General features: G+C 46.2%; 4 protein-coding genes across 11 annotated transcripts in view; 3 read left to right on the top strand and 1 right to left on the bottom strand.

Annotated features, from left to right (window-relative positions):
- The window catches only part of LOC135370487 (uncharacterized), an 8,163-nt gene extending 6,727 nt beyond the window's left edge, over positions 1-1,436 (top strand). The window contains exon 3 of the mRNA XM_064604241.1: positions 1-1,436. This exon is cut by the window's left edge and continues 3,786 nt beyond it. Coding sequence (XP_064460311.1) covers positions 1-1,436 — 1,436 coding nt within the window.
- A 14,226-nt stretch (positions 1,437-15,662) lies between these two features.
- LOC135370309 (zinc finger protein 883-like) lies at positions 15,663-33,689 on the bottom strand. 2 transcript variants are annotated; one of them, XM_064604031.1, is made up of 3 exons: positions 33,465-33,689; positions 31,888-32,031; positions 15,663-18,080 (listed from the first exon to the last, which is right to left on the bottom strand). In XM_064604031.1, exons 1-3 carry the CDS (start codon positions 33,589-33,591, stop codon positions 16,378-16,380), a joined length of 1,974 nt encoding a protein of 657 aa, XP_064460101.1. In that variant the 5' UTR covers positions 33,592-33,689; the 3' UTR covers positions 15,663-16,377. The 2 variants fall into 2 exon arrangements, with proteins under 2 accessions (XP_064460101.1, XP_064460100.1); XM_064604030.1 differs by lacking the exon at positions 15,663-18,080 and adding an exon at positions 21,135-23,809.
- Positions 33,690-35,645: 1,956 nt separating this feature from the next.
- LOC135370379 (zinc finger protein 883-like) lies at positions 35,646-69,283 on the top strand. Of its 7 annotated transcripts, none has more exons than XR_010415319.1 (7): positions 35,646-35,838; positions 37,469-37,607; positions 37,724-37,956; positions 40,329-40,481; positions 62,633-64,198; positions 66,111-66,226; positions 67,472-67,528. XR_010415319.1 is itself a non-coding variant. In XM_064604113.1 (7 exons), the coding sequence occupies exons 3-7, from the start codon at positions 37,746-37,748 to the stop codon at positions 67,591-67,593; spliced, it is 1,932 nt and encodes a 643-aa protein (XP_064460183.1). In that variant the 5' UTR covers positions 35,646-35,838; positions 37,469-37,607; positions 37,724-37,745; the 3' UTR covers positions 67,594-69,283. The 7 variants fall into 7 exon arrangements, 6 of the variants coding, with proteins under 6 accessions (XP_064460183.1, XP_064460184.1, XP_064460185.1 ...); XM_064604113.1 differs by lacking the exon at positions 66,111-66,226 and having other exon boundaries at positions 62,633-63,442; positions 63,563-64,198; positions 67,472-69,283; XM_064604114.1 differs by lacking the exon at positions 66,111-66,226 and having other exon boundaries at positions 62,633-63,862; positions 63,983-64,198; positions 67,472-69,283.
- On the top strand, positions 67,934-68,296 carry LOC135370485 (zinc finger protein 233-like). Its single transcript, XM_064604236.1, has one exon. The coding sequence runs from the start codon at positions 67,934-67,936 to the stop codon at positions 68,294-68,296; it is 363 nt and encodes a 120-aa protein (XP_064460306.1).
- Positions 69,284-71,859: the final 2,576 nt, after the last annotated feature.

The following is a 71,859-nucleotide window of genomic DNA, read 5'->3' as shown; positions in this document are numbered from 1 at the left end:
ACCTTGATAGTTTTACAGACAGCAGCAATAGAACTGTCCTTTTTTACGCAAAGTCCGAGACTGTTTGTAAAATGCTCCTTCCTTACTGCGATACGGGAATTCTTGATAAGGATGGAAACACAATGTTGCACATTAGTGCGAATGAAGGAAATCTGGAGACAACACAGTTTTACGTCGCACATTTATCCGTTAACAATAGAAATGGACACTTTCAAACTCCTTTGCACTTGAGTGAAGATGCAGAGATTGTGAAGCTACTTCTTCCTCTTTATTCCTCAGTGAATGTTCTCGATTATCATGAAGAAACTCCGATAGATATATGTGCAAAGAGAGATGATTTGGAGGCCATGAAGTTGTTACTCCTTCGCACTCGGACATATGACATACATCACATCAGACTGAACACAACACTTCATGTGGCTTCTCACTCTGATTCCCTAAAAGCTGTGACGTTTCTTCTACCTCACACAAATGCGCACATGCTTAACAACAAAGGAGAAAGGTGCTTAGACGTTGCTCGGACAAGTTGGAAATATGAGTCGAGTTCGGATCTCAACGTTGTGAGGTGTCTCATCCCGCACTCGCTCGTGAACTCACCTGAAACGCTCGGCTCGTCACCGTTGTATGTCTGGGCGAAACGTGGTGGAACGAAAGTGATGCAAACTCTATGGCCTTATTGGCGACACAGTGACCCTAGGCATGCACAGAGGATCAGCAGAAGCTATGTGTATGTGTGGATGAACAGGGATTTCCAAGAAGAAATTTCGTGTCTGAAACTTCTCTTCCTCCATTTAGATGTCATCGCTGGTGATCCTTATAGCCGTAAACTCCTACATGATGTGGCCAAGAATAAGCTACGTGAGATACAAGAAGAAAATTATATTAATTACATGAAGCTGTTACAGCCGCATTTAAATCTCCATATCCAGCATTATGTACAACGTGGAGTAAAAAATGATGATCCCAACATTGACGATGTCGACACGGAAATGGTCGACGACGATGGCAATACAAAGTTGCTGATAGAAGCACGGAAAGGTAATGTGGAAGCTGTTAAGATTCACCTCTCCCCTTCATCCGTGTGCTTTACAGATGAAGAAGAGAACACTGCATTGCACTTGAGCGCGGTGAATGGACACACAAATGTGGTGAAGCTTCTCATTCCTTTTTATACATCAGTGGACGTGATCAATGTGGATCGAATGACGCCCATGCATCTGTGCACCTCAAATGAATACCTGGACGTTGTAACGTTATTATTACTCCGCTCTAGTATGAGTTCCCGTGACAATGTTGGAATGACACCTCTTCACTGGGCCTGTGAAAGTGATGCCGTTGATATCGTGAACTTCCTTCTTCCCCACTCCATCCCTAATATGTACAACAAAGTGGGTAACACGTGCTGCGCGCCCTTTCCGCTGAAAGAAGGAAAATGAATGTTCTCAGATGGCACATCCCACACTGTCTTATAAACTGTCCTAATTGGATAGGCCAATCACCAACACGAACGTGTGCAGAAGGTTATATGAGAGAAGGGTTGGTGACATTATTGCCATATTCTTGTGATTATGACGCAACGAGTTTATTGACTATTCTCCCGCTGTCATTTCGTAAGGACGATACGAGTATGGAAGCTATGCCTTGTCTGAAACTGATGGTACTCCACTCAGATGTCAAGGCAGTAGATAAGTGTTTCTGTGCAACACTCAGACGCATTCGAAAGTATTATGTAGAGAGTGATTCATTCCGGCATCCAACAGAGACTGAGATATCACTACTCCTGAAATATGTTCCTCTCTTGCTTCCTCATACAAATGTTTCTGCTAAGGACGATGAATGCAACGAACTATTACAAGGAGCCCTCCAAAGTAGCCAAGATCCCAAATTGGTTAGCTTCTGTCAGAAATGCACTCGCATGAGTGACTTTCATTCATGATGCTGACGATTGTTGGCAACGGTTGTGGTTAAGCACCAAGTGCCACTGAGCTGTCAATGGACACGAGCTCTGAAGATGATATAGCAGTTTTAATAGAGGTATCAACAGCAGTATACTGAGTCCTTGCCTTCATCCGAGAAAGCACAAATATTCATCCAGTGTCAAAATGAAAGAAAAAAGATCACTTTTCTGATTTTTTGTGATTGTGATTATGACTTACGCATTTTGTTTCTTATTCCTTATGTTACAAAGTACTATTCCGTAGTAGGTTCATAAGGTGATTTGAAAATGTGTAAAAAATGTGTCTATTCCTAATGTGCTAGTAATATGGTTAGCAACGATATGCCACAGTATTAGAATACGGCTGCGTGCGATTATGTTTGGTGTCAAATGTATATACCCAAATGTCAAATGTAAATGAACAAAAGTGTTTTTCGCACATTGGAGAAGGTTTAATTCAAATTATTTTGGAACTCTCGCTCACTTCGCTGCAGAGTTGAATAAAGTAAATATTGTCGAGCGAAACACATGTGTGATACAGTCGTACTTTTATTACGACCTAATAAATGTAAGGGTTCCAAATTGCTTTTCCAGTTATCGTTACAGATTACGGAACATATTACTTTGAAGTAATCAAGGTTCGTGTAAAGGAACCTCGACTGACTCAAATATGCCTGTTACAAATTAGATTTGTGTACGTGTGATTAAATGATTATATGCAGTTGTCCTTGGAAGTAATGTGTCCACTTAGATGTCATCAAGAGATGCAGATGAGGAGAAAATTCAGTGAACCGGTAAGCAAAGATGAAGGGAAGTGTCCCAGGATGAGAGCCGCCCATATATTTCGAACAGAGACTGCTATTCCTCTTCATCATGAGCGAGAATCAGAATTAGCGGCTCGCACACAGCGCAGGACATGTCCTAGGGCCTCATAGCAGCCACAAGGACACGTGTTTCGAGGGGACGCAAGTTATAGTTATGGCCAGCTTGTGAAAGCTTGGGATGCGTGCTTTAGTTGTTATTACAGTTACTTTTGCGGATTCTAACTACCCGAGCAGCACACAATATTGGTCCAATATTGGCACTGTCTCGGTTCTAGTGAGCCTAATGAGGGCCAATCAAGCCAATGAAGAGCAATAAGTTGTGTTATCTTGGCTTATCCTACTCTCACCACTGTGCTACCCATGGCTGTGTTTCAGTACCTACCCAGGTAAATATAAGAGAAAAGACAAAAGAGAAAAAAAGAATGTATTGTACTGTGATGCCTTCCCGTTGTCGTGCTGCCATTCAAACCAATTAAAACTAGACCAGAGTGGCAGTTACTATAGCTACAGGGCATTCGTATTCTTCATTGGCTCACCACGGGCTTGCAACATTGGACCAATATTGGCAGTTTTGATTGGCGTATTATCAGACCTTTGTTGCACGGCCTATATACTGGACCAACGTAACTTATATTGGCTGCCAATTTTGGACCGATGTGGGACCATTGATGGCGTGCTGTTTTTAGAGTTATGTTTAGAGTTGCCAAATTAAATTTTCGCAGCCATCTTGTGCTCCCACCACATCACTTTCATAGCTGCTTTCATACCGTGCATTCGTGCTGCCCAAACTCGAATACGCATCGGCCATATGGGATCCCCATCAAGAGTACTTAATTCAAGCATTAGAGTCAGTTCAAAATGTGCTTCATTACATCCAACTATTCCAGAGATGCGATTGTTTCACGTATAAAGAAAAACCTCGACGTTGATCTTCAAGTCAAGATGGTTGATAGCCAGGCGGTGTCTCTTCCATAAAATGTATTACAACACAAACGCTGGCGAGCGTCTCCTAGTCCCTGCTAACTAAATTTCTAAAAGCGATAAAACTCCAGTGCGGGGGACACAGACAGACAAAACAGACGACGCAAGTTCTATCGCTTTTTAACTACATTTCATCTCGTCTGAACGACATCCATGTGATTAAGCTTCCCCATTGTAATATCACTTCCTTTCTGAAATAATTCTTTCCTAACGATATTAGTGATTGGAATTTTCAGCCTGAACATGTTGCTTCTACACTCGACACTAGGTTACCACTGTAACACACTCTGTTCTACTATAGTAATGTATATATTATATAGAGCATCCTTTCGTTGTTTTATAGTTTGTAAATATTTCACCCACTTGCCCTTGGGTCATGTTGCCTTGTGATACAATACAAACTTCACATATGACTTTTAGAGTGGTCCCAGTTTTACCCACAATGCCTTGGCCAAGCCCACTCCGACTTCGAAGTGGACACCATTTGGAAAAAAAAAAAAACGGTTCTATTTCGAAGCGTTTTGCCGGCCAAGTAGGGTTGCCACCAGGCCGGTATTATACCGGCACGGCCGGTTATTTGCTCGCTCTGCCGGTTGCCGGTAGGAAGATGATACCGGCAGCCTTTTGCCGGTATTTGTGGCTCAACACGTTTCATAGGGGCTTTTACAGGGTTTTCCTTTCAACATTCCACTACAGCTTGAATAAATCTGGAGCACAGACCCAACTCCGTAGTCAACAATCGTTTTCTTAGTCATTCATCATCATTATCATTGTTGTCTTGAGCGGGTACGCTGGTTCCTTCTTCCTCTCTCTCTGTATATAACGACGGTGGCTCGTTTCCATGGTTACGACCGCTGAAAGCACGTTCGTGATTGGCTGCCGCCGTTGAAAACACGGTCCTGATTGGCTGACTCTTGGTTGTTACGTCACATGGGCCGCCACTTGAAGCCACAGGAATGGCTGGATGCTCCTATTGGTTCGTGAGTGTGACGTCACTTTGCATCACTCCCGCAGTTGGACCACGACCTACAAGATTATAACGACCCTGTCGTAGGCATCCCTTCCTAGAGCAGCATTTTTGGAAGGTTGAGGTGGCGCTATTCATCGTCCCAGTTATTGCTTCTTCAATACCCCTGCTTTTGTATTTACGTTCTTTTGATTTTTATCTGGGTTTGCATCCTTTCCATCAACCTGTTACCCTCTCATGCCAGAACTCCCCCTTCAACTGTATATATGTGCCTGTACCATGTTTACATTTTTGTAACCTGAAGAAGTGCAGTCTCGTGCACGAAAGTCTTGTTTACCATGTGTAAATAAATAAGTTGCTCCTACCGTTTAATATCACTCTTTGATTCCTTCTACAATACTTTATACTTCAGCTTACCTTAGTATTTCTGTACAAGCGGTGAATATTCCAGAGATGTTTCATGCTGAGGTTCATCATTCTACACGTTTTCGTGGGACCTATTTCTGTCGTCTGCTACGGGAGTCATACATACGCTACTGCGGGTTCAGAATTCAAATTTCCATCGTCCAATCGTGATGCGGATGGCTGGATGGATAACGGCCTTCCCTTTGCATCGGGCGGTAGCATAGCCCGTTAATATAAAAATAAAGTTACAAATTGGTTGAGTCATAAAGTATTTGGTATTTCTTGTATTTAGTATTTAATAAAATCATATTAGTTATTTCTCTTTCTATGCCACCAGTGATTCAATCGAGATTTGGTCGCCGCGTCTTGGTCCACCCCTCCCCCGTTATTTTCAAAACCGAAGGTCTCACGTCTCCTAGAGTCACTGTACCCGGGGGAAGAGTATCGCAATCGCTTTCCCCGTGCCGCCGCCTTACTCATTCGCCGAGGCGCGTCACGTGGTGCGTTTTCCTCCTCTTTGCTTCCAACCTCCCGCCGGGTCTACGGGGAACGCAATAGCTGGAACGCAGTGCGCGTACGTTCGTATGCCACTCTTGGTTTTCTGTACGTGAAATGGATCTCAGAGAGCTGAGGAACTACGAACAACCATGTCTGGATGTTGTGCTGAAACGGGACAGAGTCAGGCAAAGCATTTTTCTGCATTCCGACGGGCAAAATCGACGAGACGCGTAGATTGGCACAGAACCTGCCCGAAGAACTTCACGCCTACGAATAACACACGCTTGAGCGAATAAATTTCGTGGCGTGTTTATTTTTCATTCCAGAACCTTTGCACACAGTATTGAATAACAGTTCAACTGTGCGAAAAACAGCCGGGCGTATCAAAGTAGTGCTTGTTGGATCTTCCCATTGCGTTCCCTGTCCTGCGGTGCTAACAAAACTCCACTATCAGGACCACTTCACACGTCGCGACGACTTCGAGGACAAGGAGATTCGAAAGAAGTTGAAGTGGACGGCAGTCCCAAGCAGTTTTGCATACCGGACACCTACGAGGCTGAGGAAGGCTCCTATCCCCCGTTCTTCGCACGCAGAGTTCTCCGAGGAGTCACCAAAAGACTTGCACACTGAAGTTGATGACACCTAGTGTAAGATCAAGGGCAGTGGAGGATGGTAATGGGTCGAAATATATGTAGATGTGCACTATGAAAATTATTGAAAGTTATGAAAACTATTCCTAAATATTGAAAGTTATGAAAACTATTCCTAAATATTGAAAGTTATGAAAACTATTCCTAAATATTGAAAGTTATGAAAACTATTCCTAAATATTGAAAGTTATGAAAACTATTCATAAATATTGAAAGTTATGAAAACTATTCATAAATATTGAGCTGTAATTGTGAGTGAATCAACTTTGCAGAGGAAAACAACATCGTCACAAATTTCTGTGATCAGAGCATCGAGGAATATGCGCAGGAAAAACCTGCAGACAAGTCATGTGATGGTCCCCTCGACGAGGTCTCAGTCTTAAAAGAAACGAGCAAAGGCTGAGACGGAATGTAGTGACTTGAAGCTCACGGTCTACTCCTCATGGAAGATCAACTGCTTGCGTTGGAGCGGGGGATTGGAAGAACAATCCACAGCACTTTACATGCGCGTGAAAAGACGTTGGCATTCACATAGCCATTGAACGTGTGAAATAGAAATTTAATTGCGAAGAGATGAGAATAAAACTGGTGGAGGTTATTTATGTCAACCTGAAGCTGCCCACACGAGCGCTATAGTTTTATGTCCACAAAACAAGTGAACTAAAAGAAAAAAGAAACTGATCTATAGAGCGCAAGTGAGACTCGACGATGCCTTTTAGAGGCGAACACGCGCCAACATAATTCGTCTGTTAGCTACAGAATACAACAAACTATACTGTAGTGACGCTTGTGCCCTGTTTCATTAAGTATTAGCCGAGTCCCACCACAGGAAGTCACAAACTTTTTGGTGCACAGCCGCGAAATCAACGCGATGTAACACTGACTACAGCTATCCTAACACGCGATCCGCGGCGGCTTGGAAGCAATATTGCTGCCGGAGCAGACGACGCGGAGCGGTTGCGGTACTCTTCCGGTACTCTTCACTGTACTTGCGGTACAGTGACGTCTCCCACAGCTCAACGCCCTCTTTTGGTGACGGGTTGAGTCCCCTACATCTCAAGATGACATGTTCCGCTGTTTCATCCTCCCCCTCTGTGCACCAGCTACATCTTGTGTAGATATCCCGTTGGAATTTCGCCGTAATGAGTTTTGGTCCGTAACAGACCCGTTCTTGCCTCAAACAATAAAGTGCTATCGCGTACGAATTATTACAAACAGTTCCTCGATCTCGGTATTTCCTTCACTGTACATCTGTAGTGCTGGTTTCCCCTTCATACGTTCCTCCATTTTCTTGTCTCAGCTTCCATGACCCTGGTTCTCGTACTCTTCTTTTCCTCCTCTTTGGTGCGTGTAAGATATCTGGCTGTAAGCATTCTCATTCTCCTCCCCCACCGAGTGTCAATATTTTGAAGGTATATGTAAGACAGTGTCTTCCTTGTTTTCCCACAAGAAAAGCAAAGCAAATCCAAACCCCAGCGAAAGTGACTATAGGAAGCAGCGCACGGGAAACCACAGCCAAGTTCTTTTTTTCTTCTTTAATTTTATTTTCTTCTTTTCGTTTCTTTTTCGCCTGTGGCACCTCAAGGTGTCTGCCCTGTGTCGAAAGAGATTAGGCGAACCTGAACCGGGCTTCTCATAGGGGTTGCTGATTATGAGTACGTCGTGGGTTGGATTTAGACCGTCGCTCGAGAAACCTGAGAATGTGCCCGTTCGCAATGCAGTGTTCATGACACTGTGTTTGGAGGCGGCTGTTGACGGCTATTCATATATTCTATTTGCAGTGAAATGAATACAAATGAACATTCATTACGCTATTGCAAACTTATGCTATGCTGTAAATGGGGATTGACACACTTTTGTGTTCTGTTCACTTGGTCCTACATCATTTTCTTCAGTCTCCCGGATTTCTGTCACCGTATTATTTGTACGTGCCCTCGTGTGCCTTCAGGCTATAGCAGTTTTCCCAAGGTCCGGACAGCGCAAACGAATGTCCATCGAGGCAGACGGTAGTGACCCGTGCCATAGCCTTCTATATATGGAAGTATATTGGAGGCTATATGCCCGTGCGCTTTACGAAATGCCGCGCAAATTCAAACACAATTTGCTGTCCACGTTTCTCGTAAAAGTGACATAAATAATAAGAACCTTTATTCACAACTCTCGTGGATGGGAGTTGGGACAAAAAAGAAAAAAAACCTAAAGGACTTCACAAGGGCCCCAACCCCCGGCAGCATTATAAATACACCAATAATAAACACATTTACAAACCTATGTACAAATCATAGGGTACAACTAAAAAAGAACAGACCGAAAGGCACAAAAAAAGACATTCCGCAATTATACGAGCAATATACCCTACCCTACCAATACCCCCATTTACCATGATACCAATATACCCTAGTCTAGTGTCCAAACCAGTTCATTATTAATCAAGATAGATAGTAATCAAACAATTCCGCTTTCGGTAATAAACATAGCGCGTAGATGCTATTGAACAGCTTGACTGCATTATATTGTAATGTTTGGTGGCCTTATGATGTTCTAAGTTGTGGTACCACGTAACATGACGTGACGGTGACGATAATTGTTTTTTTTAAATTCCGTGTTAGCGCCGCGAAGCAACTGTGGCTATGAGTGGCGTACAGACGTGGACAGAGGACAGCAGGAAGGAGTGGGGGATAGGGGGTTAGTATGCGTCCTGGGCCGACTTCAGGAGGAACTGTGCCGACATTCGTCTGGAACGTCTTCGGAAAACCCAGGGAAAACCTCAGACAGCACAGCCGGTGACAGGATTCGAACCCGTGTCACCTCCCAGTCTCAGCGTGGAAAGCGATCACTCTAACCACTATGCCACGGGAGCTGGTGACGATAATTGTACGTGTGGCTTTTAGAATGTAGATCGATCATAGTTAGAAAATATGTGAGGTTGTTTTTTACGGCTCTCGTATAACATAGCGAGAGTCTGCAGTTGTACAAGTTGTGGATTTTAATTATTTTGTGCTTTTCAAATAGGCCCCTAGTTGAGTATAACGTATATTTTCAAAAGCGCGCAGGAATTTCTTCTGAAGCGTTAAAAGATTCGATAGAGATATAATTGTTACATATCTTATGAGAATGTATGGCACCCCCACTGCGTAGTATATCACATTCCTGAAAGAGCACATTTATAGATTTATAGCAATAATATGTGCATGTTTGAGAACATCCTGTGAATATCCAAATATCCCGAAGTTGCGTCTCTGGGACGTTCGCGGAATGTGGAAAAAGTGGGACAAACCATAGTCGCCAGGACATACATGCGACGTCTACGGGCTCTCTGCAATGATCCATGGGATAGATATCCAAACATCCAATTTGGGATATCAGGCGGACATCTCCTGGATGTCTATGGTTTACCGGGGTCTTCCACTACCAATTGCCTGGGTTCGCACACCATGACCACCACTGAAGTTCTACCTTATTCAGGCGAATGGCATCTCTCATTCGAATGGTATCTGCGACTGCTCTCTCTCTTTCTCTGTTATCCAGTTGGAGAGGAACCGCAGCTACCGATGTGAAAGATGTTTGGTAGGCCAAGGTTCCCAATAACGTTACGATCAGCACGGGAGCTCGCGGCGATCCTTGGTCAGGTTGCGCATTAACTGTGCGTTATGGAATAACGCACAGCTTCAGGGGACCTGAGATGGTGTTCGATTACATAGACCCGAGACCTCCCAAACCTTGGAGCGGCCTGTCCATCTGAATATCTTGTACTACTGTACTCTCGTACAAACCCGACCGGGCCTGGAGCGTCAGAAGAACTTTTGCTCCCCACTCCAGGTTCGCCTTGACCTCCGATGTGAGCGTAACCATGCCCTCGTAAGAACCCTGATTCAAAGCTTGGTTTACGATAGGCTTTAGAGACATTGGGTGACTATGTGAAAGAGCTTTGATAGCGCGCAAGCAGCAAAAACGGTTTTCACCCTTCCCTTTCCAGTGATCCAGATGCTGAACTGACTGTACCCCACTGACGTACCCAGTCGGCAACAAAGGTATCATGCAGCATCGAGCTAGAGTCACTATGAATAGGGGTACAAAGTATCGCATTCCTTTTCCTCGCCGGAGCCGTCGTTCGGTGTCCGCGATTGGGCCGATCGTGTCACGTGGTTTCTCCTTCCAAGAACGCGCCATTCATGTTGGGTCACCACCACGCAAAACCGATTTCTTGGGTTGCGAGTTGGATCGACTGCGCATTCTTCTTCACCTGAGAAGGGGGAGATTAGCGTCTCATTGCTAGGCGACGCAGCCGCGCCTGATACAAAATGGCGGACTCGCTGGTGGGCGTGGCTGAGTGTCGCTACTCTGCTCCCTGTTTAGTGACTCTACATCGAGCTGCTGCAGCGTGCCGCGTAGTACAGTGGCTAGAAGGAGAAGTGTGCCGGGCGCCATATACACGCCATGCGATAGGGAAGCGCAAACCGCAATGACAAATTCTGGCGTCGCAGAGGGCGCTGCAACCACTAGGCGAGTCGGGTCGCGGGAAGCAGACGCTTACTTGTCAACTCAACGTGTGACGTTTCGAGCATTTGGTTGTTCAATTTGTGTCTCTTTGGGCGCTTTTGTGTGTCAGTTAGCGAAGTCTGGGTATCCAGTCTTCACGACATGGTCCATGCCACCGTGAGGACGAACATGAGGTCCTCCTGTTCCGACCACCGAAAGAAACTATCCGCAGAGAAGAGTCGACGCGTAACGTAAAGCGCGCGGAGAAAGGACTAACAGTTGATTGCGTTGTGTGTGAACGGTAATTCGAGGAACGGTATACCATGAGGATTCTTCGGCACATCATTGGCGACGAAAACGTCGAAATTCTGAGGGACAGGTCGCTGCCAACGGACGATGCAGTTCCAACCCTGTTCCGGACGCGCCGAAGTATTTCACGAAGAAAGTGCACCCATCAAAATAAACCTGGGTTCTGGTGCGCAGGTGCACAACTTCAACACGTTGTGCATCAACAGTGATGGAAACGATTTTGCAATCTCTGTCAACGTACGGCACATGAAAGAATGGTCAATGACATGACGCATCAGAAAAAAATCAAATGGAATTCCGTGTCCAAAATTCCCTTTTTACTACACACAGATTTAGTCTGAACTGGATACAAAAAGGAAAAATCGCCGTATAAAAGCTGTATGCAGTGTGCTTTATACAGAATTTGATAAGGGCTTGTTAGAAAGTGGTTAAGAATTCCTAGCTGTTAAGAAAATGTATACAGTGCGCATAATAAACCCTGTACGCACCTTTATCCAGGTTTCTGTCTGCTAGATTGGGAACGAATAGGCTGGATAGGCCATGGTTATAAGAGCTATATATAAACTACGAGATCATTTTCATAAGCCGCGCAGATCCAAGAAAGTGAGTTCACCAGCTGCTTCGACGTCTACTATATCCTGGCCATGGACTGGCCAAGCTCATTTCACTGCTGGAAGCAGCATTTACGTTATATTTTTCCACTCAGAAGCTCTACGCCCGCAGTATCTTCGACTTTATGAAAGTCTTTGACCAATTTAAAGCTTGAACAAATTGGCTGTGACGTGCACTGCAATGAACTGATTAGACTGCATTCTCTTACAAAGTCTTTTTTTTTTCTTTCTCAAATTATCTTGAATAAGGAGAATGTGTCAAAAAGAGAGCGACGGAAGCATTTGAAAATACGATTGAACGGAAATCAAAGAGATGTTTCCGTTCAATCGTACATGTATACACCAGCTCGCTTGTCCCCTCACTTATGTTCAACAAAAATACGCTATTTTTGCTTGAAAATATGCCATTTGAAAATATTCGCTATGACGTCTCGGTAAAATATAAATGTGTTCAGTACTGTACGATCATGGCTCTATTTTTTTTCTTTGTTTAAAAATTGCGCATGTTCGTGTTCTCGTAGTTATCGCTGCATAATTAAGAGGACATGAATCAAGCACCAACAAGATTCCTTTTCAAGCTAACGTGAAATCCTCGGGTTTAGTGCCCAACTCCGCAACTTTCCACGTCGGGGCCCTTCGGGAGGTAACTCGCCTACTGCGACCAGCGCCACCTGGACCTTTCATTGCAGTTTTGTGCGCTTATTTCCCGGCGCCCGGCACACTTCTCCTTCTAGCCACTGTACGCGTAGGGTCGTCATCTTCGATCGGGAGCCCATCGAGTGTCTTCCAATGTCCACTCCTGGGATGTCATTAAAGTGCCACTACCAACTATACGAACCTAATCTCGTGCCTTCAAAATCCTATCAGTTATGTTGCTGAAATCTTCTTGTCACACTTTACATTCCTGCAAAATGTTTTGGCTCTACGTGAGCCGAAAGCTAGAGAAAATTGTTATTATTAAGAACTCTGACGTCATGTTAGGCTCTAACGGAGCGCCTTGCTCTCATCTGGCAACGTTGTTGCACTTCGCGTACTCCGCGGGGGGGCACAGTTTCTTCACTCACAGGAGGCCCACGTGACATATCCTCCGACCGCTCCGACCATCGTGAAAACACAAAGGAGGGAGAAGGCATCTCTTCCATCTTTCAATCAGCGTCACGTGACTTCACCATGTGAACCTCCCCCAGACGCCGGCGTCGTTGCTAGGAGACGAGTGCCCTCTCCAGAACATGACATCATTGCAATTTGTGGGCTCATGATTACTGCACCCGCTCCTCGTGTCATCGAAACTTGTGGAGGCTCAGCAGATCTTGAAAAGCTGACTGAAATGCATAGGATTCGTACAGGATTGAAATTGTGCCTACAAAATCCTTGAGGCACCAATTTTTTTCATGGACTAAATAGGATTAACTGTGTTTTCCAGAGTCCGGAGCAGTATTTAACAAATTGTAATGCATTCTAACGACAGATGCTCGTGACACAAAAGGTAATTTTTGGGAGTTTCGTTATAAGTTGAAAGATGAACGTCACTGAAAAAGTAAGTGAGCCAGCTGTAGAACTCGAACCCACATCTTCACAATTTGAGGCTTTGTTCGTATTTGTCCTTTCTATGTTCTTCCAGCCTTAGAACATCTGTTCTCTCATGTTGGTTATAAGTTGTTACATCTTGCAGAATATACACATATATTTTTAAGTTCGTCGGGTTGATTTATTTATTTATTTCATCAGTTTTGCAGACGTAGGGAAAGAATAAGTAAAAGTAGAGCAGTGTTTGTCACGATAATAATGAAAGAAAGGGGAATAATTTATTCGTCGAAATAAACCCTGGTTGGCAGTTTAGAGCCTGCGTGGTGTCATAATGCATGGCATCTACAGTGTATTGAGGCAGATGTAGACAGAACATCCGACGTACATTTCTACATGTGTTTCAGACATACACCCAGTAGAGGGGAAAACATCCACCCAGGATATCCTCCGCAACGTGATCTTGACAAGCATTTGATTCGTACGTCTTTTCAGCGTATACTGGACATATCCGGACATCTTATGGACACACTAAATGTCCTAATAAAATCATCCTCTGGACGTCTAAAGGACATCTGTGCTCTACTGGGCCCTGAACTCAGTCCAGGACGTATAATAACCCTCTGCCCCTCACTCCTTCTTGCTGTCCTTTCTCCATCTGTGTTGAAGTTGAAGACACCCAACAGAAAAGAATCTGCAGCACTTGTATAGCTCCTGTCCCAAGTGTGTCGTGCTCACTTACTAGGGCACAGGTCCGTGATCTGCTGGTCCTCCGGCTGGTGTGTGTTTGTGCTGTGGCTGAACTCTGTAGGAGAGGGGTCGCATTTCCTCATGCCCATGAAGGTCCAAGTACAGCAACCCTGGAGGTTTGTGCTCTACCTCAAGTTTATAGCACAGAGACACTCGTCTGTGTGTGTCCACTTGTACTGCCCCAGGTCTGGACTGTGGCTAAATTCTGTCACAGAGGTAGCACTAGCAGGGCACCTCACTCTGTGTCTGCTTGTGAGACCGCAATTTCGTGCTCTCGATGTACTCTGCAGGACAGAGATCGCACTTATAGGGCTTCTCACCTGTGTGTCTTCGCTTGTGGAACGACAGGTGAGACCCCTGGGTGAACTCTGCAGTACAGAGATCACACTTATTGGGCTTCTTGCCCATGTGTTTTCGCTTGTGATATAGTCTCGTGCCCTAGCTGAACTCTGCAGGACAGAGATCACACTTACTCTCTACTCACACGAGTCAGTTTTCTGCCGGCTGACGCTCGGGCGTCAGGGAACGTCACCGCTCTCTGGTGCCACGTGACCGGCGCTCTTCGCCACGTCACCACTTTCTGATCTCCGGAGCGGCAATCGGAGGCAGCCGGATATCTTGTCCTCCCGGCACAGATTCTGACGACCGACTGCGTCTGCTGCCGGCAGAAGGAGAAGGTGACACAACGGATACTTATCGCGCTTGCTTTTTATTTCATCAGGATTGTTCTGCATGTGTCCCATACAACGGCATTCACTGTACTATGGCAAATTCTGAATTGAAACGCCAACGATGCTTGGCTTTACCGCGAAAGTGGTGCAATGACACACTGGCGCAGCAGCTTCGGAACAATTATGCAATATACAGGGTGTCCCAGCTAAGTGTACACAGATTTTTTTAAAATATATCTAACACTTTTTCCAAGATGAAATCAATTGCAATATAGCATATGCTGAAGGGCACTCCCTAGGAGGGCATTAGTAAAGTCCAAAGGCAATGTCGTAATTAACTTTTATTAATTAACTTGTTAATTATAAAAGCTACAAAGTTGTCCCAATGAGAACATCTGTTCCTTTCGGACACCTGATATCATAGCCGTTTCCAGAACAAAAATCCGTTCGATGGATCGCCCGCAAAAAATTCGTGAAGGAACGCCATTTTTTCTTTATTTTGTTCATTGCGCTTCTTAGAAGACGCGTCTTTCCTTCATCCCCAATGTGAGAGGGAGAAAGAGCACACTATCGCCTCTCGCGTCCTGGAAAAAGATTAAAAGGAAACAGAACATGCAACCCAAGATAAGGCCAGTTCTGATAGAGTCACCAGATACATTTGTTTTTGTTTTGTTTCCGCAAGTTAAAGCTCGTCTTCGACGCATGAGGCGGTACTGTGCTCCTTCCCCCTCTCACGTTGGGGATGAAGGAAATACGCGTCTGCGAAGGTGCGCGACGAACAAAATAAAGAAAAAAATGGCATTCCTTCACTAATTTTTTGCAGGCGATCTATGGAACGGATTTTTGTTCTAAAAACGGCTACGATATCAGGTGACCGAAAGGAACAGATGTTCTCATTGGGACAACTTTGTAGCTTTTATAATTAACAAATTAATAAATGAAAGTTAATGAAGACATTGCCTTTGGACTTTGCTAATGCCCTCCTAGGGAGTGCCCTTCAGCATATGCTATATTGCAATTGGTTTCATCTTGGAAAAAGTGTTATATATTTTTTTAAAAATCTGTATACACTTAGCTGGGACACCCTGTATAGATAGATACCTACAATGTAGTGTTGCATAGGAAGCTTTTTCTCTACGTGAGACGAAACAGGCACGGAATACACGCATGAATTTTATAAACGCGGATATTTCTTTCGCTGGACAGGCGTTGACTACACATAATCGTTCGCATGCACATTTCCAATACATGTATAAAAACATAATAATTGGAAGCTACTCGTCCTACCGAAAGGAAAATAAATTAATTTAATTAATTATTGACTACCTGTAGTTCAACACCACAGCTTCATCGCCAGTCCATCACTTGTCGGCACGCTGTCGCGCCTATATTGATGCTCAGCATCGAGATACGCTTCATTAGTGGAAAATAAAACCGAATGTGACAGCGTCTATTCTCAAAATACTCCGACAGACGTTTGGGTCGTCCACATGGAGATTTGGGTTAATACTGTTTTACATTCCATAGCGCTTCTTTGGAATCTATTCTTTGGCCCATATCCTGTCCCGTTTCTCACGTGAATGCACTCTGAATCATCCACAAGGAGCCCAAGCGCAATAAGTTTTTTTCTTTCATTGGTCCATCCTACGCTAGACACAGACGATATGCAATCGCGAATACAGAACGGATCGGAAATCTGACAGCGGCCGGGAAAATGACTCGTGTGAATGCTAGAGAATCAGTGGGCGTTTTCAGACGCGTAGTGACCTCGTTTATGTCGGATATCCTCTCACTCCTTCCCGACTTGCTGCCGGCAGAAAACTGACTCGTGTGGATACAGGGTTATAGGGCTTTTCGCCTGTGTGTTCTCGCATGTGATGTGACAGACTCTTCATGTGGCTGAACTCCAATGCGCAGACATTGCACTTGTATGGCTTCTTTCCCGTGTGTGTTCGCCTGTGAGACCGCAGGTCCGCCCTCTCGCTGAACTCTGCAGGACAGAGATCACACTTATGGGGCTTGTCCCCCATGTGCGTCCCCTTGTGGCGCAACAGCATCGAGCTGCGGCTGAACTCCGCAGGGCAGACGTCACACTTGTATGGCTTCTCTCCCGTGTGTGTTCTCCTGTGACGCTGTAAGTCGTACTTCTTGTTGAACTCTGCAGGACAGAGATCACACTTATGGGGCTTCTCGCCCGTGTGTGTCCGCTTGTGGACATACAGGCTAGAGCTATGACTGAACTCTGCAGGACAGAGATCACACTTATGGGGCTTGTCCCCCATGTGCGTCCCCTTGTGGCGCACCAGCATCGAGCTGCGGCTGAACTCCGCGGGGCAGACGTCACACTTGTATGGCTTCTCTCCCGTGTGTGTTCTCCTGTGACGCTGTAAGTCGTACCTCTTGTTGAACTCTGCAGGACAGAGATCGCACTTATGGGGCTTCTCGCCCGTGTGTGTCCGCTTGTGGACATACAGGCTAGAGCTATGACTGAACTCTGCAGGACAGAGATCACACTTATGGGGCTTCTCGCCCGTGTGAGTCCACTTGTGGCGCAACAGCATCGCGCTGCGGCTGAACTCCTCAGGGCAGACGTCACACTTGTATGGCTTCTCTCCCATGTGTGTTCTCCTGTGACGCTGCAAGTCGTGCCTCCTGTTGAACTCTGCAGGACAGATATCGCACTTATGGGGCTTATCGCCCGTGTGTGTCCGCTTGTGGACATACAGGCTAGAGCTATGACTGAACCCTGCAGGACAGAGGTCACACTTATAGGCCTTCTCGCCTGTATGTTTTTGCTTGTGATACTTCAGCATCGCGCTTCGCCTGAACTGTGCAGGACAGAAGGTGCACTGGTATAGCCCCGCACTCATGTGTGCTTTCTTGTGATTGCGCAGCTTGTACCTCTTGTTGAACTCAAAACCACAGAGATCACACCTGAAGCTCTTCTTGCCCACGAGTGTGCGCTTGCGACGCTGCAGGCACATACTGTGGCTGGACTCTGCAGGGCTGAGATTGCACTCATGTGCGCTCGATGCGCATGCAGGTGCACTTACGTTCGACTTCTGCGAGCCTAGTCCCGTGCAATGTCTTGCGTGCACTCGCAGAGTTGACGCATGACGGAATGTCGTGGAACACTTGTCGCAGGTAAGTGTCTTTGTTTTGTGAGTTTTGACATGAACCTCCAAGTGGCCAGTGTCGATGCATGCAGCTAAACAAATGTTGGACTTATAAAGCCTGTCTTTCTCATGTCCGAACGTCGATGACTTGCTTGCCACTTGAGTCTCGCTCTGGTCTGAAGATTGCTCTGTGGGTCGACCGTCAGTGATGACTAGTGCATCGTTTGTGCACTGTGGTTCAACTGTTGTTGTGCCGATCTCGAACTGTGCACTTGAAGAGGAGAGACCTGAAGATGCGTGATCGCAGGTGCCTCTGAGCTCGTCCTTGACGTGAAGCCAACCGCTGCTTTCTTTTGCTCCTGAAATTGCAGAATGTGGACATTGAGAGCACAGACAGTTTTTGTAGTTGACTGACGTAAGCATAACGTTTGCTCACGGAACTAAGGCACAATACACTCCAAAAAATGTAGGGTTATATTAGAGGCCACATTATTTACGAGAGAGCGAAACCAAACAGTCATCTACCATTCATCCCACCCTCTCCCAGCAAAGAACGGCAGTATCGTCAAAAATTTGTTTTTCTTGCATTGTGCAGGGCCCAGTTTTTACACTCCGTCAGCGGAGCCCCAACGACTCAGGTCTATCACTCGACACTAAGTGGGCGGTCTCTACCGCACGCTGGCGGATGCTCAGCCGTCTACGAGAGCCAGCAGGGTTGGTGTGAAACAGCGTTTTGCTTCCGCTATTTGCAGGTTTCACGGTATGTGGTGGTAACCCTTCTATTTTTGCCTCGCGCGGAGCAACGTTTGCCAACCGAAATTCTAACGAGACCACCCACCCTTACCAAGCAAGCAACAACCACGACAGTGTCCGAGGCGGGGCTGCTCAGTGTTCCTTAAACATTCACACCACACCCATGCCAGGGGACGTACCACCATATATCACTTACATTTAGGTTAGATTCCTAGATTAATGGCATGTTCCCAGTTCAATCCCAGTTACCATATTAATGGCATGGCTCGCACTCTGCAAAGTACATGCTGGAGGGAGGTGGTCAACATGAAGGCAGTGCAGTATGTACTATCTCTGGGTACAACAAGTACTCATCGTGTTCTAGATGCTGATGACTTAGATGTAGATCGTGTTTAGATGTTAATGTTGGATTTCCTCCGCCAGAGACAAAAGCAAAAATTAAAATACAAGTAACGTTGGCATTAAGGTATAGCTAGGAGTATGTGGAATGGGTCATGAAGAATAAGAGGGTGTTGACGAGGCTACAGGATTATAAACTCTACTTGCATGACTCTATCAACAGCGAGTTGCGGAAAAGGCGCAGGCTAGATGCGGGTTGCCCGGGGCAACTGCAGCGACACTCCCAAAGTGATCCTTCAAGGAATCCTTTTCCCAATTTCTTGGAATCAACGGACCGCTCGCAGGCTGGTGCCACACTGACACAGCTGTGGAACATCTATTTTGGAGATGGATATAGTATATAGTACAGGTATATCTTGCCTTGGGGAGTTTCATCTGCCCCGAAACGTAGCGCTATTTCTTCGTGGTACGCTTATGGGCATTCTCCGAACAGCTCAGATCGGAACATCTCCAGTTCTGGAAAACCTAACGATCGCCAAGCCAGTGTCCGTTGTGCACATTTTTCTGCATATTCGCATTGGTCAATCACTTCTATATTCTATTGGTCATTTACGTCGTGACACCCCAGCCTCGCCCAAACATAGTTGCGGGTTCCGTCACCGACAAAGAATAAGAGTTGAAAAAATCTGCTTCTGAAGCACCAAACCAGAAACCAGATGCTGCATGAAAACGAGAATGTGTATGTACACCTTGTCTGAGATCTTACTTCGTCAGGCACCAATCTTGTCAGCACCATTTCGCTCTTGTCGACATAATTTGCGGAGTAGAACATGCGATTCTTGGAACCGAGAAACACTGCTCCTGTACACAGTATGACAGTGCCATTGCATATAATCAAAAATACAAAGAGCGGAAGTGAGCAAAAAAAATTTCCCGGTTTCACTCTTTTCACGGTCCGCACAGATGATGCATGCTTGCAGCACTGGGATATACAAGACAGGTAACATGACGGTGTAGACATACTGAAGCAATTTAATGCGGGACACCAAACTAACAGCATGCTCACAGGTGGCTGTACAGACGCCGCCGTGTGGCAGCGCAACCTCACCCTGACATACCTGCTATTATAGTTGTTGTTTTTTCGATTCAGATTTTTCATTAAAAAAACTAAGGGCTATAGACATCCAGATTTCACTACCATCATCTTTGGGCAGGCAGAAGATCTTGGCCATCTGTTGATCAACCGTCGAATGACTAATTACCTAAAAATCGTTAGTTAACTTTTTAATTGCAAAGGCTACGAAGTTGTCCCAATGATAACATCTCTTCCATTCGGTCACCTGATATCGCCGCAGTTTCCCGAACGGAAATCCGTTCGATAGATTCTCCGAAAAAAATTCGTGAAGGAAGACAATTTTTTCTTTATTTTGTTCATTGCGGATATTCGGAGACGCCTCTTTCCTTCACCCCCAATGTGAGAGGGTGAAAGAGCACACTATCGCCTCTTGAATCCTCAAAAAAGATTAAAAGAAAATAGAAAATGCAACCCAAGATAAGGGCAGTTCCGATAGCATCACCCGATATATTTGTTTTTGGTTTGTTTCTGCCAAGAAAGCTCATATTTGATGCTCATGAGGCGGCACTGTGCTCCTTCACCCTCTCACACTGGGGGTGAAGGAAAGACACGTCTCAGAAGGTGCCCATTGAACGAATTAAAGAAAAAAAAAAACGGTGTTCCTTCACGAATTTTGGAAAATTGGGACAACTTCGTAGCTTTTATAATTAAAAAGTTAATTAACGATTTTTAGGTAATTGGTCATTCAACGGCTGAGCAACAGATGGCTAAGAACGTCCACCGGCCCAGAGACGACAGAAGTGAAAACATGATGTCTATAGCCTTTAGTTTTTTTTTAATGAAAACTGTATTTTAAAAAAAAAGACACCCTGTATATACGATCCGACAACTTGCAACTAAATATTGTGTGCATGCGAAAGTGCTTCCCACACAGCACAAACGGTTCTCCTCCTTCCCTCTAAAGTGATCCAGATGTTGAACTAGCTGAATCCCATCTATGATGAACTATACCCCCATCGGCAACAAAAATATCATGCACTTTCCGAGGTCAACAACAGGGCAAGTGTGCTGATATGCCGTGAGGTAGTGAAGCATAGCCGCCCAGGGCCATCGTCTTTTGCAAGTTTTGATCTCTCGTACCCCTACACGAGCGTCTGTCAATGACCACTATTGTGATGTCATTAATAAATTATAATGCATTCCACAACAGATGCTCGCGACCGAAAAGGTAATTCTCAGGATTTTAGTTAAAAGTTGTTACATCTTGCAAAATTTCTTTATTTCAATGGTTTAGCAAAGTGAGGGCATAAAATAAGTAAAAAAGGTGTGTCTGTCACAGGGATAATGAAAAGGGAACAGGAATTTTGCTCGTGGAAATAAAGGATATAAAGCTGGGTTGGCATTTCACACCTGTGTGATGTCCTTTCCATGTTTGTTTGTTTGTTCCTTGGCACTGGGTACGGTGTTTGAGATTTCACATGCATCACCACCCAACCCAGCACCAATTCAACTCCCATCAACCTCCGTCTGTTCATGTGCTCGAGTCTCAAGTGAAACATCCAAAGAGAAGAATCAGGAGAAGCATACAAAAGAAAATAAGATACGCTGGGCATACAGATAGAATCTCTACAGCCTTTCTCTCCTGCGCCTTGCTGTGTGCTCCTTTAGGTCGAAAGGTTTAAGGACATGCAACGGAACAGACACTTGGATGCCTTCTCTCTTTCATGTGGCCGTGTTGACTGCAGTTGTACAGCTTCTATCCCAAGTGTGTCATGCCTACTTATGAAGCCACACATTCATGCTCTGCTGGTCCTCTGGCTTGTGTGTGTATGTGTGTGCTGTGGTTGAACTCTGCAGGACAGAGGCTCCACCTCTTCACACCCATATAAGTCCACCTACGGTATCACTGGACATCTGTGCTCTGGTTCAAGTTCGCAAGACACAGAATGCTCTTGTATGGCTTCTCGACCATGTGTGTCCACTTGTACTGCCCCAGGTCTGGACTGTGGCTAAATTCTGTCAGACAGAGGTAGCACTAGCAGGGCACCTCGCTCAGGTGTGTCTGCTTGTGACACCGCAATTTCGTGCTGCCGGTGAACTCTGCAGGACAGAGGTCGCACTTATAGGGCTCCTCGCCAGTGTGTTTTCGCTTGTGATATCGCAGCTTCGTGCTCTCGATGAACTCTGCAGGACAGAGATCACACTTGTAGGGCTTCTCGCCCGTGTGAATCCGCTTGTGGCGTGATAGGTTTCCGCTACTGCTGAACTCTGCAGTACAGAGATTGCACTTATGGGGCTTCTCTCCCGTGTGTGTCCGCTTGTGACTCAACAGGATAGAGCTACGGCTAAACTCTGCTGTACAGATGTCACACTTATAGGGTTTCTCGCCTGTGTGTTTTCGCTTGTGATATGATAGATTCATAATGTGGCTGAACTCCGCAGGGCAGACATTGCACTTGTATGGCTTCTCTCCCGTGTGTGTTCGCCTGTGGTACTGTAGACCCATTTTGTTGCTGAACTCTGCAGGACAGAGATCACACTTGTAGGGCTTCTCGCCCGTGTGTATCCGCTTGTGGCGTGATAGGTTTCCGCTACTGCTGAACTCTGCAGTACAGAGATCGCACTTATATGGCTTCTCACCTGTGTGTCTTCGCTTGTGATTCAACAGGATAGAGCTACGGCTAAACTCTGCTGTACAGATGTCACACTTATAGGGCTTCTCGCCTGTGTGTTTTCGCTTGTGATATGACAGACTCGTAACGTGGCTGAACTCCGCAGGGCAGACATTGCACTTGTATGGCTTCTCTCCCATGTGTGTTCGCCTGTGGCACTGTAGGCCCATCTTTTTGCCGAACTCTGCAGGACAGAGGTCGCACTTATGGGGCTTGTCGCCCATGTGCGTCCACTTGTGGCGCAACAGGCTGGAGCTACGGCTGAACGCTGCAATGCAGACGTCACACTTGTATGGCTTCTCTCCCGTGTGTGATCTCCTGTGACACTTCAGGGTGTCCCTCTTCTTAAACTCTGCAGGACAAAGATCGCACTTATTGGGCTTCTCATCTCTGTGCGTCCCCCTGTGGTCATAGAGGCTAGAGCTAAGGCTGAATTCTGCAGGACAGAGGTCACACTTGTAGGGCTTCTCGCCTGTATGTCTTTGCTTGTGACATTTCAGGATTGTGCTATGCCCGAACTGTGCAGGACAGAGGTCGCACTTGTATGGCCCCTGACTCGTGTGTGTTCTCTTGTGATCACGCAGCTTCTCACTGTTGCTGAACTCTGCAGGGCAGAGATTGCATTTGTATCGCTTCACGCCTGTGTGCTTCCGCTTGTGCCGGCACAGGCTCGTGCAATGGCTGAACTCTGTAGGACAGAGATCACACCGGTAGCGCTTTTTGCCCATGTGTGTCTGCTTGTGATGCCGCAGGCACATAGTGTGGCTGGACTCTGCAGGGGTGAGATCGCACTTGTATGCACTCGATGCGCATGCAAATGCACATATCTTGGATTTATGCAACCTTACTCCCATGGAATGTTTTGCATGCACTTGCAGAGTTGATGCATGACTGATTGCCGCGGAGCACATGTCAGAGGTAAATGTCTTTGTTTTGTGTGGTTTGAGATCATCTTCCAAGAGCCCAGTGTCAATGCATGTAGCCAAACCAACACTGCACTTATAAAGCCTGTCTTTCTCATGTCCGAACGTCGATGACTTGCCCGCCACTTGGGTCTCGCTCTGGTCTGAAGATTGCTCTGTCGGTCGACCGTCAATAGTGACTAGTGCAACGTTTTCGAACCGCGGTTCAACTGTTGTTGTGCTGGTCTCAAACTGTGCACTGGAAGAGGTGCAACCTGAAGATGCGTGATCGCAAGTGCTTCTGAGCTCGTCCTTAATGTGAAGCCCACCACTGCTTTCTTTCACTCCTGAAATTTCAGAATGTGGACTTTGAGAGCGCAGACAGTTTTTGTAGTTGACTGACGTAAGCATAGAGTTTGCTCACAGAACTAAGGCACAATATTGCACAAAAATATAGGGCCATATCGGAGGCCACATTATTTAGGAGAGAGCGAAACCATTCATCATCTACCATTCATCCCACCCTCTCCCAGCAACAAACGGCAGTATCGTCAAAATTTTGTTTTTCTTGCATTGTGCAGGGCCCAGTTTTTACACTTTGTCAGCTTGACCAAGACTTGGCCCAATCGTGTGATTTTTTAGTGGGTGGGCAATCGCTGCTGTATGCCGGCAACAGTTCGGCTGCCTGTGAGCATGGTTTGAAACGAGGTTTCACTTCCCCTATTTGCAGGTTTGATGCTAGGTGGTGGTGGTGGTTGTGGTGGTTACCTTGCTGCTTTGCCTCGTGCTAAACAAAGTTTGCCGACAGAAATTCTGACGAGACCATCCACCCTTAACAAACAAACAATATCCACGAGAGTGCCCAAGGCAAAGGCTCCCTCGGGATCCTTTAAAAATTTATTCAATGTCTCATGCCACACAAGGGTGCCTACCGCTATATATCAGTAACGCTCCTATAGCAATGTACACGCTCAAGGAAGGCACTCAACATGAAGACACTGCAGCATCTAATATTTCTCAGCATAAAAAGTGCTCCTCGTGTTTTATATGGTAATAAAAACACGTTGATCAACGTGCCCGCCTCTCCATCGGAGACATTTCCTCCGCCAGGGACAAACAAAAATTTGCACACTGGCACTTGATGTATGTGGAATGGGTCACGATGGTTGAGTGGGTGTTGAGGAAACAATAGGTTTATTGACTTCACTTCCATGACTCTAGAGTGAGTTGCGGAAAATGGAGAGAGTTGCGGAGATGCAGGCTGCCGGGGAGAACCGCAGTGTCACTCCCGAATTTTTCATTAAAGGAATCACTGAATCACTGCTGCACATACATGTGTGCTGTGGCTGAACTCTGCGGGACAGAGGTTGCACCTCTGCACGCCCACGTAGGTCCCCCTTGTAGTAGCCCTGGAGGTTTGTGCTCTGGCTCATGCTCGCAGGAACTGAGATTGAACTTGTATGGCTTCTCGTCCGTGTGTGTCCACTCGTGACACTGCAATTCCATGCTGTGCGTGAACTCTGCAGAACAGAGGTTAGGGCTTATCGCCTGCGTGTATTTGCTTGTGACGCCGCAGCGTCCTGCTATCGACTAACTGTGCAGGACAGAGATCGCACTTGTGTCGCTTCTTGCCCATGTGTGTGTGCACCTGTGGCGCAACATGATCCCACTACAGCTGAACTCTGAACTACAGACACCGCACTTGTAGGGCTTCTCACCTGTATGTTTTCGCTTGTGGCGAGTCAGGCTGCCCTTCAGGGTGCAGAGATCACACTTGTGGGGCTTCTCGCCCACACGTTCTTGCTTGTCACATGACAGGCTTGCGCTGTGGCTCAGCTCTGCGACACAGGGGTCGCACTTACCGGGATTCTCGCCAGTGTGTTTTCGCTTGTGATACGGCAGCCTCTCACCCTGGCCGAACTCCGCTGGACAGAGGTCGCACTTGTATGGCTTCTCGTCCATGTGTGTCCCTCCTGTGACGCCCCAGGCCTGCCCTCGTGCTGAACTCTGCAGGACAGAGGTCGCACTTGTGCGTCTTTTCTCCCATGTGTGCGCTTGTGATGTGACAGTGCCGTCCTGCGGTTAAACACTGCAGGGCAGAGATTGCACTTGTATGGCATCTCGCCAGTGTGTGTCCGCCTGTGGCGAGCGAAATTCGCGCTACAGCTGAACTCTGCAAGACAGAGGTCGCACTTGAAGGGCTTCTCACCAGTGTGTTTTCGCTTGTGGCGCGACAGGCTAAAACACTGGATGAACTCCGCTGTGCAGAGATCACACTTATAGGGCTTCTCGCCCATGTGTTTTCTCTTGTGATACAACAGGCTCGCACTGGAGCTGAACTCTGCAATACAGATATCGCACTTGTAGGGCTTCTCACCCGTGTGTTTTCGCTTGTGACACGTCAGAGCTGTCCTATGACTGAATTCTGCGGGACAGAGATCGCACTTAAAGGGTTTCTCGCCTGTATGTTTTCGCTTGTGATACCTGAGCATTGTGCTTGAGGATTGAGATTGCACTTGTATGGCCTCTCACTCGCGTGTGTTCTTTTGTGGTCTCGCAATTTCCTGCTTTTGCCGAACTCTGCAGGGCAGAGATCACATCTGTATGGCCCCATGCGTGTGTGTTCTCGCTTGTGATGTGACAAGTGCACGCTTTGGTGGAACTGTGCAGGACAGAGATCACACTTGAACAACTTCTTGCCCATGTGTGAGTGCCTGTGATGCCGCAGGCGCATATTGTGGCTGGATTCTGCAGGGCAGAGATCGCTCTTGTGCGTGCTTGATGTGCATGCAAGTACACACATCGTGGACTTGTGCAACCATTCTCCTGCGCAACACTTTGCATGCACCCGCAGAGTCGATGCACGACGGAATTTCGCGGAACACGCGTCGCAAGTAAATCTGTTTGTTTTACGAGTTTTGTGATGAAGTACCATGTGGCGAGTGTCCACGCATGTGGCGAAACAAATGCTGCACTTATACAGCATGTTTTTCTTGTGGTCTAATGTTGATGGTTTGCCTGCCTCTTGACTTTCACTCTGGTCTGAAGGTTGCTCAGTGAGTCAATCGTTGGTAGTGATCGTAGCAGGGTTTTTGAGTTGTGATCCAACTGTCGTTGTGCTGATCTCCAACTGTGCATTCGAAGAAGTGCAACCTGAAGATGCTTCATCGAAAGTGCTCGACCTTAATATGGAGCTTACCACTCCTTTTCTCTTGCTACTGAAGTTGCAGAAATCTGGCATTAACAGTACAGACAGTTTGATACAGTCCACAGCCGTTATTATGCCACTCGCTAGTATGATTTTAGGATTTAGGTTTTTTTAACGAGCTGCCCAATGAAATTTTCACCACCCAACGCAAGCAAGACTTGACAGCACATTTAAGAAATCTCCATTTCAGGTAGCCTTTGTGAAGTTTGTTTCCCGTGTCTGAAGACAGTTGCTGGGTGCTTCAATTTGCTTTCATTTAATTTGTTTCGCTCCTGATCATCTGGAACATATGAGGTCAATCATGCCGGTTTTATGTATTTTATGTAACATACAACAATGTCACGTATTATAGTTTTCATGCTCCAGGTAACTGCTGCTGATGTCGGTCCCTGTGTTAATATAATGTTATGTACTAAGTGAGAGCTGATGAATAAATGAAATGAAATGAAAAATGAAATGAAGATGACGTCCTCACTTTGTGACTGCTTTTCTAGGGAACGATTTCCTCCCCACAGGCGCACTGTGTATTTCTCCCTCGTTATCATGACAACTTGTTGACCACTGACAGTCGATCTCACTGACTATGAACAAACTCTTGAGGACAGTCAGGGGGGCGAACACTGGCGTTGTGCTTCTCTTATGACCACTGACCTTGCAGCCACTGTGTAACACAAAATACAGAGGGAGGGGCCTATGCGATGCGTGTGTGGATAGCATCATCCACAGCACAACCCCATTTCCAGGTGAACCCATTGTGAGACACAGCTCTTGCACGGAAAGCAGCGTGTATTAAAGGGACACTAAAATGCAAGAACAAGGTTGCACGCTACACTGATTTCGTGCACGTTACTACGCTACTGAGCCACAAACTAAATTCCACCGAACTCTTTATTGGTTCAGTGCCAGACCTCATTTCAGCTCATGCATCAGTGTTTTTAGACCATTCTGTGCGTGCAAGTGTGTGTCACACCATGGAGCAGTCCCGTCGAAAAATGTGGTGCGCATTGAAAAGCAGACGGGTGTCACTGTCCGAAGATAAATGTCGTCAGTCTGACATTTGCGAGAACTGTTGCGGGTACAATTCAGGGAATCGGTACTGAAAAATGAGCAGTGCACACCATGCCACTCATATACACAACACTTCGACCGGACCAGTTCCAAATACACGCGCCTACAACACGTATGCGCCTGCTTTTCCTGCTGCCAATCCTTGCCTCATGGGGATACCATTCACTGACGCCAAAGACGGTTCTGCTTTCATTGCGTTTTCTTCTAAACAGTAGCGCCGTGTGAACTAATCTTGCTGGCATTAGACTAATTGAAACACAGACATTCTTTCGATAGCAAGTTTTTGCATTTTGGTGCCCCTTTAGAGTACAGGACCATCGGACACTTGACCATTGTGGTCATCATCGACACAGGTAGCAGACTGAGCATGGCAGGAACGAAGAGCAAACGGACAGAATATGCAGTTGATAACACATGCAACATGAGGGGGGGGGAGGAGAACAGTATTTTCCGGCTGTTTCTCGTTTGCGCGACAATTCGCTCTCCGACAAAAATCTGTGGGAACGGACTTCGTTGTATCAACGAGTTCAGGCCGCAGCAACGTCGTACAAAAATGTGGCACATGCGTTGGAGGTGGCATTATTTATGGATGACTGAAACCCAACAGTCATCTACCAATTCGTTCAGCCACGCACAGAACTGAAGCATTCCTCAAGGCAGTCCTTCGACCGAATCACGCCCACTCCCAACAGGGGACGGCAGCACTGCTGAAAGATTGCTTGCTTCGAATTCAATCCCCTGGTGCAATCAGTGACCCCTCTCGCCTGCACTCTCCTTGGTGGAAGAAAAGTCTCGAGGAAAAACCTTCTCTACTGTTTCTCTCGCTCACGTGCTCTTGCTGCGAGATTACGAACCATTTCGGTGCCTTTTGTCACGTTTTTCCGTGAAGATGCTCTCCAATCATCTCTCTTTCCTCGCTCCATGCCGTTCTTTTTCCTAACAGCATGAGGTCCGAAAAACATCACGTATCACTCGCGCATTGTGAATACCACCTGGTAAACTTTCTACGCTTCGTAGCCGCGCTCGTTTTTTTCAAAACTCAGTGCACGCTGACGAACTGGAGAAAGCACAACGTGCACGAATCTACATTTAGGGAAGGCCTCGTCTTTATGCGGTCTTTTGTGCCGTCAAGATGGTGTCGCTCGAGTGAAGGTGAACTAGGTAATACGCGTTCCTGCACAGGCAGAGAGGAGAAGCTGCTAGGGCACAGACAATCTTTTATGACGTTTCACTTTTTCTTCTTGAGATATTTTTCGCTCCTGTCACTAAGACCCCCCTCAAAATTAAAGAGGCACCCCGCTTCTGAGGCTTTAAAATAACTGGAAGATAGAAGCAGGCACAACAAAACAAATAGGTGGACCATCTACGTTTTTTACCAACCATGTTTTGGCAACCATGCACCAGCCAACTGTCTGGAACGGAAGTTTATGTGCTAGATAAAGCAGGAGTGCACGATGAACAGTCCAGAATTTTATTTGCGAAATAAACCAGTTAGTGAGTTTTGCATTGACTGTTACAACAAAGCACGGTCAAGCTTCGTTTGCATGCACGTGCTCTAGTGCTAGTCTTGACCTCCCTCAAAGCTAAAAAAAAAGTACATGAAGTTCGGTGCACCTCCATTTTTAATGGCCGCACTCGCAACACCCCCCCCTTCCTCATCCGTGGCGCGCTCCGCGGGTCCACCTCATCACAGTTTAGGACTTCCTATGGTAGTTTAGAACAGGCAGTTCCCAAGCATCCTGGAACACATCGCGCATGGCTGTAGTAACTATCCCTTCTGCCTTGATGTCGGACTCCTGTTGGGTGTGTTCATCCACACTTTGGCAACAAACCCACAATGGGGAAAAAGAGTTCGTAATCGTTGCTGGACTGACTTTTTGAGACTCCGTGTTGTGTCTGTCCCCTTTTGCCCTAATCTCGGGGTTTAATATTATGCACGGGCTGACCTGCTCTCATGCGCACACACCAGCACGTGCAACGCAATGAGCAGTCTCCGCACTCCATACTCCCCTCGTGAGCTAATAAGCGACACTGTGCACGTGGAACGATGGCAGCAACGCAGACCTGATTCCAAAAAAAGAAAAGGAGAGGAGGAGAAGATGCATTCAGGTGGTGTCTGCTGATTGGCAGAAATAGTAGCTTGGTGCACAGTTTGAACCTGGAAAGCTGACAGCGGCAATTGTGGGCGCGCAGTTCAAATTATCCGTAGCGGAGCTGATTTGTGCGTGATTTAATGGGCTACCCTATACACTGATGTATATGGCGGTACCATGATAACTTTGCGTCCTCCAATTTGCGACTTTCCCTCGCAGTCTTCGCAGATTTTGAAGTCGACCATGATGACTTTGCGAATTAACCAGCAATCCAAATTAATGAGGTGCAAATTAAGGTGCTTTTACTGTATCTCAATGCCCCCCCTTCACTCGAATTCCCCCCCGTCTTCTACAATGCAGTAAGCGTAGTAAGCCAGCGTAGTAAGCTAGACGTCGTAAGCCAGCGGAAGGGTTCACGAAAGATGTAAACTGTCTCGAGCGAGGAGAGGTCTTGGTGCAGACACATCTGTGAATTCAGGAGCCATTATCTCTTTGTCTTCTGTGACAGCCTTCAGTATAAGTAAGGAGTGACTTTTTCGGGTTAAACCCGGCTATCCCTCTCCCCCAAACAAACCTGCGACCAATTCGGGTTAAACTCGAATTCTCCCCAAATTCCAGTCGCCACGTAATCCTGAAGTGACATTTCCGCTGAATACGAGCAGAGGTTGCCACGCGTAACACGTGTAAGAATGAGTCACTTGCGTTCCCATGTGTGTCAGAACTGCCGCTGCCTAAGAGGATTAGCGCTGGGAGGCAGTGATGGCCGGTAGTCAACTACTAGTTAAACTAGTATTTTGAGTAGTTAGCTAGAGTAGTTAGGTTACTGCAGGCGGCAACTACTTCCGATTTTGTCGCAAGCTTTACGGCACGATTGTGCTTCCGACTTTTACCTCGAGCTACTTGTTTGATGAGAACGGAGGTGCAGAGCAATTGTGCCATGCATGGTTACTAAATCTTCACGTTTATTGCTGCTTGTGGTTCACACTTGGGTGTCCAAGGACACTAGAGAATGGGATTGGTGTTGATGGTCAACGTTAAGTAGTTACAGATGTTGTTAAAATACACTGTAGTAGTTAAAGCAGTAGTTTTAACTACGTACCTGAAAAGTAGTTTGACTACTAGTTAATCTACTGTAGAAGTAGTTAGTGACCATGACTGCTGGGAGGCCACAAAAAAGAAAAGAAAACTTAGAAAAGGACCTGAAGGGTCACTATAATGCGAGGACAAGTTCATTTCAAATTAAGTTACATGCCACGTTAACTTCATACTTGTCATAAATAGAAACTTGGATTTAGTTACGAAGCCACAACAATAATTTTACCAGGTTATTTTTGGCTTCGCCACTAAGCAGTCAACGTTCCTTTAACTCGCGCATCGGGTGCTCTTAGTCCACGCTGAGTGCGCCACGCCGTGGAGCAGTTTCGGCGAAAAACATGGCCTGAGTTACAAAGCAGAGTTCCATCGCTGTCTGAAGGACGTTGCCAGTGGAAGATTTGCGATGACTGTCATAGGGATTCCGTAAATCAGTAACGAAAAATGTGAGACTAAAGCATGTGGCGCAAGTACGGAACAGTACAACTGGCCCCATTACAAATCCATACGTCCACAACAGACAGACACGTGTTTCTCATACAGTCTCATTGGATGACGCCAAAGACAGTTCTTTTCACTGCTTCTTTCTTCTAAGCGGTAGTGTTGCATGAACTAGTTTTGCTTGCACCATACTAATTAAAACACTCGCTCTCATTTGAGAACAAGTTGCATTTGCATTTTAGTGCACCTTGAATAGATAAGATGAGAAACAAAAACATCCCATAGCCCACGGATGCCCAAGTGATGTCGATTTCTCCCCAAATTGAAGACAGCGCCAGATTTTTACTGAAAAATTCACAGCCCAAGTATGAGCGAGCATGACAGGAAAGATGATACGTGAAAAACGTGAAATACGTGAAAGACAGATACGTGCTTGAGAGGAACCTCTCCAAAGCATATCTGTTGCATCACACTTTTTGTAGATTTTTTTTTGTAACTAAGTTAACTAATCGTTTTGTATCACCTTCTGATGCTGAGTCATGGCTGTATCCCACCTGGTCCAAAATTGCAGTGTTGTAAGGCTCTGTCTTCACTTCAATGATCAGATGTTCGTCCGAAGATTCCTCTCGAGGTTCTTCTTTAATTTGGATCATCCCTCGAGTTGCCCCTAAAGTTAGACAAAAAAGGTATTAGTAAGTCACGCAGCAAAGCTTCAAGCCACGTGATATGTAGTCATCTCTGTCCCCTTTCTGAATCTCGTTATGCTCTGTTACAACTCATGTGTACACATCACACACAAAAACAGCAGTCCAGAAAAACTTCCTTTTGTTAGAGGGGCTATCGGATATGAGAACACACATAAAACCCCGATACAGTAATGCTTGTCGCCGCTTAACAGACAACTTGGTCGTGTCCGAAAACAGCTTCAATAGTATTAAACAAACGAGTCTTAAAAACGTGTCTCCCTGCAGCTAGGCACACAAATGGGAGCAGGCGATTATCTCTCAAGTCATCTGCTCAGCTTTTGCTTGAGAGACGTCAGTCAATATGCTGATTTTCGCTCACCACTGCGAGTTCTTAAGGGGGAATCACTTCTGCGCGAAACAATAGAGAACGTTTGTTCGTACAGCGCTCAGAAACGGCGTAAAATATTGTGCATACGGAAGTACTGGTGGGTTCTCCTTGCTTTGCCCTTGTCAATGACGCATTTTGTACAATTCCGGGACTATCCGTCAATTTGTATTGAGCCCGAATTCGCAAATATTTTAGTGCGCAACACTCCACCGAGATGGCAGCACATGCTCGAGACGCGCGAAACTTTAATTTATTAAAAATCAACGACTCAACCTTGTCAAATAAAAAATACGTCATTGACTAGAGAAAAGCTAAGAGAACACGCCAGTACCAATCTTACGATGATAACTGAGTATTCATGTGTCTTGTGCGAATGAAAATCATCCCTAGATTTCTGAAGAAGTGATTCGCCCTTAAGTGACTTCGCTGTGTGGAACAAGATGTGACGCTCCTGGCTTTATGAACACGTCCGACACCATACACAAACAACAATACACCTGCGAGACGATCACAGAGCAGACGCATTCCACTAGTACTCCAGCCAGTCCAACTGCATAGGAACGACACCACCAATTTGTGTCGGATTTTTTCCCGTTATTATCAACGACCAACGCGGAGTAAAACTGCACTATAGTTTTAGAATCAACCGGGACGGATGCGACGGCCCCTTTAAATGACGTGAGACAGACAGATGCAAGACATTCCACAGAACATTTAGTCTGAGTAGCACAATGCTGAACAAAAGTTTACGGAAAACACTCCGCCGCCTTCCTTCCCGAGGGTGACACAGCAGCAGAGGATGGAACCGTACGGACTTGCAAACGGATAACCCTGTTACCTAGGCAAATCTCCGAAACTCCGTACGGTCCCATTCACTGCTAGCGTGTCCCTCTGGGGATGGAATGCGCTGAGGCGCGCTTCGTAAACTTTTGTCCAGCACTGTACATAGTTTAGACTATTCCATGTTCCTCAGGAATATTCCGGAAAGCATTCACCAACTGAGTACAACGTCTACAAAAATTTCACCGTAATTGTTGTCTCCCGATGAAGACGCGTTGCATTCCTGTTGCTGGCCCTGTTCTGGTAGGCTAGCGTCAAGAGGCTCCAATTTTACTTTTGTGAGTTGACCACCGAACTTTAGGGAGAGCTCCATCTCTCGGGGTTGAAAATCCCGAGGGCTGGAACTCGACGTCCCAAACACGCAGATCTCTGTCTCTTCGGATTTCTGTTAAAGAGAAGCCAAACTGTTGCCACCCTTTCCAAAAAAAGAAAATAACATAAACAGTTGTCAGAGGTTCACAGAATGGTGGAGATGTAAGCTTTATGCAACACCAGTGTGGCATATATCTAACCGCGATCAAAGTACAGCTGAACTTTTGGAGTGCTCGCAACTTCCCCCCTGTCGGAGAGATCTAAAATTGCTAGATTAAAGGGACTATGAAATTTCCCGAACCCCCATACGTTTTTTCGATGGAAACTGTTCTTCCCGCAGAGAAACTAATATGCCACAAATTTTTCCGGACGAAATCGCTCCACTCTGCGAGGAGCGCGCGCTGGAAATGTCTCTTCCGCGTTCCTCCTCTTCCGCGCATATTTCCCTGCCGATGGTGTAACTGTACGGACCGCTCTTCGGTTCCCCGTTACGTCACCAGTGTTGCACAATGGCAAGTAATGCCGCGAGCTCGCGCTGTGGCTGCCGCCACTGCCGAAATCTGCCGATCGCGCTAAAGCTGCTGTCATGGAGATTTCCACTCCCGATGAACGCATACGCGGGATCCTACGGCGCATGCTCCTGGCAGGATTCCTCGGCTCGGCAACACGTCACGATGACGTGTTGCTGAGCCGGCCGCGGTCGCGTCTAGTTACCCGTTGTGTCTCCGCTCGGCAGCTCGTCACGGCGCGGCGCCAGCTGTCCTCCTTTCGCCGCTCCGTTTAAATTCGCTCCCGAGAAATCCGCTCGCGCGACGAAAGTAAAATTTCGGTTCTAGACACAGAAAAATGTCTTCTTTCGAACGAAACGAAGAAAAAAATCGTTTCATAGTCCCTTTAAAGTTCTTTTTTGCGTTGTTGGGAGAAAACAGTAAGCTCGAAGCGCACAAATATGTATCTTACCATTCAAGAAGAATTCAAAGAAACAAACATTCTAGGCATATTACACCCATAAGCTATCACAATGACTGCTTCAGGTACTCTTACTTTGTACGGGTTATTAATGAATAGAACGAATTACCGGACAGTATTGTGACGTCCCAAACGGCATCTGCTTTTGTTTCAGAGCATCAATCATATTTGTGTAATCTGTGAATGGCCATCTTAGCCAAGTATAATGTATATATTGTGATGTCGTGTGTTGTTGATTTTTCTATCTTTTTTTTTTCTTGATGATACATGTTTCTCAATGTATCCACTCCTACAATGACGTGCTTAGGAGGTTAGTAGTATATGCAAATAAATAAATAAATAAATAAATAATCTATATTGGGGAGACACCCAGGGAAGGATAACGGACATATTTTCATTACCGTTTCCGTTTTTGGTACTGCTATATTTTCGTTTCCATTATCCGTTTCTGATACCAGCTTTTGAATTTCGTTTCCAGTAATGGAACAGCTGTTATACAGCTGCTGACAACACCCTGTTTTAACCCCAGTGCTACTTCGCTGCCACGCGTACACAAGTAAATTGACGTCGTTGGGGCGAGCACATCTTGCAAGATTTTTCAAAGAAACGTAGGAACATGGCTGCAGTCACTCTGAGTCCAGAAACACAAGATGGGCGTAACCTTCATCCAATGTCACACTCATAGGCCGACCCTTTCGGTAGCAAACCATACTGCCATAACCACGGCAAAATGAAAAAAATGTAAAAAAGAGATAAGGAAATATAGGCTGTTATCCTCGTGCTATGGTGGAGGAGAATGCGTGGAGTCCATGCTGCATCTCGTATATATGGGTTAGATGTCATGAAGTTATGAGGACTACGAGGAGAAGGTAAGCGGGGGATGCACCCTCGAGACCCAATATTTCTCTTTGTTCCCACGATCTCCTCTAGTATTTAGAGCATTACAGAGAATGAAGCCATCAAAATACAAAAATAAACTGAAAAGTCACTGAAATGATATCGCACAACAGGAACAGCCATTACCCGAATTCAGTACTGGACCATAATTTTCGCTTCCGGTAACAGAGGACCATGGAATGCGTTTCCATTATCGCTTTTAAAGTGTGAATCTAGGTACTCCTTGTTATTATTATTTATGAGATCCTTCAGCGCTAACATGCTGCTCCAGGATCGTCTGGGACGAACAACAATCGGGGAAGCACCCGGAACAGAAGAACCTCAAGGAACAGGACGGAGACACCCATGCACAAGCAAGTGTGAAAAACCAGGCTTCAGTTCAGTGAGTTCTATATCTAGCCGTGTGACATCGGCCTGCTGATGTTGCAACGGGTGTTCTAACTTTTTTGCTAGTTTTCAAAACTACAATGAAGCCTGAATACATGTTCCTTTGAAAGGAAAGCTATCAGGACTGTAATCTTTATGTGGATACAAGCAGAAAGAACTGCATCAACATTAAGGTGCACATGGTGACATGTTCTCTGGTGTTCTAGTTTTTATAAGTGTGTGTAAAAACATCCGAATAACCGACAGAAAGAACCTCGATTCTCTGAAAAGAATTTGAAGAACTGTCCACATAGGGTAAGGCAGGTGGCATTGTCTCGGCAACATCACCTTCATGGAAGACTTTGACTACTCTCATGTAGGTGTTTGCCCAGGATGTCTTCCCCAATAGCCAGCAATCGCAGTATTCTTTTATTCCTAGTTAGTACTACGCAATCCACGTTACCTCTCCAAACACACATGGTCCCAAGCCCATGAAAATATAAAGAAAATTCATTACGAGCTAAACACTAGTGACATGTGATCATGGAAGCAGCAGACGAGGTGGATAGCATCCGGGGGAATTTAACGGAATCTTTTTCGTTTCCGTTACAGTTAGGGATGAGCCAACGGAATCCTTCAATCCCGATTGCAATAAACAGCGAGTCAAACCTTATGAATCCACCAACCGCATTTGTTTTTTGTGTTTTTTAATTTACACATGAGGAGTATGCCGAAATCCTGATTTGCTGATGGCTGGCTTTCTGGTTTGTCTCTTTATATTGCTTCGGACTGAAACAGTTTAGGAAAGAACTCTTAGTTTACAAGCTGTAAATTAAAGTGGCCTGGCTTTTCGATTGTTTCCCAGATTTATGGAAAGAATGCGGACTCGAGAGTTTATGTAGTAGTTATTTCCTGTAGTGGATGAATGACAGGTTAAATAAATTACGTTTAAGAACGAGTGTACCGATACATTTTCTCCGTGAGAGTGAACTATTATTCAGTTAGTTTGTCGTTAAACAAAAATATCAAATTCTGCTTCGAAACATTCCTCGGTAGAAGGGCTTTTTATTCCCCTTGGCTTTTTGTACTCTTTTTAGAGAAGAAATGTTCGAGATTTATAAGATTTGTGGATTCACAGAACCTTCCTTGGATTCGGGTTCGGAAAATTCTGCGTTCGTCCCGTCCCTAGTTACAACCGTCGTTCTTTTCGTTTCAGTTTAGACACTGACCCGCCTCCTTGTTTTTTTTTTCCTTCTTATTCTTTTACTGAGCTTTCAGACCGTGACAGAACCTAATACCTCCTCCTAGAGGGTGTTTACGTTTAGTCTTTACATAATCTTCATAACGGAACTATATGAGAGCACTATAGGTGTCGTCTTTGCATCCGAGTTCTACTACAAGGCAGAATAGTCTTGAAGAGTGTGTGCAATTACGAGACGACTAATTACCTAAAATTACAAATCCTCAAGCGCGTGCATGCGTTAAAATATCTGTCCTCTCATTTCAATACGCAAATGAGTCAAGACGTCAGCGACCTGGGACGCGGGTAGAATAAAAATGTGTTTGTGCAGTTTATGGTTCATCTGGTAACGTTGGGGGTAATCCGAAATAATTTGTGGTTGTCTCTATATTTCTTCTCTCTCAAGGTTACTTTTCGACAAGCACCGTGCTTCCTTCTTAACAAGAAACATTGTCTGTCAGGGTATTTCATCACGAAAGCCTCTCTGGCATGTCTTCTGTCTTGACTGGGAACCCTTGCAGATATGGCTGACCCTCTGAGAAACAGTGAGTCGACGCTTTCATTTATACACTGTTGAGCATTTTCGCCTTTGTTTGAGCTTGAAGAAACCGTTGCTGTATTTGTCCCACTTTTCTCGTTCTCGTAATTTACATGGGACAAGGACAGCAAAGTATTTACTCCCCATGATGGACGAGACAAGATATGCTCGTGTCTTGGAGTCATCACGTTCCATCCCCTCAGATTCACAACTCCAAGAAATGCAGCTCCCACCAGAGTTGGGCGGTCAGCTCGTGAGTGTGAAGTCGGAACCACCTGATGTTGCATGCCCTCCAGAAGAGAGCCAGATGCAGCAACAGCATCACAACGAGTCTCCATCAGCAGCTGATGCTTGTGGTAAAATCTTTCTAAACAATTATACTTAAGGTGTGAATGTTTTATGGATAGGGTCTGATTCTTTTGGGCAATATACTACTTGTATACCTGAAGCGGACTTGGGAGAAAAGGTCGGGTGACAATTGAAATCCGTAATTCTGGGCCAAATCAGGTGCTGCATAGACGGATGTTATCGGGTTGTTATATTTTGTGTTGTCGGGTGTATAATGCGTTATTAAGTGCTGTCTGTAAACCGTTCGTGTTTTGAGCGCATATGCTGATCAAAAATATGTACCTCACTCTTTATAGGAACCAGCACAACACGAAATCTTTTCTGCATCGTTGCAGTCAGATAATATCTACATACATCGCACATTCGTAAATTTGTAAATAGTAACTAGTAAATAGTGCAGGTAGTACGACCCGATACCCAAATTGGTCCTAAACTGATTCAGGAGGAAATAAACGGGGGGAATCGTGGTGAACTCGAAAAAGACAGACCCTGTTTACAGATTGTCCTTGAGGACAATGTCACAGTAAGACCTCCTAGACATGCCATTCAGACGACCAGCTCAGTTGGTAGCATGTTCGCGCAATGATCACAAGGTGGTGGGTTCAAACCCGGGTGAGGACACCAGCAGCTTGATGGCAGAGTACAAGTTTCACACACCCGTACAACCATCAATTAATGAGAAATGTGAAACAAGGGCACGCGGGCGAGGGCTTTTAAAATAAACATTAAAAATCCACGCTTAAAATTGAACCCTTCAGAATATTTTTTTAAAAAATACTAAACTGCTTAAAAACACGTGCTCTCAAAATAAATGCGGTTAAAATAAATCATGGTTAGGCATAGGAAGGTGATGTTCCGTACGATAGTTTATGAGCGACATGATGTTCTTTTTTGGCAGAACACGCTATTATGGTGTTTTGTACTAACGCTTGTACTGTTATCAATTACATTTCTTCGCCTAGCAACTTCAGGTTTCAAAATATCCAGTCTGAGAGTGATGGGGACGATGCACATATGAATACACAGCACTTACTCTTGACCCTTGAACCAGCAGAGCTGTGGACTAGGCTAACAGGCTTTGGTAAGATGGTGGAGAGAACATGGCTATCCATTACACGTAGCAGGATTTAAAGTGGCGCCAATGTGAGTGGAAGCCAGGAGACAACGCTTCAAATCTGAATCTCTACGACTGCCTCAGCAGTTTTGTACTGTTTGTACAGACTGCACACATGCTCATTTGATACAGTGGGCATAAGTAGGAGCCTTTATATGGAGTTCCAGTTCAAAAAAAACATCCGAAAGTCCCAGCATCTACTCGGTAACGAGCGACAAACCGTCACTGAGAAGCGCACGCGCAACATCGCGCCGAAATGCTTCTTTCCACTCGACAAACAAATGTTCGGTGGACCACGTCCAGAAAAGGAAGGTAGGGACAGAAGTAAAGCTGGCCAGGATACACGACCAAAAAGATTTGCCAGCCGCCAAACCAGACGACATCGCCCCTCTAAGTTGGCAACACTGAACACGGGCCATATACAGACAAGCAACCTACGTCCGCTGTAGCGAGATACTCATTTACACTTCTTGCCCTGGCTAGCCCCAAGCGCAATGAGCCCACTATTTTCCGCGGCGGACGTAGAGCTGTTGGCTGTCTACCAATCAGGGACGGTGGATTTTAAAAGATTTATTTCTAAGGCGTTTATTCTTCAAGGTTTATTTTTTGGAGCCTGTTTGAACAGTGTGGCTTTTCTTATGATTCGCATTTATGGGCGTATTTTGCAAGTTTGATCTGTAACAGATTTATTTTCAAATGTTTTGTTCTTACACGATGTACATATTTCAACATCATCCCATTGGATAAGGCGCAGAGAGCCTGCAAGAAAAAAAAAATCGCGTGTAAGCTGTGGCTAATACTCTAGGATTACAGTACATCCTGCATGCCCTTCTGTGAAGTGTTGTGGAACAGGTGAAAATGACCAGAAGCCTTGGGACCATAGTAGGACCAATATGTTTTGCATTTCGTGCAGCACAAGATAAGGAGAACAGTCACAACTGCCATTTACGGTATTGTTGCTGCGGATAAAACCGATTTGTTCATTTTCTTTTTGCGCTTTCAGTGCTACAGCTGAAAAAAATTAATTTATAGTGTCGGGCCTATAATGGCATTTTCCTGCCTAAATAAGGATTTTTACCTTAACACCAGCTTTCTCACCCCATGTAGTCACAGTGTATTTCTAGTTTTGTCGACTGACTGTTTTGAATGCAGTGTGCACGGATAGGTTAAAACAGAGTGCGATTAGTTTCAAAGGGGGGATGGTGATAAACCGTCGCATGAGATTTGCAACATGGCTTACTTCTTCCGTTTTTTGTTTTGCCGCAGGAGTTACGGCTCGGATGTGTCGCATTAAAGAAGAACCTCGAGAGGAATCTTCGAATGAACAACCAATCATAGAAGTGAAGACAGAGCCTTATAATGTTGCCGTCTTGAAGGAAGAGGACCAGATAGGACACAACTCCGATTCAACATCTGAAGGTAAATACAAAATGTTCGAGGGAATTTATATACCCAGGCTCTCATACAGGCAGTCTTCAATAACCATTGAAACCCACAGCCATTCAACGTGTGTGTAGTGCCACCCACTGTAACCAGTGAACGATTGAGAGTCAGTTAGATGCGATGCTCTTTGGAAAGTTAATGTGTTGGTGGCGCTGCGCATGATCCCAATGGCCATTGGCTACAATGGTGATTGAAGACTGCCTATATGACAGGAATATTAGTCAACACCAAACTGCATGGCATCATACAGACAAAAAACAGGGATGCAACAGAAACTCCTTCAGTTTTCTGCTCGTCACGCACCGGCTGTGCACATTGATGTTTATGCTTATTATTATTATGTTGATTAATTATTATGATTACGATCTTTGAGATAACGGTACCTCCAATATTAAAGTAGGACGCGGCTTTCAACTTGAAAAAAAATGTCAAGAAATCCATTTTTGGAAAACTTTATTTCTGGTCTCTATAATCTATGTTCTGTGTGATCTCAAAGTATTTTGGCTCAAAATAATCTCTAAATGCCCCCAAAATGTCTTTTTCTGAGGCATGGTAGCGCGATACGCGTCGAAATTATCGAAAAAATGTCAATTTTCCGATATACGTAGCTCCCGAACTAGAGCACTGGGCACCACCATCTTGGCACTGTTGGAAAGAGAATCTTTTCGTCTTCAAAATTCCCGCTTCAGCTGACTCCTCCAATGAATAGCCTAGCCACAAGTTGCAAAAGTTTGAGGGCACCCAGCGCGGAAGCTATTGGCAACCTCACCTGCAACTCATGCAAGTGATGAAAGTGCTGTGATGCCATCTACTAGCACAGGTCGAACTGGTCGCACAGTTCAAGCACACCTGGAGCCTACTTTTGTGTCACAAAAGGATGCACGTGAGTTTTCTACGACAGAGCAAAAACTGAAACTGATCGGCGAAAGTGAATTACCCGAAGGCACCTCAGGTACGGAAGAATTCTTGATGTGCCAACTGTCAGCATTGAATGAGTTAGTAAAGGAAATGCTGTGCCAGAAGTGTTTGGAACCCGGAGTGACACTGGTGCCAGGCACACGACACGGGTTAGCGGTGAAGCTTGCTGTAACCTGCAGGAATTGTGGTAGCATCGCTGAACAGTCGTCATCTGCGAGGACCGAGAGCAGAAGGACCTTTGAGGTGAACATGAGGGCTATGCAGGCGATAAAAAGCATTGGCAAGGGGTCGACTGCATTGACGGACTTCTGGTCCATTTTGAATGTATCGCACCGTGGACTTCACCACAAGACATTCCAAAAGCATTTGAAAGGGACCTTTCAAGGAGCTGCTTCTGAAGCTGCGAAGAACGTGTTTTCAGATGCTGTAGGTGCGGTGCGTGAAATGTACAAGAAAATGGACCCGGGATTCAACAAAAATATCACAGTTGTTTATGACAGAACATGGATGACACGCGGGCACATGTTACACATTGGCGTAGGCACAATATGAATTCTACTCGGGTCTCGTCATTGATTCAGTTGTTCTGTCCAACTACTGCCATGGCTGCACACTGGGACCAAAGGAGGATGACGACGAATACATCATATGGAAAGAACAGCACAGCTGCCAGAAGAACACTGACGTGAATTCAGGACGAATGGAAGTTGAGGCAGCATTGGTGATGTTCAGACGTTCCCTGTCTAAGAACGACCTACACTACACCAACATAGTGTGCGATGGTGATAGCCGCACGTACCTTGCCCTATGTGAGGATCAGACCTACGGCTTTATCCCCTTGACAAAAGAGGACTGTATCAATCACGTACAGAAAAGAATGGGATCTGCGCTACGTTAAATTGTAGCTAAGAGCAAAAAGGAGCAACCCCTTGAAGGAAGAGGCGGCCTGACACAGGACCTGATCAAGAAGTTGACAACCTACTACGGGATGGCCCTAAGGAACAATTCTGAAGTACAGGATATGAAGAGGGCAGTGATGGCTACATTTTATCATGTGACATCTACTGATGAAGAATCTCATCATGAACTCTGTCCGCCAGGACCTCTGAGCTGGTGCAGGCACAGGGCAGCAGATGCTGAAGGAGAGTCGCAGCCACGTCACAAGTACAAGCTGCCGAGGCATGTTGCTGCTGCTCTCCTGCCTGTCTACCAGCGCCTCACAGGCCCTCAGCTCCTTGAGGAGCCTCAAGAGGTCGGAAGGGCGGTGGCAGCGCGAAATTGAAACTTGGGAAAGGTCAGTGGAATCCTTTTATTACCTATTTCGCCTTGGCAAGAAGAGAGACACTGTTGACATGGGAAGAAAGAGGACCGTGAACAAAGTTTACAACTCCATCCAGTGCGACTTCTGTCTGCGATGGCTATACGTAGACGAAACCAACTACAGCAACTTTGAGGAGGCTCAAAAATCGCAGGAAGTGTTTAAGTGCAAAATATGTGAAAGGTTCGAAAGTATCGAACAGGATATTAGTAATCGGGAGACAACGTACACGAAACTTGCGGAGCTCGTAAGCGCCTTAGAGGACAAAGTGAAGACACTCGGAGATGAAAACAAAGCCCAACGGGACGTCATCCGGGAACTTACCAAAAAGTTAAACACAGTAGAGCAAGAAAATATCGAACTCCGAAAAACGCCGCAAACAACGCAAGTCAACGCAGACACAATTGAGTCAACAACCACAAACGAAGCCCAACCCGTCATGCAACGTAATGCCGACCAAGTACCGTAATTTCACGCGTATAAGCCGCACCGCAGATAAGCCGCAGGACGGGTTTTTTGGGACGTTTTGAAAATTTTCTGGCAGATAAGCCGCGGGGCAATACGAGACGACTGATTTGTGCGACAAAGGAGACCATAGAGAAGTCCATAAACCCTGTGGTCCATACTCCGGGATCGGCACAGTGTCCAACAGAGGAGATCAGTTCTGGAGTTCTACCAAGATCGGATTGTGCCCTTGTCGGGTGTTTTTCGTGGACTGATGGGTCAGTGGTCTTCCAGAAGACGTGAATCACTGTCACCACTTTCCTTAAAGCTGCTTGGGGGAATGCACCAGGAAGATCAATCTACTCGAATGTGGACCCGTCCCTGTTACGCACTGTTCGTGCATCGGCAGGGCAGTGCTGTTCCAGAGACACTGTCGGCCCTTTCGTTAAAATCGGCGTATGGGGAAAATACCAGGAAAACATAGTCATCAGATAAGCCGCACCGGTGGATAAGCCGCAGGGCGCCCGTGGGAAAAAAAAATCGCGCATAAGCCGCGGCTAATACGCGTGAAAATACGGTACAAGAAAATGGAGAAGGAAGCCCCTCCTACGCAAGGGCAGCAAAAGTAGGGCAGGAAGCCGCAAGGCTAAATCCCACCCCCTCAGGCTCGGGACACCCCAGCAATGCCTCAAACGGGGTCAGCCCTTACAAAGCGACCCCCTGCGACAACCCCCGACAAGTTAGACAAACAAGGCGAGTTAGATTGATAGGAGACTCGAACATAAATAGATTGAAGAGACCGCTTCTCGGAGAGCTGGCAGGTGATAGAAGATTAACCGTGTACGGAAAGCCGGGAGCGAAAACCGACGAAATTCTGAACGAAATGACCAAAGTGCCATATGGAGAGGATGAAGAAGCTCTAACTATCATCATGGCGGGGCTTAACGACATACTAAACGGCATGGATCCCGAGCAAATAACGTCGCTTTTGACAGTTAAGGTGGCCCAATGACTCGAAGAACACCCCAAACACACAGTGTGCATATGCTCTAACCCCTTCACGAAGGAACAAGGCCAGGAAGTCCAGAAAAATATAAAATAAGTAAAGAAAAGTATGCAAGTGGCATGCCACGAAACTCCTAGGATGGTATTCCTCAACAGCTACTACATTCTCACTGATCTGGAATCATCAGGAATGGTAGATATCCATTTCTCGCCAGAGGGAAGCGCAATGGTTGCTCAGCTTCTCGCACAGAAGATAAGCGATTTTTTAGAGGGAGAGAAGCACACAAGACGAAGATATTATGTACGCAACAGGCGTCACGAGAACTACCCGCACCACCCCGCCGGCGGAATGCACACACAGGAACACCCAAGAGAGTACTCACGGGATTACCCACGGGAGCACCATTGCGAGTACCCGTGGGAATACTCGCGGGAACGCCCACAGGGATACCCACGGGGGTACCCATCGCATCCGGAGACGAGACTGCAGAGGTGGACGCCGAGCAGCTGGAATACCCAGCAGACCCACCCCCACAGATGGTACTAACTTCTGGATTGCCGGTCCAGGGCTCTACCAATTGAGCTAAGCTAACACGCCTTCTCAGCGACTTCCAGGGTGCGTCATCTGAAGGGACAAACCAGCCACTCTCTCTCACTCATCCTTCTTTCACTCTTACATTTTTGCTCACTCACACACACATTTATACGACAGGATCGACGCAGGCGGCAACTGATGAACATGAAAGAACTGATGTTCTGAGCCTGGAACAACATAGAAGGGACAAATACATGCAAAGCCTCAATTTGCCTAAGAAATTAACGATCAAAGATGAAAGTCACTGAAAAGGCTAGCCAGCTGTAGGACTTGAACCCACATCTTCTGGATTGCCGGTCCAGGGCTCTACCAATTGAGCTAAGCTAACACGCCTTCTCAGCGACTTCCAGGGTGCGTCATCTGAAGGGACAAACCAGCCACTCTCTCTCACTCATCCTTCTTTCACTCTTACATTTTTGCTCACTCACACACACATTTATACGACAGGATCGACGCAGGCGGCAACTGATGAACATGAAAGAACTGATGTTCTGAGCCTGGAACAACATAGAAGGGACAAATACATGCAAAGCCTCAATTTGCCTAAGAAATTAACGATCAAAGATGAAAGTCACTGAAAAGGCTAGCCAGCTGTAGGACTTGAACCCACATCTTCTGGATTGCCGGTCCAGGGCTCTACCAATTGAGCTAAGCTAACACGCCTTCTCAGCGACTTCCAGGGTGCGTCATCTGAAGGGACAAACCAGCCACTCTCTCTCACTCATCCTTCTTTCACTCTTACATTTTTGCTCACTCACACACACATTTATACGACAGGATCGACGCAGGCGGCAACTGATGAACATGAAAGAACTGATGTTCTGAGCCTGGAACAACATAGAAGGGACAAATACATGCAAAGCCTCAATTTGCCTAAGAAATTAACGATCAAAGATGAAAGTCACTGAAAAGGCTAGCCAGCTGTAGGACTTGAACCCACATCTTCTGGATTGCCGGTCCAGGGCTCTACCAATTGAGCTAAGCTAACACGCCTTCTCAGCGACTTCCAGGGTGCGTCATCTGAAGGGACAAACCAGCCACTCTCTCTCACTCATCCTTCTTTCACTCTTACATTTTTGCTCACTCACACACACATTTATACGACAGGATCGACGCAGGCGGCAACTGATGAACATGAAAGAACTGATGTTCTGAGCCTGGAACAACATAGAAGGGACAAATACATGCAAAGCCTCAATTTGCCTAAGAAATTAACGATCAAAGATGAAAGTCACTGAAAAGGCTAGCCAGCTGTAGGACTTGAACCCACATCTTCTGGATTGCCGGTCCAGGGCTCTACCAATTGAGCTAAGCTAACACGCCTTCTCAGCGACTTCCAGGGTGCGTCATCTGAAGGGACAAACCAGCCACTCTCTCTCACTCATCCTTCTTTCACTCTTACATTTTTGCTCACTCACACACACATTTATACGACAGGATCGACGCAGGCGGCAACTGATGAACATGAAAGAACTGATGTTCTGAGCCTGGAACAACATAGAAGGGACAAATACATGCAAAGCCTCAATTTGCCTAAGAAATTAACGATCAAAGATGAAAGTCACTGAAAAGGCTAGCCAGCTGTAGGACTCGAACCCACATCTTCTGGATTGCCGGTCCAGGGCTCTACCAATTGAGCTCAGCTAACACGCCTTCTCAGCGACTTCCAGGGTGCGTCATCTGAAGGGACAAACCAGCCACTCTCTCTCACTCATCCTTCTTTCACTCTTACATTTTTGCTCACTCACACACACATTTATACGACAGGATCGACGCAGGCGGCAACTGATGAACATGAAAGAACTGATGTTCTGAGGTTGGAACAACATAGAAGGGACAAATACATACAAAGCCTCAATTTGCCTAAGAAACTAACGATGAAAGATGAAAGTCACTGAAAAGGTTAGGCAGCTGTAGGACTCGAACCCACATCTTCTGGATTGCCGCTCCAAGGCTCTACCAATTGAGCTAGGCTAACACGCCTTCTCAGCGACTTCCAGGGTGCGTCATCTGAAGGGACAAACCAGCCACTCTCTCTCACTCATCCTTCTTTCACTCTTACATTTTTGCTCACTCACACACACATTTATACGACAGGATCGACGCAGGCGGCAACTGATGAACATGAAAGAACTGATGTTCTGAGGTTGGAACAACATAGAAGGGACAAATACATACAAAGCCTCAATTTGCCTAAGAAACTAACGATGAAAGATGAAAGTCACTGAAAAGGTTAGGCAGCTGTAGGACTCGAACCCACATCTTCTGGATTGCCGGTCCAGGGCTCTACCAATTGAGCTAAGCTAACACGCCTTCTCAGCGACTTCCAGGGTGCGTCATCTGAAGGGACAAACCAGCCACTCTCTCTCACTCATCCTTCTTTCACTCTTACATTTTTGCTCACACACACACACATTTATACGACAGGATCGACGCAGGCGGCAACTGATGAACATGAAAGAGCTGATGTTCTGAGGCTGGAACAACATAGAAGGGACAAATACATGCAAAGCCTCAATTTGCCTAAGAAATTAACAATCGAAGATGAAAGTCACTGAAAAGGCTAGCCAGCTGTAGGACTCGAACCCACATCTTCTGGATTGCCGGTCCAGGGCTCTACCAATTGAGCTAGGCTAACACGCCTTCTCAGCGACTTCCAGGCTGCGTCATCTGAAGGGACAAACCAGCCACTCTCTCTCACTCATCCTTCTTTCACTCTTACATTTTTGCTCACTCACACACACATTTATACGACAGGATCGACGCAGGCGGCAACTGATGAACATGAAAGAACTGATGTTCTGAGCCTGGAACAACATAGAAGGGACAAATACATGCAAAGCCTCAATTTGCCTAAGAAATTAACGATCAAAGATGAAAGTCACTGAAAAGGCTAGCCAGCTGTAGGACTTGAACCCACATCTTCTGGATTGCCGGTCCAGGGCTCTACCAATTGAGCTAGGCTAACACGCCTTCTCAGCGACTTCCAGGGTGCGTCATCTGAAGGGACAAACCAGCACTCTCTCTCACTCATCCTTCTTTCACTCTTACATTTTTGCTCACTCACACACACATTTATACGACAGGATCGACGCAGGCGGCAACTGATGAACATGAAAGAACTGATGTTCTGAGGTTGGAACAACATAGAAGGGACAAATACATACAAAGCCTCAATTTGCCTAAGAAACTAACGATGAAAGATGAAAGTCACTGAAAAGGTTAGGCAGCTGTAGGACTCGAACCCACATCTTCTGGATTGCCGCTCCAAGGCTCTACCAATTGAGCTAAGCTAACACGCCTTCTCAGCGACTTCCAGGGTGCGTCATCTGAAGGGACAAACCAGCCACTCTCTCTCACTCATCCTTCTTTCACTCTTACATTTTTGCTCACTCACACACACATTTATACGACAGGATCGACGCAGGCGGCAACTGATGAACATGAAAGAGCTGATGTTCTGAGGCTGGAACAACATAGAAGGGACAAATACATGCAAAGCCTCAATTTGCCTAAGAAATTAACAATCGAAGATGAAAGTCACTGAAAAGGCTAGCCAGCTGTAGGACTTGAACCCACATCTTCTGGATTGCCGGTCCAGGGCTCTACCAATTGAGCTAGGCTAACACGCCTTCTCAGCGACTTCCAGGGTGCGTCATCTGAAGGGACAAACCAGCCACTCTCTCTCACTCATCCTTCTTTCACTCTTACATTTTTGCTCACTCACACACACATTTATACGACAGGATCGACGCAGGCGGCAACTGATGAACATGAAAGAACTGATGTTCTGAGGTTGGAACAACATAGAAGGGACAAATACATACAAAGCCTCAATTTGCCTAAGAAACTAACGATGAAAGATGAAAGTCACTGAAAAGGTTAGGCAGCTGTAGGACTCGAACCCACATCTTCTGGATTGCCGGTCCAGGGCTCTACCAATTGAGCTAAGCTAACAAGCCTTCTCAGCGACTTCCAGGGTGCGTCATCTGAAGGGACAAACCAGCCACTCTCTCTCACTCATCCTTCTTTCACTCTTACATTTTTGCTCACTCACACACACATTTATACGACAGGATCGACGCAGGCGGCAACTGATGAACATGAAAGAGCTGATGTTCTGAGGCTGGAACAACATAGAAGGGACAAATACATGCAAAGCCTCAATTTGCCTAAGAAATTAACAATCGAAGATGAAAGTCACTGAAAAGGCTAGCCAGCTGTAGGACTCGAACCCACATCTTCTGGATTGCCGGTCCAGGGCTCTACCAATTGAGCTAGGCTAACACGCCTTCTCAGCGACTTCCAGGCTGCGTCATCTGAAGGGACAAACCAGCCACTCTCTCTCACTCATCCTTCTTTCACTCTTACATTTTTGCTCACTCACACACACATTTATACGACAGGATCGACGCAGGCGGCAACTGATGAACATGAAAGAACTGATGTTCTGAGCCTGGAACAACATAGAAGGGACAAATACATGCAAAGCCTCAATTTGCCTAAGAAATTAACGATCAAAGATGAAAGTCACTGAAAAGGCTAGCCAGCTGTAGGACTTGAACCCACATCTTCTGGATTGCCGGTCCAGGGCTCTACCAATTGAGCTAGGCTAACACGCCTTCTCAGCGACTTCCAGGGTGCGTCATCTGAAGGGACAAACCAGCCACTCTCTCTCACTCATCCTTCTTTCACTCTTACATTTTTGCTTACTCACACACACATTTATACGACAGGATCGACGCAGGCGGCAACTGATGAACATGAAAGAACTGATGTTCTGAGCCTGGAACAACATAGAAGGGACAAATACATGCAAAGCCTCAATTTGCCTAAGAAATTAACGATCAAAGATGAAAGTCACTGAAAAGGCTAGCCAGCTGTAGGACTTGAACCCACATCTTCTGGATTGCCGGTCCAGGGCTCTACCAATTGAGCTAAGCTAACACGCCTTCTCAGCGACTTCCAGGGTGCGTCATCTGAAGGGACAAACCAGCCACTCTCTCTCACTCATCCTTCTTTCACTCTTACATTTTTGCTCACTCACACACACATTTATACGACAGGATCGACGCAGGCGGCAACTGATGAACATGAAAGAGCTGATGTTCTGAGGCTGGAACAACATAGAAGGGACAAATACATGCAAAGCCTCAATTTGCCTAAGAAATTAACAATCAAAGATGAAAGTCACTGAAAAGGCTACCCAGCTGTAGGACTTGAACCCACATCTTCTGGATTGCCGGTCCAGGGCTCTACCAATTGAGCTAAGCTAACACGCCTTCTCAGCGACTTCCAGGGTGCGTCATCTGAAGGGACAAACCAGCCACTCTCTCTCACTCATCCTTCTTTCACTCTTACATTTTTGCTCACTCACACACACATTTATACGACAGGATCGACGCAGGCGGCAACTGATGAACATGAAAGAACTGATGTTCTGAGCCTGGAACAACATAGAAGGGACAAATACATGCAAAGCCTCAATTTGCCTAAGAAACTAACGATGAAAGATGAAAGTCACTGAAAAGGTTAGGCAGCTGTAGGACTCGAACCCACATCTTCTGGATTGCCGGTCCAGGGCTCTACCAATTGAGCTAGGCTAACACGCCTTCTCAGCGACTTCCAGGGTGCGTCATCTGAAGGGACAAACCAGCCACTCTCTCTCACTCATCCTTCTTTCACTCTTACATTTTTGCTCACTCACACACACATTTATACGACAGGATCGACGCAGGCGGCAACTGATGAACATGAAAGAGCTGATGTTCTGAGGCTGGAACAACATAGAAGGGACAAATACATGCAAAGCCTCAATTTGCCTAAGAAATGAACAATCAAAGATGAAAGTCACTGAAAAGGCTACCCAGCTGTAGGACTTGAACCCACATCTTCTGGATTGCCGGTCCAGGGCTCTACCAATTGAGCTAAGCTAACACGCCTCCTCAGCGACTTCCAGGGTGCGTCATCTGAAGGGACAAACCAGCCACTCTCTCTCACTCATCCTTCTTTCACTCTTACATTTTTGCTCACTGACACACACATTTGTACGACAGGATCGACGCAGGCGGCAACTGATGAACATGAAAGAACTGATGTTCTGAGCCTGGAACAACATAGAAGGGACAAATACATGCAAAGCCTCAATTTGCCTAAGAAACTAACGATGAAAGATGAAAGTCACTGAAAAGGTTAGCCAGCTGTAGGACTCGAACCCACATCTTCTGGATTGCCGGTCCAGGGCTCTACCAATTGAGCTAAGCTAACACGCCTTCTCAGCGACTTCCAGGGTGCGTCATCTGAAGGGACAAACCAGCCACTCTCTCTCACTCATCCTTCTTTCACTCTTACATTTTTGCTCACTCACACACACATTTATACGACAGGATCGACGCAGGCGGCAACTGATGAACATGAAAGAGCTGATGTTCTGAGGCTGGAACAACATAGAAGGGACAAATACATACAAAGCCTCAATTTGCCTAAGAAACTAACGATGAAAGATGAAAGTCACTGAAAAGGTTAGCCAGCTGTAGGACTCGAACCCACATCTTCTGGATTGCCGGTCCAGGGCTCTACCAATTGAGCTAGGCTAACACGCCTTCTCAGCGACTTCCAGGGTGCGTCATCTGAAGGGACAAACCAGCCACTCTCTCTCACTCATCCTTCTTTCACTCTTACATTTTTGCTCACTCACACACACATTTATACGACAGGATCGACGCAGGCGGCAACTGATGAACATGAAAGAACTGATGTTCTGAGCCTGGAACAACATAGAAGGGACAAATACATGCAAAGCCTCAATTTGCCTAAGAAATTAACGATCAAAGATGAAAGTCACTGAAAAGGCTAGCCAGCTGTAGGACTTGAACCCACATCTTCTGGATTGCCGGTCCAGGGCTCTACCAATTGAGCTAAGCTAACACGCCTTCTCAGCGACTTCCAGGGTGCGTCATCTGAAGGGACAAACCAGCCACTCTCTCTCACTCATCCTTCTTTCACTCTTACATTTTTGCTCACTCACACACACATTTATACGACAGGATCGACGCAGGCGGCAACTGATGAACATGAAAGAACTGATGTTCTGAGGTTGGAACAACATAGAAGGGACAAATACATACAAAGCCTCAATTTGCCTAAGAAACTAACGATGAAAGATGAAAGTCACTGAAAAGGCTAGCCAGCTGTAGGACTCGAACCCACATCTTCTGGATTGCCGGTCCAGGGCTCTACCAATTGAGCTAAGCTAACACGCCTCCTCAGCGACTTCCAGGGTGCGTCATCTGAAGGGACAAACCAGCCACTCTCTCTCACTCATCCTTCTTTCACTCTTACATTTTTGCTCACTGACACACACATTTGTACGACATGATCGACGCAGGCGGCAACTGATGAACATGAAAGAGCTGATGTTCTGAGGCTGGAACAACATAGAAGGGACAAATACATACAAAGCCTCAATTTGCCTAAGAAACTAACGATGAAAGATGAAAGTCACTGAAAAGGTTAGCCAGCTGTAGGACTCGAACCCACATCTTCTGGATTGCCGGTCCAGGGCTCTACCAATTGAGCTAGGCTAACACGCCTTCTCAGCGACTTCCAGGGTGCGTCATCTGAAGGGACAAACCAGCCACTCTCTCTCACTCATCCTTCTTTCACTCTTACATTTTTGCTCACTCACACACACATTTATACGACAGGATCGACGCAGGCGGCAACTGATGAACATGAAAGAGCTGATGTTCTGAGGCTGGAACAACATAGAAGGGACAAATACATACAAAGCCTCAATTTGCCTAAGAAACTAACGATGAAAGATGAAAGTCACTGAAAAGGTTAGCCAGCTGTAGGACTCGAACCCACATCTTCTGGATTGCCGGTCCAGGGCTCTACCAATTGAGCTAGGCTAACACGCCTTCTCAGCGACTTCCAGGGTGCGTCATCTGAAGGGACAAACCAGCCACTCTCTCTCACTCATCCTTCTTTCACTCTTACATTTTTGCTCACTCACACACACATTTATACGACAGGATCGACGCAGGCGGCAACTGATGAACATGAAAGAGCTGATGTTCTGAGGCTGGAACAACATAGAAGGGACAAATACATACAAAGCCTCAATTTGCCTAAGAAACTAACGATGAAAGATGAAAGTCACTGAAAAGGTTAGCCAGCTGTAGGACTCGAACCCACATCTTCTGGATTGCCGGTCCAGGGCTCTACCAATTGAGCTAGGCTAACACGCCTTCTCAGCGACTTCCAGGGTGCGTCATCTGAAGGGACAAACCAGCCACTCTCTCTCACTCATCCTTCTTTCACTCTTACATTTTTGCTCACTCACACACACATTTATACGACAGGATCGACGCAGGCGGCAACTGATGAACATGAAAGAACTGATGTTCTGAGCCTGGAACAACATAGAAGGGACAAATACATGCAAAGCCTCAATTTGCCTAAGAAATTAACGATCAAAGATGAAAGTCACTGAAAAGGCTAGCCAGCTGTAGGACTTGAACCCACATCTTCTGGATTGCCGGTCCAGGGCTCTACCAATTGAGCTAAGCTAACACGCCTTCTCAGCGACTTCCAGGGTGCGTCATCTGAAGGGACAAACCAGCCACTCTCTCTCACTCATCCTTCTTTCACTCTTACATTTTTGCTCACTCACACACACATTTATAAGACAGGATCGACGCAGGCGGCAACTGATGAACATGAAAGAACTGATGTTCTGAGGTTGGAACAACATAGAAGGGACAAATACATACAAAGCCTCAATTTGCCTAAGAAACTAACGATGAAAGATGAAAGTCACTGAAAAGGTTAGCCAGCTGTAGGACTCGAACCCACATCTTCTGGATTGCCGGTCCAGGGCTCTACCAATTGAGCTAGGCTAACACGCCTTCTCAGCGACTTCCAGGGTGCGTCATCTGAAGGGACAAACCAGCCACTCTCTCTCACTCATCCTTCTTTCACTCTTACATTTTTGCTCACTCACACACACATTTATACGACAGGATCGACGCAGGCGGCAACTGATGAACATGAAAGAACTGATGTTCTGAGGTTGGAACAACATAGAAGGGACAAATACATGCAAAGCCTCAATTTGCCTAAGAAATTAACAATCAAAGATGAAAGTCACTGAAAAGGCTACCCAGCTGTAGGACTTGAACCCACATCTTCTGGATTGCCGGTCCAGGGCTCTACCAATTGAGCTAGGCTAACACGCCTTCTCAGCGACTTCCAGGGTGCGTCATCTGAAGGGACAAACCAGCCACTCTCTCTCACTCATCCTTCTTTCACTCTTACATTTTTGCTCACTCACACACACATTTATACGACAGGATCGACGCAGGCGGCAACTGATGAACATGAAAGAACTGATGTTCTGAGGTTGGAACAACATAGAAGGGACAAATACATACAAAGCCTCAATTTGCCTAAGAAACTAACGATGAAAGATGAAAGTCACTGAAAAGGTTAGCCAGCTGTAGGACTCGAACCCACATCTTCTGGATTGCCGGTCCAGGGCTCTACCAATTGAGCTAGGCTAACACGCCTTCTCAGCGACTTCCAGGGTGCGTCATCTGAAGGGACAAACCAGCCACTCTCTCTCACTCATCCTTCTTTCACTCTTACATTTTTGCTCACTCACACACACATTTATACGACAGGATCGACGCAGGCGGCAACTGATGAACATGAAAGAACTGATGTTCTGAGGTTGGAACAACATAGAAGGGACAAATACATGCAAAGCCTCAATTTGCCTAAGAAATTAACAATCAAAGATGAAAGTCACTGAAAAGGCTACCCAGCTGTAGGACTTGAACCCACATCTTCTGGATTGCCGGTCCAGGGCTCTACCAATTGAGCTAGGCTAACACGCCTTCTCAGCGACTTCCAGGGTGCGTCATCTGAAGGGACAAACCAGCCACTCTCTCTCACTCATCCTTCTTTCACTCTTACATTTTTGCTCACTCACACACACATTTATACGACAGGATCGACGCAGGCGGCAACTGATGAACATGAAAGAACTGATGTTCTGAGGTTGGAACAACATAGAAGGGACAAATACATGCAAAGCCTCAATTTGCCTAAGAAATTAACGATCAAAGATGAAAGTCACTGAAAAGGCTAGCCAGCTGTAGGACTTGAACCCACATCTTCTGGATTGCCGGTCCAGGGCTCTACCAATTGAGCTAAGCTAACACGCCTTCTCAGCGACTTCCAGGGTGCGTCATCTGAAGGGACAAACCAGCCACTCTCTCTCACTCATCCTTCTTTCACTCTTACATTTTTGCTCACTCACACACACATTTATACGACAGGATCGACGCAGGCGGCAGCTGATGAACATCAAAGAACTGATGTTCTGTGGTTGGAACAACATAGAAGGGACAAATACATGCAAAGCCTCAATTTGCCTAAGAAATTAACAATCAAAGATGAAAGTCACTGAAAAGGCTACCCAGCTGTAGGACTTGAACCCACATGTTCTGGATTGCCGGTCCAGGGCTCTACCAATTGAGCTAAGCTAACACGCCTTCTCAGCGACTTCCAGGGTGCGTCATCTGAAGGGACAAACCAGCCACTCTCTCTCACTCATCCTTCTTTCACTCTTACATTTTTGCTCACTCACACACACATTTATACGACAAGATCGACGCAGGCGGCAACTGATGAACATGAAAGAACTGATGTTCTGAGGTTGGAACAACATAGAAGGGACAAATACATACAAAGCCTGAATTTGCCTAAGAAATTAACAATCAAAGATGAAAGTCACTGAAAAGGCTAGCCAGCTGTAGGACTTGAACCCACATCTTCTGGATTGCCGGTCCAGGGCTCTACCAATTGAGCTAAGCTAACACGCCTTCTCAGCGACTTCCAGGGTGCGTCATCTGAAGGGACAAACCAGCCACTCTCTCTCACTCATCCTTCTTTCACTCTTACATTTTTGCTCACTCACACACACATTTATACGACAAGATCGACGCAGGCGGCAACTGATGAACATGAAAGAACTGATGTTCTGAGGTTGGAACAACATAGAAGGGACAAATACATACAAAGCCTCAATTTGCCTAAGAAACTAACGATGAAAGATGAAAGTCACTGAAAAGGTTAGGCAGCTGTAGGACTCGAACCCACATCTTCTGGATTGCCGGTCCAGGGCTCTACCAATTGAGCTAGGCTAACACGCCTTCTCAGCGACTTCCAGGGTGCGTCATCTGAAGGGACAAACCAGCCACTCTCTCTCACTCATCCTTCTTTCACTCTTACATTTTTGCTCACTCACACACACATTTATACGACAAGATCGACGCAGGCGGCAACTGATGAACATGAAAGAACTGATGTTCTGAGGCTGGAACAACATAGAAGGGACAAATACATACAAAGCCTCAATTTGCCTAAGAAACTAACGATGAAAGATGAAAGTCACTGAAAAGGTTAGCCAGCTGTAGGACTCGAACCCACATCTTCTGGATTGCCGGTCCAGGGCTCTACCAATTGAGCTAGGCTAACACGCCTTCTCAGCGACTTCCAGGGTGCGTCATCTGAAGGGACAAACCAGCCACTCTCTCTCACTCATCCTTCTTTCACTCTTACATTTTTGCTCACTCACACACACATTTATACGACAAGATCGACGCAGGCGGCAACTGATGAACATGAAAGAACTGATGTTCTGAGGCTGGAACAACATAGAAGGGACAAATACATACAAAGCCTCAATTTGCCTAAGAAATTAACGATGAAAGATGAAAGTCACTGAAAAGGCTAGCCAGCTGTAGGACTTGAACCCACATCTTCTGGATTGCCGGTCCAGGGCTCTACCAATTGAGCCAAGCTAACACGCCTTCTCAGCGACTTCCAGGGTGCGTCATCTGAAGGGACAAACCAGCCACTCTCTCTCACTCATCCTTCTTTCACTCTTACATTTTTGCTCACTCACACACACATTTATACGACAAGATCGACGCAGGCGGCAACTGATGAACATGAAAGAACTGATGTTCTGAGGTTGGAACAACATAGAAGGGACAAATACATACAAAGCCTCAATTTGCCTAAGAAACTAACGATGAAAGATGAAAGTCACTGAAAAGGTTAGGCAGCTGTAGGACTCGAACCCACATCTTCTGGATTGCCGGTCCAGGGCTCTACCAATTGAGCTAGGCTAACACGCCTTCTCAGCGACTTCCAGGGTGCGTCATCTGAAGGGACAAACCAGCCACTCTCTCTCACTCATCCTTCTTTCACTCTTACATTTTTGCTCACTCACACACACATTTATACGACAAGATCGACGCAGGCGGCAACTGATGAACATGAAAGAACTGATGTTCTGAGGTTGGAACAACATAGAAGGGACAAATACATACAAAGCCTCAATTTGCCTAAGAAACTAACGATGAAAGATGAAAGTCACTGAAAAGGTTAGGCAGCTGTAGGACTCGAACCCACATCTTCTGGATTGCCGGTCCAGGGCTCTACCAATTGAGCTAGGCTAACACGCCTTCTCAGCGACTTCCAGGGTGCGTCATCTGAAGGGACAAACCAGCCACTCTCTCTCACTCATCCTTCTTTCACTCTTACATTTTTGCTCACTCACACACACATTTATACGACAAGATCGACGCAGGCGGCAACTGATGAACATGAAAGAACTGATGTTCTGAGGCTGGAACAACATAGAAGGGACAAATACATGCAAAGCCTCAATTTGCCTAAGAAATTAACAATCAAAGATGAAAGTCACTGAAAAGGCTAGCCAGCTGTAGGACTTGAACCCACATCTTCTGGATTGCCGGTCCAGGGCTCTACCAATTGAGCTAGGCTAACACGCCTTCTCAGCGACTTCCAGGTTCCAATTCCTGAAACAGGTTGCAAACTAAACATTGCAAATTACCGTCCGATATCCCATCTGAGCACATGTAGTAAGGTATTAGAACATACGGTATATAAGCATATTTCCAAATATCTGGAAAGTAAGAATTTCCTCTCTGCCTCTCAGCATGGCTTTCACCATGGGCTTATGTCCATTGCCCCTGGCGCCGTAACACGCTATGCCAGAACGGATGCTTGTTACCAAGAATATTGAGCTCAACCTACAAAGAATCCTAAGCCGCAGGGCTTAAAACGTATCCTTGCCTCGTTCTTTTCATTGCCCCTCCCCTCTTTTCACATTACAGTCAAACTCCTTTACAACGAAACTCAGGGGACCGCCAAAAAAATTGGCAGTAAAGGTATTTTCGTTAAAAAGGATGTCCATTATTGGACCTATAGGGCTCCAGCGGGATCGCAAAAAAATTTGCTGTAGTGGTATTTTCGTTAAAAAGGTGTTCGCTATAAAGGAGTTTGACTGTATTCTGTTCTTTTACTGACTGTGCGGGAAAATACTGTCTGACTGTGCTTTCCAATCAACATTGACCTGTCACATTCATTGACCTCAACCCCAAAATGCAGGGTATACTGCTGGACTGTCTTCGTACTTTTGTGTCCATTGGCGCACCGTCCCCACTTTATGCCAGAACTCAAGTTTGTTACCGATAATAATGGGCACAGCAACAAAGTGCTTTGTCTTAGTCCTTTTGTGGACGTCGGGAAAAATTAAGGAAAAACTTGATACGGAAAACACACAAAAACAAAAAAGGAAACTGATGTTCAGGCATATGAAGCTATCTTTAAAAAAGAAAAAAAATGTAAAAAATGCTAAAAAAAAATAAAAAAATAACAGCACTTCTACAAATTTTGTGTTACAAACAGGTTGATCTTACAATCCAACCACCTGTTTTTAACAGAAATAACATAAGAGAATTGTCGGCTTTTCTTGGACTACTCTGTGTGTTACAAAGTAAGTTGGTTAGTCAATAAAAATGACATGTTGTTTTGCCACCTGCATTTGTATTCTATTTATACCGCACCTAAATCGAGTCCCTCGTATTTCGATACGAGTAATTTCTGCTTAGCGGTGTTAGAGTTAACGACGTAACACAAAGGGGTCAAAAGATCCAAGCCTGACGAACCCTCAGACGAGTCAAGAGATCCAACGGGTCAAGAGATGCTCCGAATCGAGAGATCCATCGGTGGATCTCTTGACACGATGGGTCTCTTGATGTGGAATCGTAGAATACTAGAACCGACCTCCTCTGTTGTACACCATGCTGACCCCGGAATATGGGCCACAGGGATTTTCTTCTTCCTCTATGGTCTCCTTTGTCCCACAGATTAGTCGCATCATACTGCCCACGCTTGTCTGCGAGTTTAGCTTACCTGCCCAAAAATTTTCAAAATGTTCCTAAAAGCGAGTCCTGCGGCTTATCTGCGGAGCGACTTATACACGTGAAATGACGGTAGATTGCACATAAATTTGAATAAGAAAATTGCATGCATTCATTTCGGTATGCCGAGTGGAGCACCAAGTGCCTTTTGCATAATGTAAAAACCCCGAGACTAGGGAACACAAAGGGACAGACACAACACGAAGTCTCAAACACAGTGTTTGAGACTTCATGTTGTGTCTGTCCCTTCGTGTTCCCTAGTCTCGGGGTTTTTACATTATGCATCATCTTCACCAGCTCGCTTGCTTCCTAGCCATTTTTTCAAGTACCTTTTGCTTAGTTTTAACGTATCTTTGATCCATGGGGAGATGCCGGATGATGGGAAGATAGCCAAGGTTGTTCCAATTCCTAAAACAGGTTGCAAACTAAACATTGCAAATTACCACCTGATATCCCTCCCGAGCACATGTAGTGAGGTATTAGAACATATCGTATATATAAGCGTATTTCCAATTATCTGGCAAGTAAGAATTTCTCCTCTACCAGTCAACATGGCTTTCGCCACGGTCTATAAGCACAGCGATACAGCTTGTGAACACAACTCGTGATCTTGCTAAAGTGCAGGACTGACTGCTTTAAATACTCGTTCTCGCCTCGAACCGTCGAAGAATGGAATTCTCTGTCATATGCTCGGGTCTCACACCACGGTGTCACGGCATTTGTGAAAGGCCTAAACGTGTTTTTTTTTTTTTGTTTGTTTCTGTTTCCATCTAACAAAAGATGGCGGTGGCCCCAGAAAAAAAGCTACAACACAGTAGCTTGAGGGCATCCGGAGGCCGCACTGACACTGGGCAGCACTGTGCAGAAATACAGTACACAGTACACAAGTATGCAGTACACAGTAAAGATAAATAATGCGCAAGAATCAAACACACATTAGCCTATACTACATATTCTCATAAACATAAACTTTATGTAGTAAGTACAAATATGGCACAAGAGAATAGTGAAAAGGATAAAATAAAACCACTCAGTGCAGCTCAGTAAGTAAAAAAAAGCACGTAAAATTTACGGCAGTACCCATACACTTTCTGTAGCATGTAGAAACAGAAGAACAGTGAAAAGAAAAAAATGATAAAACAGAAGTACTCAATACAGGTCACTGAGTAAAAGAATCGCACAAAATTTGCTACAACTTTTTGAATTAAATTTAATCAATTAATTTATTTAAAATACTATGACGTAACTGTTTATGCTTGCATGTTTTCAACCCAACTACATGATGCAATATAGTATGTGCCTCATAAATTATTTTGGACTTTCCCTGCCCCTCCTGCTTGGACCCTCTTAGGGCTTGTAGTAGCATTTCACAAGTAAAAATAAAATTTGGTGCTCCGTATGTGGGATATAAGCAACCGTTGAGGTTTTATTTTCTCGAACATTGGGGCCACCAAAAAACAAGGAAAGGTGTTGCTCGTCCTGCGCGTCCTCGTGGCCTTTGGATGACGTTGCTGCAGTTTCTTTGCCTGGTAATGGAAGTGTCGAAGTGGAAGAGTCCATCTATCTTTTTGATAGGCACAACGAATGAGAACAACTCGGGTGGCATGGTAAGAGCTTAAAGTGCGACTCCACAACAAAATATACCACGATTGTGACACAGCAGTAACCCTTGCAGTGTCAGGAACATACATACGAAATATCGCATTCCCAAAGTGCGCAGATTTTATTCCAACGAATTATTATGAAGTGAGCGCTTCGCCTCTGTGAAGCAAGAGGGCGCTGAAAGCAACTCTGCCGACGTCATCCTGCATGGAAGAATGCAAGCTTCGTAGCAGACGACAATGCCGGGTGTCGCCACAGTATCTTCCTCCGGGCGAACCGCTGTGTGCTTTGCATGTTGGTTTGGTTTGGTATTGTCATCATTTACGAATTAATTGCCCTCACCAAATGAATGCGAATGTTGTATTCGGTATCCAGTGAGCGGTTCGTGTTCGGTATGATGCTCACCTATTCTTTTTTTTTTTTTTTCCTTCCGAAGTCTCCCTTTAAGGACAGAACACATTTTGGTCTGTTAGCATTCTCGTAGGAGCCCGAGATTATTCGTGCTTGTAGTGGAGGTAGTGTCTCTCTGCATGAGTCCCTGACTGCTGATGATCGAACGTCCCTGCCTCATTCTCGAAGTTGGACCCCTTAATTGCTCTGGATGAGCATCACTTGTCTTCAGAAAAACAGCTTTCGCTTGATTGCTTTAAAAAATTGTGACTCATCCACGCGACGTTCTGGTTCTGCAAGGGTGTAGGGGGCAGCACTATATGTATTGGAGTGAGCTTCATGTCGCAGTTTGAAGCGAAAAACGTGAGGTGACAGCGCAAGTTTTTAAACAGTTTTTAAAGCTCTAATGCATCGCGTTTGTCACAAAAACAAAGTTACCACGAGATTTGTGAGCGGGCGTTGACACCAGCGATATGTGTCCGGGCAGCAGAGACGAAAGCGGTGACGTCTGAGCTCTTTGAGCAAAGAGGACGATGACAGTGTGGCTGGTTTAGCAAGCAGCGATCACTCGCGTTCTGTCTACAAAAATGACCCGCCGTCTGCTCCTCGTGGGTCCCCATTCATTCTCAGGGGCATTCAGGAAGCATTTCGATATTTTGGGTATTGATGAATTTACCAAATACTTTGAGCTTCCTACATTTGTGTATTCTCTGTCACCTTTCTGCAGAATGTAACATCTTCGCCATCTCTTTACATAGAACAGAAATTTATGCGCCAGCCTCTATGGAATGCCACGTACTGCGAAGAAAAAAAATATCAATTCAGTGAACAAAATTAGGTATTCTTCAAAACATTCGAGGGGTTAACTTTTTAATCGGGATTTCCTCTACAAGCGACAGGGCTGGCTGAGTGGGCTATCCTTGTAGCAAGCCGTACTTAAAGTCGAACAGATCCTGAAATACGCATGTGCGTAAAAATAAGCATCCTCGAATTTTGATATGCAAATGAGCCGAAGTCACAGTGAGTGTGGTGAAAAAGAGAGCTTACGTTCCGCGTGCACACCAGTAACGAAATATGAACTTTTTTTTTTTCAGTCTACTCTAAAGGGCTGAGCTAGTACATCTTTAGCCAGTTTTGGCTGGAATGGCTCAACTGTGTCAAATTAGCATAATGGCTCGGAAGCCCTTCCTGCACGTTCACAGTCACAAGACGGTGGAGATAAGCCGTACATATTTAAGCATAGTTATATGACACTGATACAAAAATTAACAAAAATGCTCATACGGGAAAGGAAAAACAACACGCTGTGACTGTCTCAGATTAAGCTCAGGTGGTTCAGTCCGAAAGTCCTACTCTTCATTTCTTGGCAAATGCTGGAGCATGGTGCGAGCTGCGTTGAGCTTGTGGCCTCAATCGTGCACAATGGGGATTATTTGTGGAGATGGAATGCAAACGGCATGACAGGGCTTTGTGAATGTGGCACCACCTATTTTTTCAAAAGTCCGGAGTCAGAAATGCTTCTCGTAATGTCCGATTTGTGAAATTTCAGATGCAAGCGACAGCACTGATACGCTCCATATTAAGGAAAAGCCCAGACGCACTTGTGAACAAGAATACTCAGGTTACCCTTCTTCATATGCACAGTTCAAGATCAGCACAACAATAGTAGAACTGCAGCCCGACAGCACTGCACTATTCACTATGAATGACCAACTAACTGAGCGACATCGAGACCAGAGCAAGCCGTGTGCACTTGCATCCACGTCGAAAACCAGCCTCGAATGCCACATGTTTTCACACTGTCACAATGAGTCTGAAAAGTGTTCCACTACTCCTCCAACGAATATTCAGATGGGAGAGAAGGGTTCTGGGTGTAACATCTATCCCGCTGCATTCTCGTGGTATGGAAGTGACAAGAACCATGTGGTGAAGCATACTGACAAGAGGCCACACAAGAGTGATGTCTGTCCTGCAGAGTTCAGCCTGAGCGGGAACATACAGCAGCACAAGCGGACAGATTCATGCAAGAAGCCACACAAGTGTGATGAGTGCCCTGCAGAGTTCAGCCGGAGTGCTCATCTGCAGCAGCACAAGAGGATACACGCAGGCGATAAGCCATACAAGTGCGATGTCTGCCATGCAGAGTTCAGCCTGAGAGGGAACCTACAGCAGCACAAGCGGACACACACGGGTGAGAAGCCATACAAGTGCCATGTCTGCCACGCAGAGTTCAGCCTGAGAGGGAACCTACAGCAGCACAAGCGGACACACACTGGTGAGAAGCCATACAAGTGCGATTCCTGCAACGCAGAGTTCAGCCAGAGCGGGCATCTGCAGCAGCACAAGCGGACGCACACGGGTGAGAAGCCATACAAATGTGATGTCTGCCACGCAGAGTTCAGCCAGAGCTGGGCCCTACAGCAGCACAAGCGAACACACACGGGTGATAAGCCATACAAGTGTGATTCCTGCAACGCAGAGTTTAGCCAGAGTGGGCATCTACAACAGCACAAGCGTACACACACGGGTGAGAAGCCATACAAGTGCGATTCCTGCAACGCAGAGTTCAGCCTGAGAGGGAACCTACAGCAGCACAAGCGGACACACACGGGTGAGAAGCCATACAAGTGCGATTCCTGCAACGCAGAGTTCAGCCAGAGCGGGCATCTACAGCAGCACAAGCGGACACACACGGGTGAGAAGCCATACAAATGTGATGTCTGCCACGCAGAGTTCAGCCAGAGCTGGGCCCTACAGCAGCACAAGCGGACACACACGGGTGAGAAGCCATACAAGTGCGATTCCTGCAACACAGAGTTTAGCCAGAGTAGGCATCTACAACAGCACAAGCGTACACACACGGGTGAGAAGCCATACAAGTGCGATGTCTGCCACGCAGAGTTCAGCCAGAGCTGGGCCCTACAGCAGCACAAGCGAACACACACGGGTGATAAGCCATACAAGTGCGATGTCTGCCACGCAGAGTTCAGCCTGAGAGGGAACCTACAGCAGCACATGCGGACACACACGGGCCAGAAGCCATACAAGTGCGTTCTCTGTCCTGCAGCGTTCAGACAGTGCGGAACCTTGTCACGTCACAAGCGGACACACACGGGTGAGCAGCCATAAACTCTCAACCTCTGTCCTGCAGTGTTCATCCATAACTCAAACTTGCAGCGTGATACAAGTGTGGTCTCTGTCCTACGGAATATCACAAAGAGGCGTTCTGAGGCGAGAAGCCACAGAGCCGTTTACTAGGAGAGGTTGGCCATTGGGAGGAGCCTGTCCCAAAGCGCGCCATTTGACGTGACACGATGGGCGGCGCCAAGGCCAGTGGCACCATTTTGCATCAGAGCTATCGCCTTGAAATCTCCCATTCCGACATTTTGGGGCGGAGGCACAGCCTTGAAATTCCCCTGTGCCGCCGCGGGTCGTCTTTCATCCCAGTCAAGTGGGCGGAGCGATGACGTCTGTGATGTCACGGCGGCTCCCCCATCTCCGGGCGGCAAAAGATCAGAGAATGGCCAAATTCTTCCTATAAACGGCTCTGAGAAGCCATGGAAGAGCATTCTCTATTCTGCAGACCTGAGGCACAGCACCAACCTGCAGTTTAACAAGAAGACCTACATGGATGTGATGCAATACAGATGCAACCTCTGTACTGCAGAGTTCATGTGGAGCAGGAACACACAAAGTTAGAGAAGCCGCTGCTAGAGCTAGTTCAGCCAGAGCACGAACCTGTGGCTTAAGATGTAGCCAGGACACTCTTGGGATAGGGACCATACAGGTGCGCAGGCACCAAATACACTTGAAAGAGTGTCAGTGTAGTGCTGTCACGTGTCCTGAACCCAGAGACCTGAAGAACATGCTCATGCACAGAGAGGAGAAGGCGGTACCGATGCAATCTGTTTCCCGCCGTATTTTACTTGTGTTTGACATTTTGAAACTCGCACGCACGAACAGACCGAGGGTAAAAAGAGTTGGGTTGGGTGCTCACGTATGTGAAACGTAGAAAAAAAAGAAAGAACAGTGCCGAGAAACAAACAGACCATGAAGGGACACCCATACAGTGGCCCTCATCTGCTAAGAAAGGGTTACTTCCATGAACAACATGCATTGCATCGTTTCCTGTTTGCCTCTTTATTCCTTTGTCTTTTATTCATTTTTTTCCTTTATTCCTCTTTATTATGATGATGAATGCTTTTTTTATGGCTTACATCTCCTCAACTGATAACATGAACAAATAAATCAACCAACCCAAAGAAACAAAAGAAAATATGTCTACAAGACGTGACAACTTGTAAGAACAATCCCAACAGTTACCTTTTGTGTTACGAGCATCTGTTGTGTAATGTGTTACAATTTGTAACAGTTTGTGAATGACACATCAGGAGAAATCACGGAGAGACAATCTTGTGTGGTATGGGAGATTAAAAACTGTAACATCAGTCTCTAGAACGTTTTTCTTTTTTTTGTTCCGAGAGGGTTGACTTGGACACTGAAACTACTAGAACTACAACTAGGACAACTACTGCTCTACAAATTTGACGATACTGGAGTCCTCTCCAATTGAGAGTGATAATAGGGTAATAGGATAAATAGGGTCCAGAAATTGAGGCACTAAAAACGATGGGAGTAGCCAGCCACCTGTTTACGTACTGGCAAGAACGTGCAAGTATCCAAGGTTATTGTGATTTACAAAAGCAGTGACAGAAACTGTCCATCTAATTACCGCCCCATTTCAGTGTTACCGGTCTTTTCCGATCGTTTTGAATCCGTGATTTATAGATGACTTGCCTCTTATTTTAATAAACAAGACCTTCTCTCCATAGTTAATTTCTTAGGCAATTTCAGGCATTGTATGTATTTGTCCTTTCTGTGTTGTTCCAGCCTCAGAACGTCAGTTCTCTCATGTTCAACTGTTGCCGCTTGCGTCGATCCCGTCGTATGAATATGTGTATGAGTGAGCAAAAATGAAAGAGTGAGAAGAGGATGAGTGAGAGAGAGTGGCTGATTTTTCCCTTCAGATGACGCGCCCGTGGAAGTCGCTGGGGAGGCGTGTTAGCTTAGCTCAACTGGTAGAGCCCTGGACCGGTAATCCAGAAGATGTGGGTTCGACTCCTACAGCTGGCTAACCTTTTCAGTGAGTTTCATCTATCATGGTCTATGGACTTCTGTTCTTTATTGTTTCTGAGCCGATTCGCTCCCTGCGCTGAATGTGTCACGATAACCCGGTAGTTGGAATCCTCACTTTGAGAGACAGTGGCCTACACCGTATCTCCGTGGCAGTCGTGTTGCCAGACGACGTGGACGACATCACGTGAGACGCGTTGTGGCACACTGAGTGGCTACAGGCATCTCGGAGCGGGATGGGGCGTCCGCTCGTTGACGATAGCAAAGGGCGTGCGTAGCTCTATGAAGCAGCCTGTTCAAATCCAACGACCGATGGGCTGTGCCACAATTTTCCGCCGAATGTGTGCGCACTTCTCCCTGAAATCATCCCACATCAAAACCCTGTGCCCCACTCCCTTGTGCTGTCCCCGGTGCATCTGCGAACATCTGTACGCCACTCGCACTAACATCTCCTAGGTAGCGGAAGGCCTGCGTACTCCTTTGTCACACGAAGAAGCGTGCTGGTACAATTCTGTTAACGCTGCCGTGACATCAATGAAAGAGCGAACGAGAGAAAACAGCAGCAGCTCGAAAAGCTCACACACGCCTTCTGCTATGTGTTGCTCACACCCAATGTTCCTCCGTAGCACTTATACGTAATCATCATTCAGCCTTGCACGTCGTACACCCCTTACAAGGACCACGCTCAAAGTCGTGATGTTCAAGACCAGTAACGTGAATCCAATCACTATAAAGGAATCGGGTGCTTGTCTTATAATATTTTCGGAGCCGTTATCGTAAAGGCATTCCGATCTGCCAGATCTCCTCGAATCATTCGAAATCTCCCCACTGTCCCCTCGTTGGGATAAAGAAACGAAGGAGGGGGTGATAGGGCGTCGCGATAATCAAAATACCCCTTTCCACTTACGCTAGGCTTCACCAAGTCCAGAAAGTGAATTAATGAATTACTAGCAGGTTTTTCGAAAAGGTACTTATACACGAAAAGAAAGGAAACAGAAGACCATGACTCTCCTGAATGGGGCTCAGGGCATGTGTTTGAAGGACCGGCACTTTACCTTTCAGCAAATAAGAGAGGGGGAGCCACTTTAACCTTGCACCTTCAATCGCGCACAATGGGGATGATTTGTGGAGCCTGACGAGGACAGCGTGAAAAGGCACAGCGAACGTGGTGCCATCTGTTTTTTTTTTTAAATTGTGAACTAGAGATGCGGTTGGACTGGTTCACCCACTGAATGTTCGATTTTTGAAATTTTAGGAGCAAGAGAAAGCACCGGTACCCTCCATATTAAGGACAAGCCCAGAGGCACTCGTGATCAAGTGTTCTCCAGGTTGCACTTTCTCAAATGCGCGGTTCGAGATCAGCAGAGCAACAGTTGAATCTCGATTAAACAACACTGCAGTAGTGACAATGGAAGATCCAGCCACGGAACGACCTCCAGACAAGAGCAAGTCATGTGGACTTGCATGCACGTCCAAAGCCAGACTGCAACACCACATGTTTGCACACTGTCACAATGAGTCTGAAAAGTGTCCTGCTACCCCTCCACCAAATGTTCAGATGGGAGAGGAGGGTTTTGGGTGCGACGTGTATCCCTCTGCATTTTCACAGTCTATCAGTCACGAGAACCACGTGTCGAAGCGTACTGATGAGAAGACATACAGGTGCGATCTCTGTCCTGCAGAGTTCATCTAGGGCACGCACCTGCAACGCCACAAGATGATGCACACTGGTGAGAATCCATGGAAGTGCGATCTCTATCCTGCAGAGTTCAACTGGAATGCGCACCTACGGCTTCACAAGCGGACACACAAAAGGGAGAAGCCATACAAGTGTGATGTCTGCCCTGCAACGTTCAGCCGGAGCAGTGACCTGCAGTTCTATAAGAGGACACACACCGGTGAGAAGCCATACAAGTGCGATGTCTGTCCTGCAAGGTTCAGCCGGAGCGGTCATCTACGGGATCACAAGTGGACACACACGGGCGAGAAGCCATACAAGTGTGACCTTTGTCCTGCAGAGTTCATCCGGAATACGCACCTGCAGCATCACAAGAAGAAACACATGGGGGAGAAGCCATAAAAGTGCGATGTCTGTCCTGCAGAGTTCATCCAGAGCTCACACCTGCAGCGTCATAAAAAGACACACACGGGCGAGAAGCCATACAAATGTGATCTCAGAGTTCATCGAGAGCACGAACATGCAGCGTCACAAGAGGACGCACACGGGCGAGAAGCCGTACAAGTGTAGTATCTGCCCAGCTGAGTTCACCCGGAGCGGGCACCTACGGGACCACAAGCGGACACACATTTGAGAGAAACCATACAAGTGCCATGTCTACCCTGCGCAGTTCAGCCAGAGCAAGCACCTACAGCATCACGAGCGGACACACTTGGGGGAGCAGCCATAAAAGTGGGACCTCTGTCCCGCAGAATACAGCCACAACGTGGGACGAGAAGTCATACAGGAGCATTCTCTGTTTTACAAACTCGAGGCACACCACAAACCTGCAGCTTTATAGGCGGATGTCCATGGGCGTGAAGCCACAGAAATGCAATCTGTGTCCTGCTGTGTTCAGCCACAGTACAAACACACACTATCCAGAGAACAAGCTGCCAGCAGAGCGTCAGCTTCTTCAGCGAGTGCGTGAACCTCAAGCTTGAGAAGTAGCCATGAGGCACTGGGGGTAGAAACCATGCATTTATGCAAGAAAGCAGCCGTCCCAGTGTCAATTCCGTTGTCCTCTACCCGGACATCTGAACAAGTACATCCTAGTGCACAGAGGGGCAATCGTGTATGACACCACATTTTATTTCTGTTCGATATTCTGAAACTCGCACACATGAACAGACTCAGTAAGTTTTAAAAAAAAAGTTGTATTGAAGCTGGATTGGGTAGTGATGCATGTCAGAAGTTCAACCCAAAGGAAACCCAGTGCCTGTGGAATGACATCTATGGAGCGATCACTGTGAGGCAGTTGTGTGTTGTATGAGAGATTAAATGTGGTTCTGATATTTGTTACATGAGACAGCGTTAGCTTTATTAATGAATAAATGTTTTCGTGACTGACGCTTCAGGTACAGTTGAGAAACGTTCGTTACGGCAGTTACAACTAGTCCCGCCTTCCGAGGAGAAGGGGCTTTTTAAGAAAGGGCGCAATGATACAGCCGCCGATGGGGCTGTCTGACGTTCTATCGTTTCAGTGGTGTCCCCAGTCTCGGGGGAACGCTTTTTTATGCGAGGGAGTGACTGGACACTACAACTACTCCTCTGCTACTTGACGTTATTGGATTATCCTCAGATCTGTGCAGTGATTGGCCTTGCGTGTGTCGCGTGGTGAAACTCTATCCGGAGTGTCCTCAATAATGAGTTCTCAGTTGTATAATTCGTATTTTCTAATATTTTCAGCTCAAAGTAATACGTTTGCTCGAAATAAATGTAAACCCGTTGAACTGTATCGCCTCTGTTAGGGATGCGCTCGCAGATGACGACGCAGGAAGGAGTTGACAGTGTGTCGCAGGTAGTAGTCATCCATTTTGTCCAACGCCTTCGTCGAATAAGACTCGAAGGAGTCTGCAGTCAGGAGTACCACATGTCCTTGCTTATTATACTCCGCAGATAGAGTGATTGAGATGAGGACTGTATGGGGATCACTCCTGTGCTGAGATGAAATCACTGAGACTTCCTCTGCTCCAGCCGCGCACCATCGTTGCTTTGTAGCGCCGAGTGTCGTTGAAACACGTATGGTTCGTTACCGAAAATGGAAATTGATCCGAGGGATCAGACGCTTCTTTAGGATGTTGTTCATGTGATTGTCCTGGTGGATCTTTACTTCTGGACCCAAGCTCTCCAGCACATCTGACGCTTCTATTCCATCATCGCCGATCAGGACTCGAGTTCCAGTCGAGTTTTTTGCGTCTACATCTCTTTCACGCTGGGGCAGTATTCATGGAGGAAGGAAACACCAGGAGCGGCTCTTCCCTCCAGACGAGCGCCGCCGCCGTCTAGCGGTCGCACGGTTCAAAATCGCCATTGCCTCCTGTTCACTACGTGATCCTCTCTAAAGTTTCGGTTTTGCGAGACTTTGTTTCTCGCGCTGCTCTCCGTGTGATTTCGCTTTTCGAATGTCATTTATTGTGAAAATGTGAGCACCATCGTAGAAACGACGGTATATGGTAATGTGTTTCTGTCCCGTCTGCGGCTCTCGCCGAACAGAAAGCAGCTCTGTCACGGGAACACGTTTTATTCGTAAGTACACGATCAGTTATTTTAGTCTCTTGTGTGTGATCGAGTCATGTTGAATCGGGACCTGGCACTGTGCCGCAGTTGTTGTACAGCTTTGTGGCAAGAGTTTACGGAACACGGCGCCTGCCCATTTCTTCATAGGAGCAACCCCATGTGGGCTATGACGAAGAGAGGAAATAAGACGGCCGGCTATTCCTTCCTTCTCTCAGTATGTGTGCCTACTCCTGCTTGCTGCTAGGTTGTCGCTCCATTGGAGAAATGCTGCACACCGGTGTTCCGTAAACTTTTGTCCCAAACTGTAGGAATCTGATTAATGGTGTGCTGGGTCGTTAGTTACACGAGTGGTAGTGGGTCAGTTCGTGTAGAACCTTTCAGAGCCTTTTGTGTATTTCAGACGTCGTGGAGATGGTCAGTTCACGTAGAATATGCACCGGTCTAGACTGACCAAGGGTAGGTTAGGAGAGCCTTCTATATTTTTCATGCGTTGTAGAGTGGGTCACTTCACGTGGGATATGCACCCGTTGAGAGTGACCAAGTTTAGGCCTGTACACCGTTTTACGTATTTCACACTCTGGGCGTGGGTTGGTTCATGTAGAACATGCACCCGTCGAGACTGACCAGGGTCAGGTAAGGACTGCGTAAATATTTTTTCACACTTTGGGGAGTGGGTCAGTTCATGTATGGATATGAACACGTAGAGATTGACAAAAGACTCCACTCTTCTGTGAACCGATAAATGTATCGTTCGGCAAAATGGTTGATGGCGAGAGTGTTACGCAGTAAAGTTGGGTTTTCAGACGGCATGCGTTGTTATCGCTGCACGGCGTGCAGTTGTGCAGGCGCACGGGATCCGATGTAAATGCAGTCGTACAGAAAATCGAAAGAGAAATAAACGAACGCAATGTCTGCTGCTTAGTACAATTTATTGCCCCCAAAAGTTCCCGCCACCCATGATCATGTTAGTGAAAGAGAATACCAGGGTCTCTTATTTCATATACGTGCATTTGATCATTTCGTAGTTAACGGTTGCCGGTCAGCCATGTTGTTCATCCAAGGTAGCATTCTTTGCACCCGCTTGCCCTTGTGCAACTTTTCCCAGTGCAACCGAGAACACCCTCAATACAAGCGCAGAGCTCAATGGCAATGTCACGACCTGCAAAGCGAAACGTCGTCACAATGATGGCTATACGGTAACATCGTAAATAATTCCATAAGTCCTTACGTTCAAGCTCGCGTGCTTGAGGTACAGCTTCACTGGCGACAAATACACCTTAAAAAGAAAGGTAAATTTTGAGTTTCTCGCACTCTCAAGTTCCCCGCCACCTGGATCGCACCAGGTGAGCTGTTGCGTCAGGCGCTTTCGACAGCTTGTTACGCGTCCTGAGCACCTCACGTGACTA

This window comes from Ornithodoros turicata, chromosome 10, assembly GCF_037126465.1.
Source record: "Ornithodoros turicata isolate Travis chromosome 10, ASM3712646v1, whole genome shotgun sequence".
NCBI classification, from domain to species: domain Eukaryota; kingdom Metazoa; phylum Arthropoda; class Arachnida; order Ixodida; family Argasidae; genus Ornithodoros; species Ornithodoros turicata.
The sequence above is the reverse complement of the archived record's forward strand: the minus strand, read 5'-3'. Positions and strand labels throughout refer to the sequence as shown.

What these genes read in the sequence shown, in the direction of transcription:
- LOC135370485 (XM_064604236.1), top strand. Translation starts at nt 67,934, where the DNA reads ATGATGCACACTGGTGAGAATCCATGGAAGTGCGATCTCTATCCTGCA.
- LOC135370309 (XM_064604030.1), bottom strand. Translation starts at nt 33,591, where the DNA reads ATGGAGCTCTCCCTAAAGTTCGGTGGTCAACTCACAAAAGTAAAATTG. An exon ending in ATCGGGAGACAACAATTACG is followed by an intron (nt 32,032 to 33,464) that starts GTGAAATTTTTG and finishes GTCTAACTTTAG; the next exon opens with GGGCAACTCGAGGGATGATC. An exon ending in CCATGACTCAGCATCAGAAG is followed by an intron (nt 23,810 to 31,887) that starts GTGATACAAAAC and finishes CTGAAATTTCAG; the next exon opens with GAGTGAAAGAAAGCAGTGGT.
- LOC135370379 (XM_064604110.1), top strand. Translation starts at nt 37,746, where the DNA reads ATGATGGACGAGACAAGATATGCTCGTGTCTTGGAGTCATCACGTTCC. An exon ending in ATCAGCAGCTGATGCTTGTG is followed by an intron (nt 37,957 to 40,328) that starts GTAAAATCTTTC and finishes GTTTTGCCGCAG; the next exon opens with GAGTTACGGCTCGGATGTGT. An exon ending in TCACAAGCGGACACACACGG is followed by an intron (nt 64,199 to 67,471) that starts GTGAGCAGCCAT and finishes TTGAAATTTTAG; the next exon opens with GAGCAAGAGAAAGCACCGGT.